The following is a 71,647-nucleotide window of genomic DNA, read 5'->3' on the forward strand; positions in this document are numbered from 1 at the left end:
AAACTATGGAGGGAGAGATAGACACCCGCAAAGCCACTTATGCAATACAAGTTGCATGTCAAGCGTGGAGCAAGTCTCATGAACGCGGTCATGTAAAGTTAGCCCGGGCCGCTTCATCCCACCATCCCGCAAGACGCAACGTACACATAACAAAAGGCAACAAAAGCAACACCGCCCACAAACTCATTGTGTTCTACTCGTGCAACAGATCTATGCATAGACACGGCTCTGATACCACTGATGGGTTCGATGCATGGAAAACAAAAAATTTCTATCGCAAAGATGAATAAATCCAAGATCCAATCTATGGAAAAGCCAAGATCTAATCTATGAAATTAGAGCAACGAGATAGATGAGAAACTAACCCTCGTAGATCCAAAGCCTTAACGAGATCAGATCTCGTGGTTGATGTAGACGATCTTTCCAAAGGTCGCAATCCGCAAAGACTTCCGTACTCGGTCACACGTACGGTGTCGATGACGTCCTTCCTCTCCCCGTTCCAGCGGGCAGCGGAGGTGGTAGATCCCCTCGGAATCCCAGCAGCACGACGGCGTGGTGGTGGTGGTGGAGGAGAAAATCCTGCAGGGCTTCGCCAAGCCTGCGCAGGAAGAAGGAGGGAGAGAGGGGCGGCTAGGGTTTTGGGGTACATGGCACCCCTGCCCCTCCCCTCTTTATATAGAGGAGGAAACTTGGAGGGGGAGGAATAGTAGCCGAATGAACAGTACACGCGTGAACAGTGCACGCGTGAACAGTACCACCCCCCAAGAAAAGCCCCCCCTTTGATCTTATCTCCTATTTTTAAGGGATTTGATCTTATCCCTTGGGGAGCAGCCGCATGGGCCTCTTTGGGCTGGGCGCCTGGCCTACATGGGCCAGCGCGTCACCACCTCAGTCCATGTGGACCCCTCTGAGATAAGTGGGCCCCACCAGGGGACCCCCGGAACCTTCTAGAACCTTCTCGGTACAATACCGAAAAAATCCCGAACTTTTCCGGAACCCTAAAAATAACTTCCCATATATGAATCTTATTCTCCGGACTATTCCGGACCTCCTCGTGATGTCTTGGATCCCATCCGAGACTCCGAACAACATTCGGTCTCCATCTCATATTCCATATCTACTATACAACATCGAACCTTAAGTGTGTCACCCTACGGTTCGTGAACTATGCAGACATGATCGAGACTCCTCTCCGATCAATAACCAATAGCGGGACCTGGAGATCCATAATGGCTCCCACATATTCAACGATAACTTAGTGATCGATTGAACCATTAACATACGATACCAATTCCCTTTGTCGCACGATACTTTACTTGTCCGAGGTTTGATCATCGGTATCTCCATACCTAGTTCAACCTCGTTACCGACAAGTACTCTTTACTCGTAGCGTGGTATGTCATCTCTTGTGACCGTGTCACATGCTTGCAAGCTAATTAGATGTCATTCCACCGAGAGGGCCCAGAGTATATCTATCCGTCATCGGGATGGACAAATCCCACTCTTGATCCATATGCCTCAACTCATACTTTCCGAATACTTAATCCCATCTTTATAACCACCCATTTACGCAGTGGCGTTTGATGTAATCAAAATACCCTTCCGGTGTAAGTGATTTACATGATCTCATGGTCGAAGGACTAGGTAACTATGTATCGAAAGCTTATAGTAAGATGAACTTAATGACTTGATCTTATGCTACGCTTATTTGGGTGTGTGTCCATTATATCATTCACCCAATGATATAACCTTGTTATTAACAACATCCAATGTTCATGATCACGAAACCATGATCATCTATTAATCAACAAGCTAGTTATACAAGAGGCTTACTAGGGACTCCTTGTTGTTTACATAACACACATGTATCAATGTTTCGGTTAATACAATTATAGCATGGAATGCAAACATTTATCATAAACACAAAGATATAATAATAACCACTTTATTATTGTCTCTTGGGCATATCTCCAACAAAAACATCGACAAGCTTAACGATGCGGTGACACCCATTGCCGAGAAAATGATTGAAGAGCTTCTAAGGGTGGATGCTGCTTTCTTCCAAGAATATCATTATGCGGATGCCCTGGATGCTCCGGCTGAGGGTGAAAGAGTCACCATAGATGATTTGCTATAGGTGTTCATCTTCTTTTTCTTCCATTGTGCTCGATTTGAGCCAGAGTATGGAGTTTGTATATTGCGAGTCATATGTACTATAAACATTATTGCGAGACTCCTGTATAGTCAGGGCAAGTTTATATGTATGTTGTTTTCTTCGAGCCCCCGAGTGTCGTCGTTAGCGTATCTATGTTGTATTAATCGCGAGGTTTTTAAATAATTTCGAGCTATATTTTGAGAGTCGAAGATATTTTCTGGATTCTTTGGGTACGAGCCCCCGAGTCTTGCGAGAAAAAATGTATGCCATCACTATTTTTTATTATATTGCAGCATCGCAAGCCCGCCTCATTAAAAACCTTCCAGCCCCACTCGGTGCCCTGAAAGGAAAAGAGTGCGTCTGAAAACTTGCGAGCTCTTCAGTACAATGTATGCTTACAGATTCGACTATATTGTTTTCTAAGCGTAGAACCGCCGAAGCTGCGCCACGTTCCACGGGTTTGGCTCGTCCTTCCCTGTTTTCTTGTCCTTTAATCTATATGCTCCTCCTGGAATTACTTCAGTGACGATATATGGCCCTATCCATGGAGACTCGAATTTTTCATGGCTATCTTGCGTGAGCCGAAGAACTAGGTCGCCAACTTGGAAGGATCTAGGTCGCAATCGTCGACTATGATAATTCTTCAGGTTCTGCTGGTACTTGGTTACTCTGGACAATACTTCATCCCTTGCTTCATCAAGTGCATCGACATCATCTTCCAGTGCCTTTCTCGAAGTTTCTTCGTCATATTCTGCGACTCTTGGAGAATTATGCTCTATCTCTATCGGAAGTACCACCTCAGCTCCATGGACCAAGAAGAACGGAGTTTCTTGGGTTGCTGTATTGGGTGTTGTTCGGATGCTCCATAACATGTGAGGTAACTCGTCAATCCAATTGTGCAACGCTTTTTCCAGTGGTGTTATCAGCCTCTTCTTGATGCCATTGCAGATGACACCGTTTTCTTTCTCGACTTGGCCATTAGTTTGCGGATGTGCCACCGATGCGAAATGTAGTTTGATGCCTACTTCTGCGCAATACTCCTTGAATTCTCGAGAGGTGAAGTTGATGCCATTGTCCGTAACTATGCTGTTAGGGACGCCAAACCGAAAAACTATCCCCTTCACGAAGTTCACAGCTGATGTTGCGTCTGCCGAAGTTAATGGCGCTGCCTCTATCCACTTGGTGAATTTGTCGACAGCTACGAGTAAATACACGTGTCCTCCTGGCCAGGACTTGTATAATTTTCCCACCATATCAAGCCCCCATTGCGCAAAAGGCCACGCCAATGGTATTGGCATCAGCTCTGCTGCCGGTGAATGAGGTTTTGCCACAAATCTCTGACATGCATTGCACGTGCGTACTATGTCTTTGGCATCTTCAACTGTTGTCAGCCAATAAAATCCTGCCCGAAAAGCTTTGGCTGCTATTGCTCGACTGCTTGCGTGGTGGCCGCATACTCCATCATGTATATCTTTTAATATAACTTGCCCTTCTTCGGGTGTGATGCACCGCTGCAGTACTCCTGAGATGCTCCTTTTGTACAATTCTCCCTTTACCACGGTGAACGTTTTAGATCGTCGAATAACTCGTCGTGCTTCTACCGGATCTTCGGGTATCTCTTTCCTTGTGATGTATGCCACGTAAACCTGCATCCATGGAAGTTGTATCATCATAACCTCTTCAGGTTCCTCTTCATCTTCCGATGCGCTTGTTTCTTGAGCTGCTGGAGCCCCCGAGCCTTTCTTGGCCTTTTCTTTTCTCTTCGGCTGCTTTGGTGCTTTTTTCGCCTTAGTTGATCTTTCACTTATCTCCTCCCAGAAAACGCCCGGTGGTATTGGTAAGCATTGCGAACCGATGTTTGCCAGAACGTCGGCTTCGTCATTGCTAAGTCTGCTGATGTGATTGACTTCGCAGCCATCAAAGAGTTTCTCGAGTTCATTGTACACCTCCTTGTATGCTATCATGCTATCGTTGACCGCGTCGCACTTGTTCATCACCTGTTGAGCCACCAATTGGGAATCGCCGAAGATGTTTAATCGAGTTGCGCCGCACGTCTTTGCCATCTTCATCCCGTGTATGAGGGCTTCGTATTCTGCCTCATTATTGGATGCGTTGGGAAACGTCATCCGCAGTATATATTTCATTTTGTCGCCTTGGGGTGAAACGAGTATCACGCCTGCTCCAGCTCCTTCCAATCTCTTGGACCCATCAAAGTTCATGTGCCAGACACTCGACAACTCTGGGGGTCCCGTGTTTTGTAGCTCCATCCACTCTGCGACGAAGTCTGGCAGAATCTGCGACTTTATTGCCTTTCTTTTTCATATGTGATGTCCCGAGGGGAAAGCTCGATTCCCCAAAGGGAGACACGTCCTGTGGCTTCTGGATTGTTTAGGATGTTTGAGAGAGGTGCCTCATTGACTACTATTATCGGGTGTGCCGAAAAATAGTGCCGTAACTTTCTTGCTGTTGTGAATACTCCATATGCGAGTTTCTGATAATGCGGGTAACGTTGCTTGGACGGTGATAGTACCTCGCTGATGAAGTATACTGGCCGCTGAACTCCATGAATCTTCCCTTCTTCTTCTCGTTCCACCACGAGAACTGTGCTGACCACCTGAGGTGTAGCCGCAATGTATAGCAGGAGTGGTTCTTTCTCCTTCGGAGCCACCAACACTGGTGGTGTCGAAATTGTGCGCTTCAGATGCTCGAAAGATTTGTCTGCTTCTTCGTTCCACTCGAATTTTTCTCCTTTCTTGATGAGCGCGTAAAAAGGCAGCGCTTTTTCTCCTAGCCTGGCGACAAACCTGCTCAGAGCTGTGACACGACCCGTCAGCTGCTGTATCTCCTTGAGCTTGGTTGGCTTCCTCATCATCACGATGGCCTGTATTTTCTCGGGATTTGCTTCAATTCCTCTGGCTGATACCAAGTACCCCAAGAGTTCTCCCGCAGGAACACCGAAGGAGCATTTCGTTGGGTTTAGCTTGAGGCGAAACTTGTCGAGGTTGTCGAAGGTTTCTCTAAGATCATCAATCAAAGATAATCCTTGCTTTGTTGTTATGACGACGTCGTCGATGTATACTTAAACGTTCTTGCCAATCTGTGTGGCGAGACACTTCTGCATCATCCTCTGATATGTAGCTCCCGCGTTTTTCAACCCGAAGGGCATTGTTCTGTAGCAAAACACGCCATAGGGGGTTATAAAAGCTGTTTTGACTTCATCTTCTTCTTTTAGGCGGATCTGATTGTAACCAGAATATGCGTCCAGGAAGGAAAGACGTTCGCATCCCGCTGTGGAGTCGATAATTTGATCGATCCTCGGGAGGGGAAAGTGATCCTTTGGACAATGTTTATTGAGACACGTGAAGTCGACGCACATGCGAAGGACATCAGTGTTTTTCTTCGGGACCAGAACTGGGTTAGCGACCCATGTGGCCTCTGTATGTAGCTACTTGATGAAATTTGCTTCTCGAAGTCGATTTATTTCTGATAGCATAGCTTTGCGGTTTGGCTCCGAAAAACGCCGCAAAGGTTGTCGGATTGGCCTAGCCCTTGGATCTAAATTAAGGGGGGTGCTCGGCAAGTTCCCTGGGTACTCCTGGCATATCAGCTGGACACCATGCGAAGATTTCCCAGCGCTCACGGAGGAACTCGATGAGCGCGCTTTCCTATGCGATATCCATGTTTGTCGCGATAGCTGTCGTCTTCTTAGGATCCGTCGGGTGAATCTGCACTTCCTTGGAGTTCTTTAGAGGTGTCGAAGGTTTGCTCCTTGAGTGGCCTTCCTCCATCGGGTAGCACGTCGTAGTCAGTAGTGAATCGAGAAGCTGCATACTCAGCCTGCATCCTGAAAGTTTCGGAAAGCTTATGAAAATCCTTGTCACATTTATCTGCTAGAGCAAAACTTCCCTTCACTGTGATTGGACCTTTGGGACCAGGAATCCTCCATAGCAAGTATGTGTAATGCGGTACAGCCATGAATCTGGCATACGCAGGTCGTCCCAATATAGCGTGATACTGTGATGGAAAATCGATAACCTCAAACTCCAACTTCTCCCTTCTGTAATTTTCTCGAGTTCCAAATTGCACGTCGAGGTTGATTTTTCCCAAAGGATAGTTCGGCTTTTCTGGTGTGATGCCATGAAAACGCGTATCTGTTGGAGTCAAATTTGCTAGGGAGATGTTCATCTTCCTCAAAGTGTCTGCGTATATGAGATTCAAGCTGCTCCCTCCATCTATGAATATACGCGAGACCTCGAATCCTGCGATCACTGCCGGTAAAATCATGGCTGCTTGTCCTGGTCGTGGTACTTGGGGTGGGTGATCCGCTTGAGTAAATCCTATGTCCTGCCCCGACCAATTAAGGTACTCGATGGTTGGTGGAGGCATCTTCTCTGCCATATATACCCTCCAAAATTTTCTATTGTTAATATTCTGGATTCTGAAATTATTCATAGGGCGGATCGTTTAGGCATATCTTTAGGACAATCTAAAGGGGAGGTCGTTAATTCTATTAAAGGAATTAAATTGTTAGAAGAGGAACGAATTTTAACGATTTTACAAAAGAATGTGGAGGACAATGTGAATAAGGAAGAAGGTCCCTCGACTCTTGTGATGTCTAAAGTATCTACTTTGTGTGAGGATTTGATTGAGGATGATGGCATCCCACTGGACTTAGACGATCATTTGGAACATCTAAAGCCGGTAGTCAAGGAAAAGAAAACTAGGACCAGGAAAATCTATGATACAAATAATATTTGCAAAAGTACTAGGAGAAGAATCAAAAAACAGTTTTCTTAGTGCAGAATCTAAAAGGAATAAATTGGAATCCTGGTGGTTTTGGTGATACTGTTAAGCATTTGTTTGTCAAAGAGGCAATTAGGGAGCATAAATTAGATTTCATAGCCTTGTTGGAGACTGGAAGATCTAATTTCTCTATTCCTTTTTTGAATCAACTTGCTGCGGGGTACAATTACTCTTGGTTTTGTTTACCACCTCATGGTAGATCTGGAGGTATTCTAGTGGGAATAAATTAAGATACGCTTGAGGTGTTAAAGGTCAGTACTGGAGATTTTTGTGTAAACCTTCATATTAAGTGCAAGAGAGATGGATTCGAATGGATTCTTGTGCCAGTCTATGGGGCTGCCCAAGACGCGCATAAAGCTGATTTTTTTGGCGGAATTAGTAAGAATTTGTGAGGCTGAAACATTACCTATGTTGGTAGGTGGTGATTTGAATATTATACGGAAGCGTGAAGAGAAAATTAATGATAACTTCAAGGCTCGTTGGCCTTTTGTCTTTAACGCAATTATTGAACATTTGAACTTGCGTGAAATTGCTCTCTCGGGGAGACAGTTTACATGGGCGAGTCATAGAGAGGAACCAACTTATGAGAAGCTAGATAGAGTTCTAGCTTCCATCTCTTGGGAACAAAAATTTCCCTTAGTCACTGTTCGTGCATTGACAAGGGCGGATTCCGATCATACACCAATTCTTATTGATTCAGGAGTGAAAGCTCATTTGGGTAGTAAGTCAAAATTTGCCTATGGGTTGCACTGGTTGCGACAAGAAGATTTTTTTGATATGATTGAGAAAGAATGGAATTCGGTTAGGGTGGGTTTGAATCCGATGGATGTTTGGTTGAATAAACTTAGGCATATAAGAAAATTTCTTAAAGGTTGGGCAAAAAACCAAAGTGGCAAGTATAAAAAGGAGAAAGAAAGACTACTTGGTATTATTGCGCATTTAGATGTCAAAGCTGAATCTAATTTTTTGACTCTGTCGCAAAGAGAAGCCTTAAAAACTACAACTGACAATCTAAATAACTTAAGAAGAGACGAGGAGTCTAAGTGGGCTCAAAGAGCGAAAGTTAAACATATTCAAGAATGGGGAAATAATATGAGATACTTCCATTTGATTGCAAATGGGAAGCATCGAAAAAATAAAATTTTCCAATTAGAGCAACAAGAAGGAACCATTGTGGGTGAGGATAATCTGAAGGTCTATATTACTGAATTTTATAAGAAATTATTTGTGGCACCGGCGCCAAATAATATTTCTTTTGTATAGGAGGAGGTACAGGACATTCCTCAGATTTCAGATGTCGAGAATGAGATTTTGACAGCTCCTTTTTCTGAGGAAGAGGTTTATGAGGCGATATCACAGATGGAATGTAATAAAGCTCCTGGGCCGGATGGTTTCCCGGCGGAGTTTTATCAAAAATTCTGGGTCGTAATAAAAGACGACTTGATGGCGCTTTTTCATCAGTTTAGTAAGGGGGGCTTGCCTCTTTATAAGTTGAATTTTGGCGTAATCACATTATTACCCAAGAAAGAGGATGCGGTTCAAATACAGCAATATAGACCAATTTGCCTACTTAATGTGTGTTTCAAAATATTTACTAAAGCAGGTATAAATCGCATAACGGGGATTGCCCCAAGAGTTATAAAACCAACACAATCCGCTTTTATGCCGGGGAGGAATATACTAGAAGGGGTGGTCATTCTTCAAGAAACCATTCATGAGTTAAATAGTAAGAAAATGGATGTGATTTTGTTTAAAATTGATTTTGAAAAGGCATACGACAAAGTGAAATGGCCATTTTTACAACAGACTTTGAGAATGAAGGGTTTTGCTTCCGAATGGTGTAGAATAGTTCAACAATTTGTTCAAGGAGGGAGTGTTGGAGTAAAGGTAAATGATGATATTGGTCATTATTTTCAGACAAAAAAAAGGTTTGAGGCAAGGAGACTCGTTGTCTCCAATACTTGTTAATATTGTAGTTGATATGCTAGCCATCATAATTGAACGAGCAAAAAATGATGGTCAAATTGGGGGGGCTTATTCCTCATCTTGTTGAGGGTGGCATCTCTATATTACAATATGCAGATGATACGATTCTTTTTTTGGAGCATGACATCTTAAAAGCTGTTAATATGAAATTAATTTTATGTCTGTTTGAAGAACTATCAGGCCTTAAAATTAACTTCCACAAAAGTGAGATTTTTTGTTTTGGAAAGGCAAAGGACGAGGTTGATCAGTACAAGCAGATTTTTGGATGCGATGCTGGTTCCTTACCCTTTAGGTACTTAGGTATTCATATCGATTACAGAAAACTCAGAAATTCTGATTGGTATTCAGTGGAGACCCGGTTTGAAAGCAAATTGGGATGCTGGAAAGGCAAATTACTATCCTATGGGGATAGACTTGTCCTTATCAATTCAGTTTTAACAAGCCTACTTATGTTTATGTTGTCCTTTCTAGAGATACCTATTGGGGTACGAAAAAGATTGGATTTCTATAGGTCTAGATTTTTTTGGCAGTCAGATGAAAATAAAAGAAAATATAGACTTACAAAATGGAATATTGTCTGCCAACCCAAAGATCAAGGGGGCTTAGGTATTAAGGTTCTCGAACTCAAAAATAGATGTTTATTGAGTAAGTGGCTTTATAAACTTCTTAATGAGGAAGGGGTGTGGGAAGAATTGCTACGTAACAAATACCTAAGACAAAAGACCTTATCTGACGTGAAAGCTAAGCCTACCGACTCTCCCTTTTAGAAGGGATTGATGGGGGTTAAGGATGATTTCCTTAGTAGAGGTTTTTTCAAAGTGGGTAATGGAACAACTACTCGTTTTTTGGAAGATACTTGGTTAGGAAAAATACCACTGGCCCAGCAATATCCATCGTTATATAATATTGTGCATCATAAGAATGTAACGGTACCTCATGTGTTAGCTCAAACACCTCTGAAATATTACTTTCAGACGGGTGTTAGCGGGAAACAAATGGACTTTGTGGTTACCGTTATGCCAAAAATTGATGATGGTTAATCTAAATGGAGAGAATGATAGATTTGTTTGGAGTTTGACATCCAATGGCTTGTTTACAGTGAAATCTATGTATGAAGATCTTATGAATGACCACACCCCTTTTTTGAGAAAATACTTATGAAAAGTTAAAGTTCCTCTTAAGATTAAAAAATTTATGTGGTTTCTGAGTAATAAGGTGTTGGTTACTAAAGATAATTTAGCTAAACGTCGGTGGAATTGGTGTACAAAATGTGTTTTTTGTGGAGAGCAGGAGACTATTGAACACCTCTTCATAACTTGCCCTTTAGCTAAACTACTTTGGCGCACGGTGAATTTCACATATGATCTTCCACCTCCAACCAATATTACGAATATGTTTGGTAATTGATTAAATGGAGTTGATAGACAATCTAAGGCTTTTATCCGTATTGGTGTTTCTGACTTATGTTGGTCTATATGGAGGGCGAGGAATGACATCATTTTTAACAAAAAACCATCTTTTCACTTTTTGCAGGTTATCCATATGGTGTCACATTGGGTTCAGCTGTGGGCTCTCCTGTCACCGGAAGGACAGCGGGATGCTATGGTTACTGGATGCACACGGCTCCAGATGGTCGCTCAGTATATCTTGTGCTAGGCTGGCTGGCGACACAATAGGCGGCTCCGCTAATGTGTAGTCAATTTTTGATTTGTTTCTTTCGCTCGTTGATTTTTGTATCAATTCTGGGCGATGCTTGAGATGTTTTAAAACTATGTACTCGTATATTCTTAATAAAAGGCCGTGTGCATCATCATGATGCAGAAGCCAGGATTTTATCCCCATTTCGAAAAAAACATGAGTGTCAACTATCAATCCACACTTACAAAACTTTAGCAGCAAAGGCGACAGAAGACGCACAAACGTATATATGTGGAAGCCACATTACGCTTCAATAGAAAGCATGCTTGCACTTGGAAGCATTTAGGTCCGCAAAGCTCTCGTATATTTAACAAACCACTCGCCGATCCGGCGCCATCTCACAAGAATGGCAGCAGCGAATCCGACACCGAAGCCGAGCCCGACGAAGAGAAACAAGACGACATCCACATGAGATGAATCATCCTCGTACCCTGGGCTTGGAGGAGCAGGAGAAACGCCACAGGGGTTGGACAATGGCGGTCCACATAGTCCCAAGTTCCCTCGGAATGAATTACTGTCAAATGTGAAGAACTGGCGTGATTGTGGTATCTTTCCCACCAACTGGTTCTCAGACAAGTTCAGGATGCTCAGAAAGGTGAGATCTGCAAGTTCGTGCGGAATATCCCCTGAGAGTTGGTTGCAAGAAAAGTCCAACGACTCCAGATCAGTCATGCCACCAAGCTGGGATGGAATTCTTCCTGTGAAGGCATTGTGCGATATGTTTAGTAGACGCAGTGAAACAAGCCGTCCAACTAACTCAGGAATGGTACCTTCCAATCTATTATTTGAGGTGTCAAGGGCTGTTAAGGTAGTCAATATCCTATCAAATGTCATGTAGGACCCCTTGTATGTGATCTCAGTAGAATCTTGGTAAAAGTCCGCCATACCTGATAAGTTTGTAGCACGGACAATATCTCCGCTACTATTGAACTTAGCCATCATTGATTTCAACTGTCCAAACCATTCTGAATTCAAATTGCCGGAGAAGTTGTTCAAGGCAAGATCAACAATTTGCAAGCTAGATTGGAAGGTACCAGCGAGTGTTTATGGATACTGGATGCACCCATCTCTCGCTCAGAATATCTTGTTCCAGGCTGATTGGTGTCACACTAGTCAACTACAGGATGCTTAGTTGGCCTAGTTTTTAAGAGTTGATGTTTCGCCGGTTGATTTTTGTTTCAACTATGAGTGGTCCGTGTTTCTTGTATTAAATATCACTATTGAATGTTCAAGTTATTAATAAAGGCCGTGTGCATCATCACGATGCAGAGGCTGGGGTTTATATCCCCTTTTCAAAAAAAAATCTATGGAACCATAGAATCGGTTGGATCTTAAGACAAGAACATACAGACTGGAAAGCTTCCCTAGCCAATATGGGAAAGTATCAACTATTAGATTGTTTCGAATGTCAAAAACCTCCAACTTATTGCAGTTAGAAAGTGCCCTTGGAAGCAGCCCCTCAATCTTATTGCCATGTAAATCAATTGTCTGGAAAGTACATTCACTTGAAATATTAGATGGCATGGTCCCTTCGAAGTGATTCTCTCTCAAATTTAATACGCTCCGTCGTGGATTTTCAATCAGACAGGAAGGAATCGGCCCGCTAAAGTTGTTATATGACAGATCAAGGACATTGAGCCTGGAAGCGCAAATTGTATTTGGTATATATCCATTTATACTATTGCTGGACATCCTGAGATAGTTGGTACGACTGAGATACAGAGTGAAGTTTGGAAGAACAGAAGAGAAATTATTGTGTGAAAAATCCAAATATTCTGCTGATAATTTTGGCATGGGAATCTGTCCCTGAAGACTATTGGAACTAAGATCAAGAACTTCCAAGGATCTACCGAAAGGAAGAACATATGGAGTAAGTTGCATACCGGTGAACATATTGTGTGAAAGATTTAACTGGAAGAGGCTATTGTTCCATCTCTCCCATATCAACTTCGGTATATCCCCAGTGATTCTATTGCAAGAAAGGTCCAAATAAGACATGCTGTCAAGATGTGTCAAAAAACTAGGAAATTTGGTTATATTGCAACATGCAAGACCCAAGGCTTCCAATCCAAACAGAGAGGTAGACAAAGAGTTAGTGCCTTCCTCTATCATAATAGACAACTTATTGTGTGAAAGATCCAAACCAGTGAGCTTTCTTAACCTCCCAAAGGATGAAAGATCCACCGAACCTACGAAGTTGTTCTGGTCGATTTCTAGACTTGTCAAACTTGCCAGCTGAAAGAACGACTTAGGAAACTATCCTGTCAATACATTACCGCTCAATACCACTTCAATCAAGCATGAAGACGCCGCATCAAACTCTTCTACAGGACCTGAAAGTTGATTTTGATCAAGTCTCAAGAAGCGTAGTGCTGGAAGAGCAAAAAAGGATGCTAGAATTTCCCCTGCACAAAGAATGAAAATATCATAAGGTGACTCTTCTCCTACTGCAATTGAAGTACAACATACCCAACATTGACATTGTTGAATATAAATACACTGCCTAGTCTCTTTCCATCAGTTCGAACTTTTTGTTCAATTGGCTAGTGCAGCAATCTTTTATGGTATCAGAGCCAAGAGGTCTCGAGTTCAAGATCCTGCTCACGCAGATTTAAAAATAAAAAAAAAGATTCTGCAACCCACACCGAACCCACGCTAAGGACTAAAATAGTCTAGACGTGAGGGGGAGTGTTGAATATAAATACACTGCCTAATCTCTTTCCATCAGTTTGAACTTTTAGTTCAATTGGCTAGTGCAGCAATCTTTCAGACATAAGAATTCTAGAACCCAATAATCTAAAATGACAAGCTCATCAGTCCTCTCATATCAATGGAATCTATGAGTTCAAACTAAAGTTAGTATGGCCGAGTCGTACCTTCATTATCAATCCACCCTATACAATGGTCAAGATGTAAGCTAGACACCCCACATGACATATTAAGTTAATTGTGAGGTACCCCCTCACCTGAGAGCAAAATATTGTGGGCCTTTTGGCTGACATGCTAGTGTTTTGAGGCTGTATGGGCCATTTTGTGTTTGTACGTGCCCACAGGAAAAATTAACACATTTCATATTCTCATCCCCATGTAAATATGTTTTCTTAACTACGAAAAAAAGGTTTGCCTTTAATATTAATGTAGAAAGAGCAAAACATGCAGGTGCCTGAAGCCAATGAAAACACCGGAAAAAAGGGGAAACCTAAGATACAATCTCCTCCACCAGCCGTGTACCATACCTTCCTTTCATCTAAATTTTTTTAGAAGACCAACAACGGCATGAAGTAAATGTTGTTGAAAATTCTTGCATTCTGGTAATTCTAGATTTCCCACGTGATTAGGGTAATCGTGGACCAGAGTCTCCTCCTAGGAGCACCACTTGAGTTTTCTATCACCCCCAGTACTGGAGCACCACGGGGCGCCCAGGCCAGGGCCCAAAGACATGGAGGGGGTTAGGGTAATAAATTAGACACTTCTAGAGTTGTAGCCAAATTTGAAGGGTGGGATTTGATAAGTTATGTCAACACTCAATCTAGCAAGAATTAACTTTTAAAAAACTTCTGTTTGGTCAAGTTTACTTTTCACCCATGATCTCTTCAGCACGTTTACTTTTTGTCCTAAAACTTCTATTTGTACCGAAATAAACCTTGAACTCTTGGAAGTTCATATCGCATCTAATCCGCGAAATAGTTTAGGTGGACAACAAGTGGCACAAAAATATTAGTATGTCAGACTGAACTGGAATTGAATCTAGACCGGCCATTCCAACCAATAAAAATCCCACCCCTCTAGTCGAAATCTCCATGCAAGAGCTTGCGCCATCCCACTCTGTTGCCGTCCAGCTAGTTCATCGCGCCGCCCTGCTCGTTTGCATCGACCCTCGAGCTCCTTTGTCCTGTTTGCCGCCCCGCTCGCCAATGCCCTACCTTGTTCGCATCTCCCCGCTCACTGGGGTGATGTCAAGCTCAGCGTCGTCATCATGCACTTCGGCGACACTCTACCATCATCATGCCTATTGGAGGAATCACGTGGTCGATTCATGCCGCCATGCTCCTTCGTGTGGAAAGCACTACTAGCCAATTACCTTCAAGGGGTAACACGGTGGGTTGGTGCTAAGAGCATCTCCAGCCGTCTCCCCGACGAGCCCCCCGGCACCCCTTTTTTTCATCCGGACGGCGTTATTCGGCCTAGCCGCGCCCCCGGTTCCTCGTTTTCCCCCCGGAATAGTCCCTTAATCCATCCGGAGAGCCCAGGCCATCCCCGGCCCCCCGGGGTGCGCTCGGGGAGTCTGGATGAAACAAAAACGCGTGAAACGTCGAGTGGGCCCGCGGTGTTGGTCGCAGAAGGGCTAGTTCCCTCCATTTTTTCGTTTTCCCTCCAAAATGCGCCGCATATCCCCATTTTCCCCGCCGAATTTCGGAAGAGCTTCCGCCATTTCCCACAGTTCTAGCTCCTCATCTTCCCTTCCACCACCATGCTGCCGAAGAAGATCGATGACGACGGCGCGCCGAAGAAGGCCAGGAAGCCGCGTGCGGCAAAAGAGAGGCCGCCGGGATGGACAAACGCACGGTGGGCGGCGACTAGGCCGAAACTCGCGGCAGGGCGGAGAGGGAAAAGAACCTCGTGGCGAAGAGGGCGAGGGCGGCGGCGGCGGACGAACAGGCGATGCAGATCTCCATGGACATATACATGGGCCAGCCGCGCGTCGGCATATTCCCCGGTCCATGGCCAATCCAAGGTACGATCGGCTCTCCTTCGACCTTCTCGCCGGCGTCACCGGGCATGTTCCACGACAACTACGTCGCCGGCGTATCGAGGTTTACACCGTCGCCGCCGGAGTACGATGGTGGCGACTACGATGGCATCTCGCCTGCCCTGCGCCAAGGGCCGCTCTCCTTCTCCAACCTCGGGATGCTGCCGCCGAACGATGGTGTGATGCACGAGATGATCACGGCGGGCTCCATGGCCGTCGAGTCGAGCCCGGGTTTCTTCACGCAAGAGGAGGTCAGAGCGACGGAAGCCGTCGCGTCGTGGGGTGCCGCCGACGATCCGAATGGGGAGTTTGGAGACGACACCCAAGACATCGACAACGAAGAAGAAGAACAGGCCGTCGGCGAGGAGGAGGATGCGCCTGATACTACGGCGGCTGGGAAAGGGAAGAAGAAAAGGAAGAAGAACTCGCCGCCGGCTGAGCCGCGTATCAAATGGACGGGCAAAGAATAGGAGTGCCTCGCCGAAGGTTGGAAGACCATCTCCATGAACGGCATTACCGACGCCAATCAAAACTATGAGACGTATTGGCAGCGGGTCAAGATGGCGTTCGACGAACGGAAGATCGTCGATCCTTACTTCAACAAGACGGTGATGGTGCGCGGCGACAAAGCCATGGGCACCCATTGGGGGATCATGCAGGCGGCGTGCAGCAAGTGGCACGGCATCCAGGAGGAGATCGAATCTCGCCCGAAGAGCGGCGCCGATTTCGAGCAAAAGGTGAGCTAGCTCACCTTGCCGTCCGTCGATCATGGATCGCCGAGGTTTAATCTTGTTTCGCTGGCCTGTCTTGCTGATGCGCCGTGCTTTTGACATGTACCGCGACGATACCGATGGCCAGACATTCAAGTACCTCAACGTCTTCGCCCGTATCGAGAATTGCGAGAAGTGAACGGACGTACGCTGGAACCTAGGCAAGAACAAGAACGCGCAGTACAACCCTGACGCTCCAGCCCCTGCGCGTCTGAGGGCCGCCCAGAGCTCGGCCAGAGCGGCAGCAGGGACGGAGCCAGGAATATTTGTACCGTACATGGCCGAATAAAGTAGTAGTAATTATCATGGGCTTAGGTGATTAGCAGCTGGGATTGGCCGATTGGGCCCCTGGGGCTGCTTGCTTTACGTGCTTTACACGGTGATGATAGGGGGGCGAACGTAGCAGTTTTAGCTGAAAATTAGCTCTAATCGCTGATCGTTACAGGGATAAGCGGATCGTTAGGGGGGTCTAGCCCCCCCCCCCCCCCCCCCGGTCCCCCCTTCTCTCCATCCCTGAAGGCGGGACATCCTGCTGAAAGGTTGCATGCACTGGTAGAAAAATGCCCTTTAGTCGCGGTTCGCAACTGCCATTAGTCGCGGTTGCGCAACCGCGACTAAATAAGCGCGACTAAAGCCCCCCCCCCCTTTAGTCGCGGTTGCTTACGAACCGCGACTAAAGGCCCGTCCACGTGGGCGCCAGGCGTCCGTCGGGGCGGAGGACCTTTAGTCGCGGTTCGCCTGGCCAACCGCGACTAAAGACCTCCGCGGGTTAATTTTTTTTAATCTATTTGGTTTTCTAATTATTTTTCACTCCTTTTTTTTTCTTTTTTTTTTCCACAATTTCTAGTATTTCAGTTATTGGCCAAGTTTAGTCACTAACTACACTTAATCTCTAGTCAAATTCCTTACCTGTGGTCAAACTTCCCGCTCAGTCACCCATCCTCCCACTACTCCAGCACTAGCACGCTTAACTTCCAAGTTCCTTTCCCATCCTCCTTCCAAGTGCTTCGCGCGCATGTTGTTGATACTAGTATCATATCAATCCTATTAACATGTTGGGTCGTTGTCACACTTCTTTATTGTTTGAATTTCAAATAATTATTTTAATAAACAAAAGTAATGATGTAATAATAATCTTGAATAAATAAATAAATATTAACTTTTTAAATTTATATTATAATTAATTTTTTAATTTTATAATTTTTTAAATATTTTTTTTTGCCAAACCTAAAACCTGAAAATTTGAAAATCTAAAAATTGGCTAACTTTATGGTTAAGTAATAGTAATCTTTATGCAAGATGCAATTATTAATTTAAAATTTAAAAAAAATATAAAATACTGAATTTCTGGCAAAAACTAAAATCTTCCAGCTTTCATATTTTCATTTGGAATTTTGAGAATCTAAAAATTGGCTAACCGGGTAAACCCCGGTGAATTCGGATGCAACAGGGTCCCAGGATTTTTTTGATATATTATACGTTTTTTTCCGACGTCGTATGCAAAAGTTATTGCGGTTTTACCATTTTTTAAACTTTTTTTGCAAAAAAAGTGAAAATTCGAATTTCTTAATTTCTCCGAATAGTAGGTTGCATAACATACAACAATCTGAAAACAAATTTTTTTTTGAATTTTCTATCATTTTCTTTTGTATTTTACAAACCAAAAAAAGGCGATCCACGGGGGGGTGCAGGTGCGTGGGAGTAAAAACTCGGAAAAACCTTTAGTCCCGGTTGGGGACACCACCCGCGACTAAAGGGGTACCCTTTAGTCGCGGTTGGCCTGGCCAACCGCGACTAAAGGCCTTCGGCCAGGCCTGAGGACCTTTAGTCGCGGTTGGCCTGGCCAACCGCGACTAAAGCCCCTTCCGTCCGCCAGCTATCGGCCGAGCCCGCTGGGCCCAGACCTTCGGTCGCGGGTCGCCTCCCGAACCGCGACTAAAGACCCCTTTAGTCGCGGTTCGAATATTTCCGCGACTAAAGAGGGCGTCTGGAAGCCTCTTTTTCTACTAGTGATGTGTCCTTCGACAAGTGCTGGGTTGACGCGAGGGCGCACGCCGCCGGGAGGGACGACAAGTACGACGTGCGGTGGAAGGAGATGCTCGCCAACCAGGACGTCCGGATCGCCTTGCTGAAGGCAACCTCCGCGGCGAAGAAGAGGAACACCGACCAGGCGTTCCTGGCAGGCGGCAACGACAACAAGATGGACGAGGAGACGAGGGCTTGGTACGACGCCCATCGCCAAGACATTCTCCGGCCTCCGTCGACTGCTTCGCCCTCCTCTTCGACGTCCACTCCCGCTGTTGCGACACCTGCGACCAACGACGCATCGCCGCCCGATTCCACGCCAGACAAGGCCCTGGAAGGGACCGCCGATGTTCCTGTTATCGTCTAGTTTCTGTTTCGATCGCCGGAATGTGGCTGATCCGATCACCGAACTTTTGGGCGATTCTTTTGTGTAGCGGGAAGACGATTTTTTGAAACTATCCCCGCTGATGGGCGAATGCCGGGGTGCGACTGGAGAAACGTTGCCACCCACGCCCTTTTTTCATCCAATTCGATGTTTGTTAAGTCCGGATTTCGGGCTGGGGGCCTCAAACGGCTGGAGATGCTCTAAGGGTACAGGAACGACATAGTGATAAGCAAAGGGGGGCAGACAGTGAGGTGCTGTTTGGCTTGGTGGACGACACAGCGTAGCAGAGCTATGGCAGGTTGGGGAACGGCTGCTAGAGCATGGTGTTCAGCATGGTGAGAGAGAGAGAAGAACTTGACTGGGTCAGGGCTCAGTTATTTTCCTCATGTTTTGGAACTGGGAGGGTGACTAGGTGAGTCACGGTTTGGTTAGGAGAAGTGGTATGCTTTGTCCATGTCAACGCATTTCTCGGGTCAGGTGGGATGTTAACGTTTTCAAGAGTTCAGGGTTTTGGTTTGGACTAGCAAAAAAAAAGGATGAAAAGTAAACTTCCACAAGAGTTCAGAGACGTTGGACTTTCTTGGGTGGGATAGAACAAGTTATTAATTCAACACTCAATCCAGCTAGCATTATTAAAAACATAACAGAAACAAAAGGAAAGAAGCAGCTTCTCTAAAAATTAAACTAAACACGGTTATGCATAGACTATACAATATCGAATCTAAATAGCCAAACAGGTTAAAAGAAAGCTACATAAATTCATTTAATATTGCAAAATAAAACAATTCATACTCAACTTGTTCCAAATAAAAATAATTACAGCACAACATATAACCTAAGCATCAATCAAAAAAGGATCTCATTGAATGCTTTAGTTGGCCCTGTCAAACTTAAATCCCATGAACATTAGAACTTCTAGACGTACTAGCTAGGTTAGCATTATCATGACCCAATAAATGCATGTTAACTAATTCTATCCTAGCAACCCTAGTACTTGATGATATTGGTAACATAATTTGGTCGCAGAAGCAAAATTATAGCTAAATAAAAAATATATTTCAGGGAGAAATGGTAAATGGTCGTTTGGAAATTGTAGAACATGTGTTTATTAGCAAACTATTTGAATCCTAGATTCTTTTTTGTAGTTATCCTCTATTTGAGGGATTAGAATTACAAGTATCGAGAATAACAGATTTCGTTTAGCCGTTCATCTTGTACATTTTTTTAATTACTTGGTAGCTTCTGAAAAAATATTACCATAGTGCTGACTTGGGATTTGATCTATAATCTTACCACTTAGAAATGTATTTGTAATTTGTAATTGAACCAGTCGAGTCAAATTGGCAATTGAACTTGGTATCCTCCCAGAAATGCTCCAGTCTTCAATAGTTAGCCGTGTCAGTGCCTTGAGTTGCCCAGTTGCCAAAGGTATTGGCCCAGAAAACTGACTATACGAAATAACCATGCTTTTCAAATTAGTGAGGTTACCAATTGTAGATGGTATTTCCCCAGATCTCCAACCTTCTCAAGTTTATGAGATAACCAACTGCAGATGGCATTGTCCCGCAAGCCTCACAATTCTCCATATACAAGCTTCTTAAATTTGTGAGGTTGCCTATTGAGGATGTAAGTGAACCATGTAATTTGCAGCCAAACATACCAGATATTTCCAAGCTTTGCAAGTTAATGAGATTGCCAATTTCATACAGTATGGGCCTAGGGAGGTTGCAATCAAAAATCTTCAAGTTTCTTAAGGCCTTCAGGTTACCAATGGAAGAAGACATTGTCCAAGAGAAGTTGCACCCATAGAGTTCCAAGCTCATTAAGTTCCCGAGGTCTCCAATCCATGATAAAATTGATCCCAAATATTTTTGTGAGTCCATCCAAGTGATTTTCAACTGGCATAAAGACCCAAGTACACCGACTGAAGAGAGAAAATCCTTCGATATAAATTTTCCATCAAGAGTTAACTCCCTCAATTGTTTGAAATTGGTATAAGAACTTGGTTTATAATAGGAAAAGTTGGTCCCATCTAGCCTCAAAGTATCTAGAGAATTTGAATGGGAAAAGTTTGGCAAATGCCCTGAGAGATTCGGGTTTGAGGACAAATCGAGGACCCTTAGATGTTTGAGCTGAAAAAATCTCTGAGGGAACCACCCCTGAAGTTCCATATCTGAAAGTTGAAGCACACTTAAATTGAGAAAATCCGCAAAGAACTCTGGAACTGGACCAGGAAAGTAATTGGATCCAAGGTCGATAGCAACGAGAGAACGGAGGCTTGCGAGTGAATGATGAATAGGACCATTCAGCCCACATCTTCTCAAGCTAAGGACCTGAAGATGAGGAACAGATTTTGCAAAAGCTTTGCCCCAATCTTCACCGCTGCTAGACATTATCTGCAATCCGTCTAGGTAGAGCTCTCTTAGATTGCTGAGATTAGCTACTAGTGATTCAAAATTTGGTTCCTGCAGATAGTTAAAACTGCCATCTACAGTGGTAAAATCACCGTCACCGAAAATTGCATGACTTGAAAGATCCAGGGAGACAAGGTTAACGAGTTTGCTGATGCCAATAGGTATCTGGCCAACCAAATACGAATTCGAGAGGTTGAGGTGGGTTAGATAAGTGAGGCTCTCGAAATTCTGATTCCCACAGATGTTGCAGCTGTAATCCCCTAAATAGTTCATGCTAAGGTCGAGACGTTGAAGGGATTTGAGGCTAAAAAGTGCAGGGTCCAAGCCATGACGACTGTACAGGCCATACCCATTGAGATCGAGTTCAGTGACAAAACCAGACGAAGCATCGCAGCGAACGCCCTCCCAGAGATAGCAATCGGTGCCATTTTGCCATGACGGAAGGAGAGTGGCCGTAGTTGCTGCATACAAGAAGGACTGCTTCAGTTGGAGAAGCGCTGCAGCCTGGTCAGGATGGCACCATGGTGTGAGGTTACGATCACCGTGAGTGCTGGAGGTAGCTAGCGTGGGGAGTTGTACAAGAAAGAGCAATAGCGCACAACGAATGAAAGCCATTAGTCTAACACAGTTCTGAACCTGCAACCTGTGATCAGGCATCGAGTGAATAGCATAAAACCACCACATTGGTGGCCAAATTTACGAAAAACCACCACTTTACGATTGCGGGACATAAAACCACCACATTTCAGTTGGTTTTTTGCCAAACACGCAAATGACGAATTTGCAGCGAATTGACACGGAATCTGACAAGCTGACCCCACCCACTATGCTGACGTGTCCAATCCTGGACGGAAGAAGAAAACGGCCGTTAACGGCCGGTCGGTCGTGGGCCCCTCCACGCGCCCAGATAGGATTAGGGTTCGGACGGTTCGGACGCTGAGTCACTCATTCCTCCTCTCTGTCCTTCGTACACGGACCCAACGATGGCGGCGTTCACTGCTGACTCGGAGGATGGTGGCGGCGCCGGCGGCGCAGCCGCAGGCGGCGAAGGCGGCGGTGGCGGCGCAGGCGCAGGCGGCTGTGGCATCGCACGCGAGGACGCGGCGGGTGGCGAGTCTGCGGACGGGAGGATTAGGATCTCCACCGCGGCGGCGGTGGCGCAGCCGTCGCCGGAGCAGAGAGCAGCCACCGCTTTTGCGAGAGCCGTGGTCGCTTCACCCTGCAAGACCAGCCACCGGTGGGCGTCAAGTTTCGGCGGCAGCGTCGAGTAAGCTCACTCCTCTCTCCCCCTCCCCTGTCTTGTGCTGTAGAGTACTGTGTGCTATAGATGATTTGCAGTAGGCATGGTAGGCGTCGAGTAAGCTCAGTTCTCTTCTCTGTGTTGATAATGTGAACAATTATTTGAAGTTTGGATGATGATATCTGGGAGATTGGATTTCATTTAAGTGGTGAAGATAATTTGGAGAGGACTATTAGCAGATCAGACATCACTGTATTGAATTTGCTAGCTCTGGTAGAACAACGTGGCTATGGCATCAGAGACTACATGTACTATGTTAAAAAAGAGGCAAAGGGAAGGAAGGAATGGAGGTAGTTGATAGCATGGCAAAGGTAGATAAAATGCTAGAGCTTTATGACAGTGAAAAGGTATTCAATCTAACAGTGCTGAAGCACAAAGCAGAATGGCCAATTGGTTTGAACAGAGAAGATGTTGAAGCTACAGATTTAGTTGATGTACCTGTTGTGCTGTCAGATAACAAGTCAGGGGTCAATTTCATGGCAGATGAAGTGGAGGAGGTGTATCCAGTGGCAATTGACTACAGTGATGTTCTGTACATTGGCACACAACAGAGCAGCACCATGAATAAAGGAAAGACAAAAGAGGTTGCTGAATCAGATGAAGATGAAGACTTGGAAGATGGATATGACAGTGATAAGGAGGTAAATGATAATGAGGTTGGTGAAAATGAGGGTGAGTACATGTACTATGATGGTGAGTACAGACCTGAACTAGCAGCAGCTGAGAGGGAGGCAGCTATTGAAGTTGAATTGGAGCTAATGAGGGAGCACAGGAAGAAGAGGCATGCAACACAGAATGCAGAGAATGAAGAAATAATGGAGAAGCTGCAAAAAATGATAGAACAGAAGGCTGACCCATTTCTTCATTTTGAATGTGACACTGATGTTGAAGAGATGTTTGAACCCGAGGAAGATTCAGAGGTTGAGGAAATTACAGAGAAAATCATGCCACTGAAGAACAAGGCAGCAAAGTGTGCTCCTACTAGTAGCTCACATCATGAGGTTGTTAAATTTGAAGAAGGCAATTATTTCATGCCTACATCTGATGAAGATAGTAGCCCTGATGAGCTTGCAGACAGTGATGATGATGGGTTTGTGTCAAAATTTGTACCTGCCAATGGAAGGAAGAGGAGGCTGAAGAAAATGAAGAAAAGAGTTTGGTATGATGAGACCAGGGCAAACCCACATGAACAGATAGCTATGAAGCTTTGTTTCACTGATGTATACCAGGAGGGCTCTAGGGACATACCACATAGCTCAGCTTAGGAACTTTGAGTACTGGAGGAATGACAGTGATAGAATCATAGTTCTTTGTCCTAGAGCAGATAAGGGTTGTCCCTTCTACATCAGTGCCTCAAAGATTGCACATGAGAAGACTTTTTGCATAAGGAAAATTCTAGGGGTTCACACTTGTATTGCCTCTGGACAACACACAAAGGTTAGTATTGATTGGCTTGCCAAACAGTCTGAGCAGGCTGTTAGAATTGATCCAAACACTACTGTTGACACACTCATTGACAATGCAAAGCAGAAGTGGGGTGTACCAGTCTCCAAGAGCAAAGCTTACAGAGCAAGGAAGAAGGCATTTGCTGTTGTTATGGGTGACCAGAAGGCACAATACACAAGGTTGAGGGACTATCTTCAGGCTGTCATTGACACTAATCCTAGCAGCAGGTGTATTGTGACAACAAAGCATTTAGTTGAGCATCCTAGTACAAACCCAAGGTTTCATGGGTTATTTTACTGTCTGAATGCATCAAAAGAAGGCTTTCTTAATGGCTGCAGGCCCTTCATAGGTAAATATTCTTGTAAATACATTACTTTTTTTCTAGCACAATCTTATTCTTTGTTAGCTTACCCACACAATGACACACGGGTAGATGGATGCTTCATTAAATTCAGCACTGGCCAACAAATACTTGCTGCAACAAGTAGAGATGGGAACAATAACATTTTCCCTATTGCATTTGGTGTGGTGGACAAGGAAGACACTGCCAGTTGGTTATGGTTTCTGACTCAGCTTAGGTATTGTATTGGGGAGTCTGGAAAATTTGGAATGTACACAATTATTTCTGATAGGCAAAAGGTCAGTGCAGTAACATAGAATTTGTCTACTACAGTTCTCTTTGCTTTAAAAGGAAACAAACAGTAACATTTGTTTTGTTCATGTTTGCAGGGACTTCTCAAAGCTGTATCACAAGTTTTTCCACATTCTCCTCATAGGTTCTGTCAGAGGCATATTTATGCCAACTTCCAATCTGCTGGATTCAGAGGGCCAGAGCTGAAGAAGCAGCTAGTTATTCTTACACAAAACCAGAATTTGACAGAGCAATGGATGCTATGAAGGCAGATTCTGAGGAGGCTTATAATTGGCTGATGCAGATTCTTGTAGAGACATGGGCTAGGCATGCTTTTAATACAAACTGCAAAACAGATCTTGTTGTGAACAATATCTCAGAAGTGTTCAACAAAATGATCATGGATGTCAGGAACAAGCCTATCAGAACAATGCTAGAAGGCCTAATGAATAAAGTCATGGTAAAGAATAGTGGGACAAGAGAGAAGACAGAGAGAACCAGATGGGAGATCACTCCACACTATACTGAGAAATTGGAAGAAGCAAAGAGGTGGTCAAGGGAATGCACTGCAAAGAATTGTGATGTTGACCTGTGGCAAGTTAGCAACAGCAAAAGAAATTGTGCAGTCAACCTAAAGAACCACACTTGCACCTGTAGGAAATGGGATATTACTGGAGTACCTTGCAGTCATGCTGTTGCTGCAATTATGAAAGTGAGACAGCATCCAGAGGACTATGTACATGAGTTCTTCAAGAAGCCACTGTACAAAGAAGCCTACAAACATGTTGTGTACCCTGTGCCTGGTCCAGATGATTGGAAAAAGATAGACACTGATGACATAGAGCCACCTGTTTTCAGAGAGAAGCCGGGAAGGAAAAAAGTTAAAAGAAGAAAGGGACAATTTGAAGTTCCAGCACCAAGAGACACTTCTAGGATGGCCAGTATTACTTGCAGCAACTGCAAGGTTGTTGGCCATAGGTACACTAGTTGCTAGGCACCTCTGAAGCCACAGCTGCAAGTTAGGAAGAATAACCACAAGGTAAACAATTTGTATGTTTAAGCCATGTACACTACTTGCTTTTCAACAATATTCACTTTATTTGCATGCTTATATAGTACAAGGCACAGTGATGATGGCAACACTTCAGCATCTGCAAGCACAGCGGCAGCTCCTCCACCAGCACCAGCACCTCCAGGAGCAAGAGCAGCTCCAGCAGCTCCAAGAGCAAGAGCAGCACCAGCACCTCCAAGAGCAAGAGCAGCACCAGAAGCTCCAACAGCAAGAGCAGCACCAGCAGCTCCAAGAGCTTCAGCACCTGCAAGAGCACCAGCTGCAAGATTCTCTGCCCCAAGAACAAGCACTACTTATGCTCCTGATGCCCCAAGGAGGGTTAGTGGAAGGGAGAGACTTCTGACAGGTAGGATGAAGGGGTATCTCAATGCTGGAAAGTTTACATATCGCCAGGATCCACCTGCCCCTGCTCCTGATGCATAATCTGATGAATTTGGCATGTTTAAGCATGTTTAAGACTATGTTGTCAGTGCATTGGTCCAAACTATGTTGTCATTTTGTTGCACCTGAAATTTGAGACTATGCTGTACTGTATGGGTGAAACTCTATATGTGTGCACCTGTTAAGACTATGTTCTAAAATGATGTTTGAGACTATGTTCTAAGATGATGTTTGAGACTATGATGTAAGGTGAAGTTTCAGACTATGTTGGTAGTTGCTGTTTCAAAATGTTGCAATTGATGATCTTAAGATTAAGTTTGAGACTATGTTAGTAGTTGTTGTTTCGAAATGTTCCAACTGATGCTCTTAAAATGGTGTACATGTTGTAGATGAGCAAATTGGTGTACATGTTGTAGATGACCAAAATGGTCGACACCCCTCGGAAAACCCTCGAGGCTTTTAAAAACCCAAAGAGGCTCTCGATGATCTAAAATGGTCGACACCTCTCGGAAAACCATCAAGGCTTTTAAATAACCATAGAGGCTCTCGATGATCTAAAATGGTCGATACCCCTCGGAAAACCCTCGAGGCTTTTAAAAAACCAAAGAGGCTCTCGATGATCTAAAATGGTCGACACCTCTCGGAAAACCCTCGAGGCTTTTAAATAACCATAGAGGCTCTCGATGATCTAAAATGGTCGATACCCCTCGGAAAACCCTCGAGGCTTTTAAATAACCATAGACGCTCTCGATGACCTAAAATGGTCGATACCCCTCGGAAAACCCTCGAGGCTTTTAAATAACCATAGACGCTCTCGATGACCTAAAATGGTCGATACCCCTCGGAAAACCCTCGAGGCTTCAAAATAACCATAGACGCTCTCGGTGACCTAAAATGGTCGATACCCCTCGGAAAACCCTCAAGGCTTTTAAATAACCATAGACGCTCTCGATGACCTAAAATGGTCGATACCCCTCGGAAAACCCTCGAGGCTTTTAAAAAACCAAAGAGGCTCTCGATGACCTAAAATGGTCGACACCTCTCGGAAAACCCTCGAGGCTTCTTAAAACATCATACATCATCTAGATGAGCTAAAATAGTCGATACCCCTCGGAAAACCCTCGAGGCTTCTTAAAACATCATACATGATCTACATGAGCTAAACTAGTCGATACCCCTCGGAAAACCATCGAGGCTTCTTAAAACCACATACATGATCTATATGAGCTAAAATAGTCGATACCCCTCGGAAAACCCTCGATGCTTCTTAAAACATCATAGATGACCTAAAATTTACAGTAATCACACTTTTGAACAACACACAGTTCAACAAGAACACAGAGTTCAAAAACAACACAAGATTCAACATAACAATAGGGGTACATAGAGTTCAATGGAACAACACTAACTGTTCATAATAGAGGTACATAGAGTTCAATGCTACAGCACTAAGAGTTCATAGGGCTACAAATTACCAGTACACAAATACTTATGGGTAGACAGTACTACATCACTGTCACATCTTACTGCTCACATATCTGCTTGATCTTGACCAACTTGTCATTCCTAGCACTGCTCAACTTAAACAGATCAAATAGCTGATACTCTAGCTTCTTCTTCTCATCCTTGAGCAACAAAGTTTCTTCCTCCATCAGCTTCATCTTTCTGTCATCAGCAATCTTGCCCTCCTTCAGCATAGCCACTTCATCATTGGCTTTCATCAGCTCATTTTCAAGTTTAGTCTTTATCTCCCTCAACTTTTCCTCCTCACTGCATTTCATTATCTTGTCATAGTTTGCCTGCATAACCTGCCTCTCAGTATCATTCATAAACTTGGAAACATCAGCCATCAGGCTGGAATACTTCTTCTCCACCTTTATCCTCTCTTCATTCAAATATTTCACAAGCTTGCCATTCTCAATCTTCTCATCCAGAAGTGCATTATGCATGTCATGGTACATTCCCCACAGCTTCAGCAATGTGTTCTTCATTGGCTGTGGCCACTCATCATCAAGCCAAGAGTGGAAGCCACAATTCTCAATGTACTGCATCTTAAAATTATTTATTTCATTAGTACTACATAGCAAACATGGAATTATTCACACAAATGGACTTATTCAGAGGTACTACTTGTTATTTCAATTATTCAGAGGCACTGCATTTATTAACACAAATGCAACTATTTATTTCTTTAGTACTACATAGCATACATGCAATTATTCACACAAATGGACAATTTGTACTACATAGCTACATCTAATTAACATGGACTTGTTGAGGTACTTGTTCTGTCCATTGCAATTCTTGAAAGATACAACAAATTACAAACAGAGCTATTTCTACAGAGTTGGAACTGTAAGCAACATACCCCTTGCACAGAACACATGTAGAAGCGACGGCCGGTGTTCGTTCCTTCAAAAGCGACACGCTTCACCGGCTCCTTCTGGTGGAGGCGGCACACCTCCGGGCAACCTGCCGCCAACCCCGTGAATGTTGGTTCATCCCAGCTGTCTGGGCAGTAGTCCATAGGTGAGAAGTCCTAATTACAAACAAAACCTTCTCAATTCCACCAAATCGACCAGAAAAGGAGAGGAAATCGAGTAGAAATCAAAATTCCCAAATCTGCCAAAGCCCTAACCCTAGATGTAGCGGTTGAATCAACCTACTTACCCCTGGCCAGGAAAGAGCCGTGCTCGACGACTCGCCGTCGTTCCAACTGGGCATTAACGGCCGGCGGCGGGCAGAATAGCGGCAGCGGCGGGGGGGGGGGGGGGGGGGGGCAGAGCGAGAGAGTGACGGGAGAGGAGAGACTAAGCGGGAGGACTCGAACAGAGGGGAAAACGTCTCTTTGGAGACGTCCACGCACTGGTGGGCCCTAAACCAACCGGCCGTTAACGGCCATCACCACGTCAGCATAGTAGGTGGGGTCAGCTTGTCAGATTCCGTGTCAATTCGCTTGAAATTCGTCATTTGCGTATTTGGCAAAAAACCAACTGAAATGTGGTGGTTTTATGTCCCGCAATCGTAAAGTGGTGGTTTTTCGTAAATTTGGCCACCAATGTGGTGGTTTTATGCTATTCACTTTCAGGCATCCAAACAGTTCAGAAATATATATATAATACGGTACAGTGGTACGCTACTACTACAGTACGCCAATAACCCGTCTGAAGGTAGTGTGGTGACATATGAGGTTAGAATAAATATTCACTCAGATTTATGTGTGGCTATCCTTTTCCCCGAGGTCATTCGCTCCAATGAAGCAATGCTTGGACTGTACGTGCGAGACCAGGATATAATCTCCGATCCTTACAACCCTGACCCTCCCCCGACCTAACCCTCCCCCGGGTGGCGGCGCCGCGCCACTCCGGGGAGTCCCTCCCTCCTCACCGGCCTCCGGCCCCCTCCAGCCCCTCCCTCCCCTCGTCGCCGCCGCTGGAGGTGTCGCCGTGACATGGCGGCGGCGGGGCTTTCTGATGGTCGCGATCATGGGGGGTGCGGGCGGCGATCCTGATCCTTCTTGTGGTGGTGGTGGTGCGCGGCGTCAGCGGCCGGATGGCGAGGCGGCGGCGGTGCTGGAGTGGCCGGATCTTGGCCCTTGGGCCTGGAGGCGGCCGGCTGCTGCGCCTTCTCCTCCGCGCGACGGGATGCTCCATCCGCATCATTTGGGAGCCGGGCGGCGGCCCCGGGCCTGGCGGCGACCTTCTCCCCGGAGGTGGACGGCCTCGTTGGGATCTGGGGTGGGGGATCTTGGGATCCCACACAGATCTCCGGCGGTGAAGATCCAGTCGACGACGAGTTTCGGGTGACGGGGCAGTCGGTGAAAACCGTGCTTCGCTCTTGGGCTTGGCGGACGATGGCGGCGTCGCTTGGCGTCGTTACCTTGTCGAAGGCATCGTCTTTGCTTGTCTCGTCACTCCACTCGGCGAGTTGGAGATGTGCGGTTGCCGGTGAAAATCGTGCTCCGACCCTGGTCATGGCGGGCGATGGCGACGTTACGCGTCGTTACCTTCTTGAAGGCATCGCCGTCGCAACCTGCATCTACCCACTCGTGCTGTTCCGGGGGAAACCCTAGATCTGGGTCTCCGGATCGGACGATGGCGGCGCTACCTGCGTCGTTCTACCTCTTGGAGCATCGTTTTTAGAGCACCTGCTGGATGTTGGCGGATGTTGGTGGAGTGGTGTTCATCTACCACATTGTTGGCGATGTGTCTCGGTGGCATGGTGCTGCAGGGTATCGACGACGGATGCGGGATGATGTATGCGTGCAGGATGGTGGAGCCGCCTGGCGTCATGGGGGCATCGACGGCAGGTCTTGCAAGGTTAATGCGATGATCTCTCTTGAAGATGGAGTCGAGGAAGACAGCGGTAACAACTTCTGTGGCATGTGCGTTGGCGTGCGCTGAGAGTCTGCTTGACTGGATGTGCTTCTCATCTGCTATTGGGCGGTTTGGGAAGTCATTTGGTTTTTGGATGATGTGAGTTGGTGTATTGTCATCACCTTCATCCCACTGTAGGTTTAGTGAGGTGGCTTCGAGTTTGATCTTTTATATTGTTCTTGTAAGGTTTTGTGAATAATCTAATAAAAAAAGCGTGTGCATCCTTTGGATGCAGTAGCTGGGGTGATATTTCCCCATTAAAAAAAAAAGTGCGAGACCAGTTGCGTGCGATTGTGACCCTTGTAGAATTTTCCCATTGGGCATTGATCATATGTGCCATCAGAATTCAGACAGCCATATCAGCTAATTTTCGTTGGAGCTACTAGTCAATGCTAATTTATTGTAGTAAAATTGTGCGAAGGAGGATAGGATTCGGTTCACTGTCCTAATGGCGATAGATTGTGATCTGTGAGTAGCGACCAGTCAAGCAGCAGCTAGTATTACAGGTTAATTGCAGCACTAGCACAATTTGAAAAGAAAAAAAAATGCAGAAACAGCACCTAAGAGCATCCCAGCCGTTCGACCCCCGGGCGTAAATCCGGATTTAACAAACGCCGGATTGGATGTAAAAAGGGCGTGGGGGGCAACATTTTCCCAGTCGCACCCTCGGCTTTCGCCCATTAGCGGCGATAGATTCAAAATATTGTCTTCCCGCTACACAAAAGAATCGGCAATGTCCGGCGATCGGATCAGCCACATTCCGGCGATCGAAACTAGACGACTATAGGCTCATCGGCGGTCCCGTCCTGAGCAACGGCGTCTGGCGCGGCGTCGGGCGTCGCATCGGCGACTGGCGTGGCATCGTCAGGCGAAGCATCGGCGTCTGCAGTTGTCGAAGCGGCGGGAGTAGACGTCGATGATGAGGACGAAGGAGCCGACGGTGGCCGGAGGATGTCTTGGCGATGGGCGTCGTACCAAGCCCTCGTCTCCTCGTCCATGTTGGCGTCGTTGCCGCCGATCAGGAACGCCAGGTCGGTGTTCCTCTTCTTCGCCGCGGCTGTTTCCTTGAGCAAGGCAATCCGGACGCCCTGGTTGGCGAGCATCGCCTTCCACCGCACGGCGTGCTGTTCGTCTCTCCCGGCGGCGTGCGCCCTGGCGTCGGCCCAGCACTTGTCGAAGGACGCCTGCAACCTGTCGGCTGGATGGCCGGCCTTCTTCTGCTCTTTGAGCTTCTTCTGGCCGAGCTGCCCGCCCGCCGACGCGGCAGGGGCTGGATCGTCGGGGTTGTACTGCTCGCCCTTGTTGTTGGCGAGATTCTTGCGCACCGCCTTCCACTTGTCGCACTCCGAGATGCGGGCGAACACGTTGAGGTACTTGAACATCTGGCCGCCGTTGTCTGCCGCGTACAAGTCGAGCGCCCGCCACATCTGCAAAAACAGGCCGGCGATTAGGCGATGTAGGGTCGACGGAGGAGCCACGGCGAGTGAGTATACCTTTGCTTCAAAGTCCTCGCCGCTCACAACATGTTTGTCGATCTCCTCCTGTACGCCGTGCCACTTGCTGCACGCCGCCTGGACGATCCCCCAATGGGTGCCCATTGCCTTGTCGCCGCGATCCATCACCGTCGTGTTGAAGTACGGGTCGACGAGTTTGCGCTCGTCGAACGCCACCTTGACCCGCTGCCAGTACGTGTCGTAGTTCTGATTGGCGCCGGTGATGCCGTTCATAGACACCGTCTTCCAAACTTCGGCGAGGCACTCCTTTTCTTTGCCCGTCCATTTGATCCGAGGCTCGGCTGGCGGCGAGTTCGTCTTCCTTCTCTTCTTCTTCCCCTTGGACGGCGCCTCCGGGGCTTCGGGCGCTTCCTCTTCGTCGACGTCCTGATCGACGTACGTCTGCTCATCTTCTTCGTCGACGGATTGAGTACCGCCGTTCTCATCACCGTGGTGATCGTCCTGGTCGAGGTTGGAGTTGAAGCCGCCCCGCGACGCGACGACTTCCGTCGCCCTTGCCTCCTCTTGTGTGAAGCTCGGGCTCGACGCGGCCGCCATGGAGCCCGACGTGATCATCTCGTGCATCACAGGCTCATTTGGTGGCGGCATCCCGGGGTTGGAGAAGGGGAGCGGCCCACGTCTCAGGGCAGGCGAGACGCCCTCGTACATCGCACCGTCGTACGCCGGCGGTGACGGCGTAAACCCGGCGGCGGCATAGGTGTCATGGAACATGGCCGTGGCCGGCGACGCCGGTGAGAAGGAAGGAGATCCGACCATACCTTGGGTAGGCCATGGCCCGGGGAATTGGGCGATGCGCGGGCGGCCGAAGTTGATGGAGATCAGCCTCGCCTGTTCCTCCGCCGCCGCCGCCGCCACCCTCTTCGCGTTGCACTTCTTCTCCCTCTCCGCCCTGCCGCGAGTTTCGTTCCGCCGCCGCTCCTGGTCCGCCGCCCACTCCGCGTTTGACATGCCCGGCGGCCTCTGTTTTGGCGCCCGCGGCTTCCTCGCCTTTGGCGCGCCATCGGCGGGGAGCTTCTTCGGCGGCATGGGGGGGAGAATGGCGGTAGCTCCGAATTTCAGCGGGGAAAATGGTTCTATGCGTCGCAATTTGGAGGGAAAACGAAATTAATGGAGGGAACTACCAGTTGTGTCGCCGACAACGCGGCCCCGCTCGACGTTTCGCGCGTTTTTGTTTCGTCCGGAGTCCCCGGCCGGGCCTCGGGAACCCGGGGATGGCCTGGGCTCTCCGGACGGATGAAAGGCCTAATCCGGACGAAAACGAGGAGCCGGGGGCGCGGCTGGGCCGTTTTCGTCCATCCGGATGAAAAAATGCGTCCTGGGGGCCTCGTCGGGGAGACGGCTGGAGATGCTCTCAGCTGCAAGTAAAAATATCGTTGACTAACGCTGTACGCAGCAAGCAGGGAAAGAATTTCAGATAGCTATCATCAAGTTGGTGAAATTTTATGAAAATTGGGTTCCTGCAGAGTGTTGACACTGTATATTCCAGTGGTAATATCATCACCAGGGGAAACTGAACGACTTGAAAGATCCAAAGAGACAAGATTTATGAGTCTGCTGATGCCTATAGGTATCTGGCCACTCAAGCATGAATTGGAGAGGTTGAGGTGGGTTAGCAAGGCGAGCCTGTCAAACTCTCCAGCAGTAGTGTTGTAGCTATAACCCCGTAAACAGTTCATGCTTAGATCAAGTCGCTGAAGAGATTCGAGGCTGAAGAGCGCAGGATCGAAACCATAACTGTGTTGGCCATAACCATTGAGGTCAAGTACAGTGACAAGACCAGAAGAAGCGTCGCAGCTAACACCCTCCCAGAAACAGCAATCAGTGCCAATTTGCCAAGAAGGAAGGATAGTAGCGGTGAAATGTGCATACAAGGACTGCTTCAGTTGGAGGAGCGCGGCAACCTGGTCTGGATGGCACCACAGTGTGAGGTTACCATCACTGTGAGCGCTGGAGGTGGCTAGTAAGGGGAGTTGTGCAAGAAAGAGTAACAGCGCCCAACGAATGGAAGCCATTAGTCTAATAAGTGTTATTTTTTTTTCGAGTGTGTCTAACAAGTGTTCTGAACCTGCAACATGTCCTCGGACAGCCAAACGAAGAAAAATATACATACCGGCACAGTGGTACGCTGGTACTAATAACCCATCCGACGGTAGTGCAGTGATGTATCCGTGAGAATAAATATTAACTCAGGTTTACGTGTGGTTATCCTTTCCCCCAAGGTCGGTCAGTCCAATCATGCCTGGTAGACCAGTTGCGTGCGTTGCGACCCTTGTTGATAATTCTTCCGTCGGACAGACACCGCCATCAGACAGTGATATCAGATAAAATCTAGTTTTTCCTTGGAGCTACTAGTCAATGTTAATTTATTGCAGTGAAACTGTGCGAAGGAGGATGGCACTCGGTTTACTGTCCCAATGGCGATAGATTATGACCTACGAGAAGCGGCAAGTCAAGCACCAAGCGCCATCTAGTGTTGCGGGTTAATTGCAGCACTAGCACCAGTTGAAAAGGAAAAAAAAATGCAGAAACAACACCTAGCACCATTTGAAAAGGAGAAAAATTGCACAAACAGCACCTAGGTGCAAGTAAAAAATATCGTTGACTGACGCTGCATGCAGCAAACCAGGACAGCTCTGGCAAGCAAGGTTTTTGTCATTACTAGCACAAGTGCCCGTACCTTGCTACGGATTTCGAACCCGACCATCGCTTCCACCTACGACGTTGACTATTTGTCCTCCATCTTCCACAGGCGGACAGCTCTGCCACTAGTAGAAAAAGAGGCTTCCGTCCACCCTCATTAGTCCCCAAAATATTCGAACCGCGACTAAAGGGGTCTTTAGTCGCGGTTCGGGAGGCGACCCGCGACCAAAGGTCTGGGCCCAGCGGGCTCGGTCGACAGCTGGGGGACGGGAGGGGCTTTAGTCGCGGTTGGCCTGGCCAACGGCGACTAAAGGTCCTCAGGCCTGGCCCGAAGGTCTTTAGTCGCGGTTGGCCAGGCCAACCGGGACTAAAGGCCCATCCCTATAAATGCAGCTCAGCACACTTTCACTTAGCCATTTGGTGCCACTTCTCTTCACAATCTTCACAAGGGGGTGGTGGGTTTGCTTTAGGTTCCTCTTATGCACACAAGGTGTTCGATGAAATGCCCGAGAGCATGAAACAAACATGATATGAAGTGTCCGAGCCACACTTGAGTTTTCTCATTTATTTTTTCCTCCTCGATCGCGGTTAGCAACTTGAACCTTTCATGTGTCATTGATAAAATATGCATGTGTGTAGTTCATTATTTAATTTCTATTATTTGTAGCTAGTTAGTTTAACAAATGCATGATGGTTAATTATATACTTTATATAATAATAATGCAGATGAATCGGCAATGGATGTACGGTAACCGACTCTCCGGCGAGTTCATTACGGGTTTGAAAGATTTCCTCGTAGTGGCTAATGCGAACAAGCAGGGGGGTTTTGTTATCTGTCCATGTGCTGCCTGTAAGAATCAGAAGGGTTACTCTTCCTCAAGAGACGTTCACCTGCACCTGCTTCGGCAGGGTTTCATGCCAAGCTATAATTGTTGGACCAAGCATGGAGAAAGAGGGGTTAGAATGGAAGAAGATGAAGAAGGGGATGATATCATCGATGACAACTATCCTGATCATTTCGGTGATACTTTCATGGAGGATGCTGAAGGTGGGGAAGGTGAAGGGGAAGGTGAAGGGGAAGGTGAAGAAGAGGCACGTGATGAGCCTGCTGATGATCTTGGTCAGACCATTGCTGATGCACGGAGAGGCTGCGAAACTAAAAAGGAGAGGAAGAATTTGGATCGCATGTTAGAGGATCACAAAAAGTCGCTGTACCCAGGATGCGATAATGGTCTGAAAAAGCTGGGCTGCACACTGGATTTGCTGAAATGGAAGGCACATGAAGGTCTATCTGACTCGGGATTTGAAAATTTGCTGAAAATGATGAAGAATATGTTTTCAAAGAATAACGAGTTGCCCGCCAGTACGTACGAAGCAAAGAAGGTTGTCTGCCCTCTAGGTTTAGAGGTTCTGAAGATACATGCATGCATTAACGACTGCATCCTCTACCGCGGTGAATACGAGAATTTGAATGAATGCCCGGTATGCACTGCATTGCGTTATAAGATCAGAGGCGATGACCCTGGTGACGATGTTGAGGGCGAGAAACCCAGGAAGAGGGTTCCCGCCAAGGTGATGTGGTATGCTCCTATAATACCACGGTTGAAACGTCTGTTCAGGAACAAAGAGCGTGCCAAGTTGTTGCGATGGCACAAAGAGGACCGTAAGTCGGGCGGGGAGTTGAGACACCCCGCTGATGGAACGCAATGGAGAAAGATCGACAGAGAGTTCAAAGATTTTGCAGCTGACGCAAGGAACATAAGATTTGGTCTAAGTACAGATGGCATGAATCCTTTTGGCGAGCAGAGCTCCAGCCATAGCACCTGGCCCGTGACTCTATGCATCTACAACCTTCCTCCTTGGTTGTGCATGAAGCGGAAATTCATTATGATGCCAGTGCTCATCCAAGGTCCGAAGCAACCCGGCAACGACATCGATGTGTACCTAAGGCCATTAGTTGATGAACTTTTACAGTTGTGGGGCAGACCTGGTGTACGTGTGTGGGATGAGCACAAAGAAGAGGAATTTGACCTACGAGCGTTGCTTTTCGTAACCATCAACGATTGGCCTGCTCTTAGTAACCTTTCGGGACAGACAAATAAGGGATACAATGCATGCATGCACTGCTTACATGAGACTGAAAGTGTATATCTGGGTAATTGTAAGAAGAACGTGTACCTGGGGCATCGTCGATTTCTTCACCGACATCATAACGTAAGAAAGAAAGGCAAGCATTTCAACTGCAAGACAGATCACCGGCCGAAGCCTGCGGAACGTACTGGTGCGGAGGTATTTGATATGGTCAAGGATTTGAAAGTCATCTTTGGAAAGGGTCCTGGCGGACAATCAGTTCCGCAGGGAGTTGACGGGCACGCACCCATGTGGAAGAAGAAATCTATATTTTGGGAGCTAGAATATTGGAAAGTCCTAGATGTCCGCTCTGCAATCGACGTGATGCATGTTACGAAGAATATTTGCGTGAACCTGCTAAGCTCCTTGGGCGTGTATGGGAAGACAAATGATACAAAGGAAGCACGGCAGGACCAGCAACGTTTGAAAGACCAAGATGGTCGGCATCCGGAATGGTTTCAAGGTCGTGCCAGCTACGCTCTTACCAAAGAAGAAAAGGTCATCTTTTTTGAATGCCTGAGCAGTATGAAGGTCCCGTCTGGCTTCTCGTCGAATATAAAGGGAATAATAAACATGGCGGACAAAAAGTTCCAAAACCTGAAGTCTCACGACTGCCACGTAATTATGACGCAATTGCTTCCGATTGCTTTGAGGGGGCTCCTACCGGAAAATGTTCGAGTAGCCATTGTGAAGCTATGTGCATTCCTCAATGCAATCTCTCAGAAGGTAATCAATCCAGAAGATCTACCACGGTTATAGAACGATGTGGTCCAATGTCTTGTCAGTTTCGAGTTGGTGTTCCCACCAGCCTTCTTCAATATTATGACGCACCTCCTGGTTCACCTAGTCGAAGAGATTTTCCATTCTCGGTCCTGTATTTCTACACAATATGTTCCCCTTTGAGAGGTTCATGGGAGTATTAAAGAAATATGTTCGTAACCGTGCTAGGCCAGAAGGAAGCATCGCCAAGGGCTATGGAAATGAGGAGGTAATTGAGTTTTGTGTTGACTATGTTCCTGACCTTAAGCCGATTGGTCTTCCTCAATCGCGGCACGAGGGGAGACTAAGTGGAAAAGGCACGATCGGAAGGAAATCAACGATATGTATGGACGGCCATTCTATGACTGAAGCACACCACACAGTTCTGACCAATTCCAGCTGGGTGGCTCCGTACTTCGAGGAACACAAGAATATTTTACGCTCGGACAACCCGGGGAAGCCTGAATCCTGGATTAGAAAGGCCCACATAGAGACTTTCGGCAGTTGGTTGCGAAAACATTTAATGAATGACAATGATGTTGGAGATCAGCTGTACATGTTGGCCAAGACACCATCTTCGACTATAACGACTTTCCAAGGGTACGAGATAAATGGGAATACATTTTACACGATCGCCCAAGATAAAAAGAGCACCAACCAAAACAGTGGTGTCCGCTTTGATGCAGCAACCGAGACTGGGCAAAAGGTCACATATTATGGTTACATAGAGGAGATATGGGAACTTGACTATGGACCCTCCTTTAAGGTCCCTTTGTTCCGGTGCAAATGGTTCAAGCTAACATGAGGTGGGGTAAAGGTGGACGAGCAATACGGAATGACAATGGTGGATTTCAACAATCTTGGTTACCTTGACGAACCATTCGTCCTAGCCAAAGATGTCGCTCAGGTTTTCTATGTGAAGGACATGAGTAGCAAACCGAGGAAACGGAAAGATAAGAAAACGATCAGTACATCATGCGATGATCCAAAGCGCCACATTGTTCTTTCAGGGAAAAGAAACATCGTGAGAGTGGAGGACAAGACAGACATGTCAGAAGATTATAATATGTTTGGTGAAATTCCGCCCTTCAAAGTGAACACTGACCCAAGCATTAAGTTAAATGATGAGGATGCTCCATGGATACGGCACAATCGTAAGCAAGCAGGGACACAAGGGAAGAAATGATGTGTAATAATTTATTGTACCAAACTTTGTTGAATGGATCATGTGAATTATATTATCTGTGATGTGTTTGGTGTCCATTTTCGAATGATTCGATTGATTCGAGATACCACTGATGATACATGAAATTTGAACTACAACCAATGATGTGAAGGACATGCCTAGGCCTAGGAGTACATCTTGGAATGTTGGAGTGATTTAGTCATACTCCTGCCTAGGCGTATAATATGCATACTCGTAGTCTTCATAGTCGCCGCCGTTGTACTGGTAGTCGTCGCCTTCTAAGTTGCCGCCGTCGTCGTCGCTGCCGTCGTCGCTGTCATCGGGCGGCGCTCGTGGCTCGAACTGAGGGTAGCGCAGGCGGGGGATATCGCCGGCCGTGATGTAGTCCATGACGCTCTGTAGAGTCCGGCCGTACCACCATAGCCGACGGCCGGCCTCGTGGAAGTTCCTGTGAGAGGCAGCACCGTCCTCCTCATACCTGGCGAGCGCCCTCTCACGCCGATTGATGAAGAAGGCGTCCCAAGTATGCTGGTTATCGGGATGCCAGCGGGGATTCATCCGCTGCTCCGGCGTGAGGTCGAGGTAGTAGTGGTTCGTGATGGCCGCCCGGCGCGCAAGACTCGAGGGACGGGAGGGACCGGCACGCCTCCGGCGCTTAGGCTCCAGCCGGCGGGGACGCGGTAGCCCGGTGGGCAAGGGTAGTTCGAGGCGCAAAGCTCCTCCACCTGCTGGTAGGTTAGAGTGGGTATGGTGGAAGCCATGAGAGAGTGATGAGAGATTGTAGAGATGTGATAATGCTGGCCAAGCCGGGCTACATATATGTAGTGGGAAATGGCGGGAAAAATGGGAGCGGGAAGACAGGAGGCGGGAAGAAAGTGGCGGGAAAAAAGAGGCAGGAAGAAAGAGGCGGGAAGCGGGAGGCGGGAAGACAGGGAAGAAATGGCGGGAATCCAGAGCTGGTCATCTAACCTTTAATCCCGGCTGGTGGGTGCAACCGAGATTGTAGAGATGTGATAATGCTGGCCAAGCCTCGGATATTTTTTACTGCAAGCCCGTGAAAGACAGAGGCAGAGAAGAAATGGCGGGAAGAGGGGGGCAGGAAGACAGGAGGCGGGAAGAAATGGTTTCCATTTTGAAATGAATTAGTTTCATTTTTATGAATTTTTTGATATATTATTTCCATTTTTTAGATTTTGAAATGAATTAGTTTTAATTTTCTGAATTTTTTGATATATTATTTGTATTTTTCTGATTTTGAAATGAATTAGTTTCATTTTTATGAATTTTTTGATATATTATTTCCATTTTTAGATTTTGAAATGAATTAGTTTTAATTTTCTGAATTTTTTGATATATTATTTGTATTTTTCTGATTTTGAAATGAATTAGTTTCATTTTTATGAATTTTTTGATATATTATTTCCATTTTTAAGATTTTGAAATGAATTAGTTTTAATTTTCTGAATTTTTTGATATATTATTTGTATTTTTCTGATTTTGAAATGAATTAGTTTCACTTTTATTTTTCTGAAGTTTTTTAAAAACAGAAAAAACACCTTTAGTCGCGGTTGGTCTGGCCAACCGCGACTAAAGGTCTTTCCGCGGGAACCTCCAGAATTCAGGCGAAAAACCTTTAGTCGCGGTTGGTGACACCAACCGCGATTAAAGGTACTTTAGTCGCGGTTGGTGTCACCAACCGCGACTAAAGGGTCGCCGCTATAAATTGCTGGCGGCGTGCCCGGCGGTTCACTTCTTCTTCTCCGCCGATCTTCGCAGCCCGCGCGCCACTCCGTCGTCGTCGCCGCCGCGCTTTCCTCGTCGTCGCCGCGCTCGCTGTCGCCGCCCTCTCGTCGCGCCGCCCGAGTACGCGCCGCCTCGAGTACTTCTCCCGCGCGCCGTACGTACGTCGTCCCGTCGCCCCGTCGTCGCCTGTCGCCTGCTGCCGCCGGGCGCCGCTGTCGCGCCGAGAGAGAGAGAGGAGAGGGAGAGAGCGCGCTCGCCGCCGCGCGCCGCTGCTCGCCTACGCCACGTATCGCCACGCGCCGCGCCAGGCCGGCCGCCGGCCAAGATGAGGGCGGCGGGCCGGATCACATGTGAGAGAGAGAGGGGAAGGAGAGAGGCGCCGGCCGTTTTTTTTTATTTTTTTTGTGTATTTTTTGTTCTTGTTAATTTTAACTACTTAACCAAAAAATAACTTAATTAACAACAAAAATTAACTTAATTAACTTAATTAACAACAAAAATTAACCTAAAAAATTTTGACTTAAAAAATTTAACTTAACAAAATTTTAACTTAAATTTTTTGACTTAACCACCGCGCGTATACGGAGGGGGGCGGCGAGGGGGCGGCGCACAACTTTGTGCGCCGCGCCCCCTCGTCGCCCCCTCCGTATACGCGCGGTGTTTTTTTTGGGATCGAGAGGGGGCCGGCGGCGAGGGAAGCCCCTATGTGTGTTATCCTCGGCACCGCCACCGCCCTTTCGCCACCGCCCCCCTTTCGCCACCGCCCTTTCGCCACCGCCACCGCCACCGCCCTTTCACCACCGCCACCGCCCCCCTTTCGCCACCGCCACCGCCCCCTTCTTTACTTACTTAATTAGTTTTTACTACATGTTTTCAGGACTGACATATGGCGGACGATAGAGCTGACCCGATTATGAAACACTATGATCCGGATGCTGAAGAACATATAATGGGCATCATAAATGGCGATGTTCCTTATGTGCCGGCCGAAGAAGATGAAGAAGAGGATGTCTCTTCTTATCTGAACCTTGACGGTGAAGATGAAGGTCGTCAACGAGGTGATGACGAAGGAACGGACATTGTCGATGGAGGTCAACCGTCGACAAACGACGATCTCGAATTGCAAGTAGCAACCACCTCCGGCGAGGTATATAGATACATTGAGCCTCTGGTGATACAAACTTACTGATTTGAATAAATATGTATTAACGCGCGCGACTCTCTTTCTTTTTTTAGCCCTCGGCCGGATCGTCGAAAAAATCGAGTACGACAAAGCGTGGCAAAACCAAGACGATGAAACAAGGAGAAACATATACCATCGATGTTGTCAGTGCAACCGGCAGGCCGCTGGAGCCCCAAAAGCACTACACAAAGTTTATCAACCAATGCGGAGTCGTTGTTAGAGACAACGTCCCGATCACCGTCCAGGAATGGAATGAGCCAAAGAAGGCACGTCTTGGTTTCAGTTTTGTCGACAAGAGAACGAAAAAGGATTGCTGGAGAAAGCTTATGGAACATTTCATTCTACCTCCGGAATTCAACAAACGCGATGAATTCGGTAACGAGATTCCGGGTGGACGTGAGAGGAGGAGGCTAGTCAAAGAGTTCGCTCTTCAGAAGATGGCCGAAGCATTCCGGAACTACAAGAAAAATTTAGCCCGTGACTATGTCAACCAGAACAAGACTCCGGATTTCAATGGACAATATGAGAAACTGAAAGATGATTGGCCAGAATTTGTGTTGCAAAAGAAATCGGAGCATTTCAAGGCCATATCGAAAAAAAATAAGGAAAATGCGGCTAAGAAAGAGTACAATCATATTATGGGGCCACGAGGATACCGCCTTTCGGAGCCTAAGTGGGAGAAGATGGAGAACGACCTGAGGGGGCGAGGAATCCCTCTAGGTACAGAGGGATGGGACCCAAGGGCCAAAAGCTGGTGGTACGGGCATGGGGGATCGCTAGACCCGGAGACAGGGATGTGTGTTCACCGGAAGAAAGCGTTTAAACCCACCCAAGCCCTTATTGACGCAATGGCCCAAGCTCAAGAGGGGAAGATGAAGTTCAACAGAGAGAACGACGCGCTGACACTTGCCCTCGGGAATCCTGAACACCCAGGACGTGTACGAGGCAAAGGCCCCATTCCGTGGAAAGTAGGGTTTTCCCAGGACAATGACTCGTACTGTTACAGAAGCCGTAAGAGAAAGACGGATCAGAATGCAGATCTTGTGGGGCACTTGGCATCGGAACTCCATGATGTGAAGCAGATGGTGTATCAACTAGTAAAAGAAAGATCGGCTGCAGGGCTGCATGAAGATCTCGGAAGCCAGCAGCGGAGAAGCAGCATTGCTTCCACGGAAGCCCCGCCTGATGCTAATGCACCCTTGCTGGCCCCGGCTGGTGCTAATGCACCCTTCACCTCGGCTGGTGGTAATGCACCGACGATCGAGATTCGTGCACCGGAGCCTCACTACCCCGTGGATGATGTAAAGGAGATGAAAGAATGTGATCTGCATTATCCAGTGGGGAACATTTCCACGAAGGTAGCTACCGGCAGTGCTTTACCCTGTACACCTGGAGCACTCCACCACAACAACCCCATTGAAGATGGCTATGCTCGTGTCACGGTGGAAGACATAGTCCAAGGGTTTGAGGACCTGGAGATTGACTATGCTACACCCGAAGGGGAGAGAAGACTTGGAGATGTCAAGCGCCAGTTCATTCTATGGAAAAAGAAGTACATAGTGTTTCCAGGCGAGGCGCCAAGGCTAACAAGTCCACCCCCCCTCCGGTGGTGGTGGTGGTGGCGGTGGTGGTGGTGGTTCACCTACACCTCCTTCACGTCAGCCGACGCCGCCCCCAAATCCACAACCTCCGGTGGGTAAGTAGCCGCCGCCCCCCAGTCCTCCTCCGGCGGGTACGCCGCCCCCCAATCCACCTCCGGCGAAGAAGCAGAAGCAGGCGGACAGCAAGGCAACCCCCTCCTGGACTATTAACCCGGACCCTTATGTACCTAAGACCACAAAGGTACCGGAGCCATCACTGAAGCCTCTCATCCCGAGACCTTGGGAACGTAGTGTCGAGGAAACCAACGCGGCTGCGGCTGCTCACCATGAGAAATGGAAGGCGGATATGAAGGCGAAAAGAGAGCCTGAGCCCAAGCCAGTATTTACTGAGAAGGAAAAGAAGTGGGCTAAGTCATTTTTGACGACACCGTCCCAAGCCGAGAAGAATATGCCTGACGACTATGGACGTGAACTTCGTAGGCAAGCAGAAATATTGGCGGAGAAGAAAGCCTTAGCGGAGAAGGAGAAGAAAGCCTTGGAGGAGAAGAAAGAAGAAAGTAAAAAAAGCTGGAAACAAGTTACCCAGCTCGGGGAACAAAATAAACAATCGATCCCCCCGCTCATAGTGAAAGCCGCCGGTCCGGATGCTATGACATTGTCCTTCAGAGCCGATATGGATAATGACTTTGAACTAATGGACCCCGGTATCAAGGAAGCTGCGGAAGAACAGGGAATGACTGTAGCGGGTGCCAAAGAAAAAGCGGCCGAGTTCGGTATGACTCTTCGTGCAGTGTTAGGCCTTGAGGATGCGCCAATGAGTGAGGTAGCAATTACATATGTGCCGAATGGGCCTCTCATCGAGCCTGCGCAGGAAGAGAGTCTACCAGCACAAATGCGAAATCTGCTACGTTGGTACAAGGGTTTCATAAAAAATAAGGCCGGCAAAGAATATATTTTTGCGGAAGTTAGACATGAGCATCACTTCAAACATTAATATGTATAAGTTCATATGAGTGAATTGTTCCAGCTGTTCAATCTGCGCGAGCTCGACAAATCTATCCTGAGTTGCTACGTTCTGTAAGTGATTTATTTCTACCTCATCTCATTCATTGCCTGCACTATATATATTGTCCTAACTATGTTGTTCTGTACGCTATTATGCAGAATGAAGATTAGGGAATGCCAAAAAAGGAACATCCATGATGTTGGGTTCATTGACCCACATATCGTTAATGGATATGTGTTAGAAAGACATCCCCGAGACGTGGAGCAAGACCTGTGGGATTTTCTTACAAAGCAGCAACTCAAAAGTCAAATTCTATTTCCTTACCATTTTGGGTGAGTGTTTCTGTCTTGAGCACATTCTCTTTTGTTTACTCCATGCATGGTATGTCTAATCGATGAGTTATGCATGACTGTGCATGTATCGTGTCCGCAGGTTCCACTGGATTCTGCTAATAATTGAATTTCACACCTCCAGAGTTCTCATCATGGACTCTCTCAATATGGATTCAAAGCTTTGGGTCAACATGAGAAATATGCTGCAAAAGTAATTATTTTCAATCATTTGCGCTCTATATCGATCGGCCTCTTTCGTTCATTTCCTAATATCAGGTAACTAATAACTCCCTTGTTCATTTAATTTTCTTTCCCCTGTAGGGTTTGGAGACGGTTCTCAGATGAAACGGTCGGTGAATTCAAAAAAGAGCTAGATTTTAGAAGGTTACTTAATGTGGATATTCAGCCACCGGGGACCAATCTATGTGGATACTATGTTTGTGAGTTCATCCGGAGACACACCTCTGAGTGGAAGCCGTCGGATAGCAACGTGTTGAGGAATAACTTGCGGAAGACGCTTAGTCCAGAAGCTCGCTTCCGACCAATTCAAGAGGAACTAGCAGGATTTTTGATGAGGGAAGTCCTCCATCCTAAAGGAGAACACTATTACGAGGACGAAGAACTTCTGATGACGTAAATTGTGTATGGAAACTTGTTCGAAGTTGTATATGGTCATCCGAGATTGAATATATATATATTGTATATTCCTCTTGAATTTTTCTTGGTTCTAATTTCAAACTTGTTTGAAATTGTACATTCATATGCATGTATATAGTAGCGTAGAATATGTGTACTGAAACTTCTTCAAAATTAAAATAAAACACAAAATAAAATATAAAAGAAATAAAACAATACAAATTAAAAAGAAACCAGATTTAGGGGGGGGGGGCTAAAACCCTAAACCTGCGGAGGCCTTTAGTCGCGGTTGGCCAGGCGAACCGCGACTAAAGGTCATCCGCCCCGACGGACGGCTGGCGCCCACGTGGACGGGCCTTTAGTCGCGGTTCGTAAGCAACCGCGACTAAAGGGGGGGGGGGGCCTTTAGTCGCGCATAATTGGTCCCGGTTGCGCAACCGGGATTAATGGCTGTTGCGAACCGGGATTAAAGCCCCTTTTTCTACCAGTGTGCCCATGTATATATTCGCCAGCCTCCGGCTTCCCCTCTTTTACTTGCTCAACGATGCTGCCCTCCCTCCCTCATCATTCTACATATTGTGTTGCCCTTCCTTTCCATTCATCGACGTGCTTCCCTAGATCGGGCCCGACGTCCTTGACCTCGTGTCATCTAGCTTGGGGGGCTACTGGCCTTCTCCTTGTGCCGCCCAGCTTGGGGACCCAGTGGCCTTCACCCCGATGCCAAATTTATAACTCGGTGAAGCACTTTTCCGTATTGTATGTGGCATTGAAAAAGAAAATACAGTGTATTTCCATGACTATACTCGTTAGCATCATAAATCGGGGGAAGAAAAAGAGTAGTGGGAAGGGAGGAAGAAGAGCGTCGCCCTGTCGTGCAATGCCCACAACATCATCCCTCTAAACTCCGGCGCCACCACTTTAGTTTTCGGCACCGATGACCCGTACCCCCACTAACCCTAAGTTTCCACGGCGTCATCCGCGATATCACCGACTCTGACTTTGTTTGAGAAGACGGCCAGTTTCAGGTCATCCAGTAATTGCTAATTTGCTTCCTTGCTTCCTCTTAATTGTTCAGCAGCGCTCGTCACAAGGGCTGTGCTCTCTATTACGCGTTTTTAGCCTACCTGAACCTGTGGCTTTGCTTCTCTTAGTTGTTCCGATGTGCTCGTCACATGGGGGCTTTGCTTCCTCTCCATTGTCCTCCTCCACACGGACTTCTTTTAATTATATATATGCACCATGCACCATGCAGGTGGCAGCTTGCCCACAATGCATCATTTTGCTGCTCCTTGTTGATTTCTGAGTCACCTTGTATCCAAGGAACTCACGGATGTATATAAACCAAGGAAAAAAATAACGCGCTATAACAAAATAGTGTCAGCCAAAAATTACGCTATAGCGCCGAAACGATGTAGCGTGAGCTGCCTAGAAACGCCTAAGATTGCTATTAGCACCAAAATAGCGCGCTATTTTTTCCATGATATAAACCGGTCGAATTGAGTGTAAGGAAGCAATGTGGGACTAAAACATAAGTATAATATGTTCGAATAGTAGCTCAGTTTCTCCAATACATCAATCGCCATACATTGCACAAGAGGTGGAAAGTTCTGGACCGGTGTATGTGAGCTGGGTTGGGCCTTGTACTTGAACACGGTCGGATCCGACTTTTTTGGGGGAACGTGCTGACACCAGCGATCGGAAACTAAACGATTTTCATGATCAGGCATCAGATGGACAGATTGGTTTTGAGGGGTGCTCCTATTCCTTCTATTCGGCACTCAACGCACGTGTTACGGCACCAACGTTTTAAAGAACTGCCATATGGGCCGGCCCAACAGATTTCCTTCGCTGCCGCTGCTGCTCGCCCCTGCAGCCGCCGCCTGCTCTCACCTCCCGCGGCTGGCGGCGCTCCTGCGCCACTCCCCTACTCGAGCCACGACCACCTCCGGTCCATCGCCGCCCCGACCTTCCCTCTAAATTCCCCCATTTTCTCCAGCTCCGGCGAGGTTTCCGCACTACAACAAGAACCCTAACTTGCCAGCCACCGCACCCCCACCCTAAACTAAGGTTTTCTTCCTCACCTCCATCGGCAACGCCGCGGCCAGCTGCGTCGTCCCCGTATCCGGTGAGGTCTATTCCTCGCAACAAATGGAAAACTCATGCTCTCACCTCGCGCGGAGCTCTTGCGCCGCCCCTGCTCAATCCACGACCACCACCAGTCCATCGTCGCCCCGACCTTCCCTCTAAATCCCCAAATTTTCTGCAGCTCCGACAAGGTTTCCGCAACACCATCCGAACCCTAACTCGCCGGCCATCGCACCCCCACCCTAAACCCTAAGGTTTTCTTCCTCACCCCCGCCCGCAACGCCGCAGCCAGCCGCGCCGCCCTGTCTCCGGTGAGGTCTATTCCTCGCCTAGCCGGCGATGCCGCGGCCAGTCGCGTTGTTCCCGTCAGCGGCAAGGTTCTTCGGCTGTTGTTGCACATCATCTTCTTCCTCTCAAGCCGGGGCGACACGAGAATGGTGGGCTGGCCCGTTGAGTCGGACGGGGTACGCGTCGACCCGCTAAGCGACGCAACGGGCGTCAAATAGGAATTGCCGGTTTTGACTACCACCATTATTCACGTAACCGGTGTCAGTGGCTGTAATTTCTTTCTAAAAATAGAGAGTAAATCTTATTTTCTTTATTAATAGGTAAAAATAAAAATAAAAATTAGAAAATTTGCCCATGGAAAGAATAACAAATTAAATTAATCGTGGCCTTATTCTTCCATTCTACATTCACTTCTTGAGCGTAGCACGATTGCACGAACGGGGCCAACAATAATATACGTTCACGAAAACGAACAACCCACAAATTTTAGCAAGGAGCATGACACTAAGATTCAGCGAGCAATCAATCAATAGTACAATTCAGCAATCAGTAGTAAATCTCAGAAAGCAAGAGATAGTAAATTTGAGCGAGTAGTAGTAAACTAAACTTCAGTAAGAAGCCTCACATGTACGTAAAATTCAGCAATATACTAATTCGACCTCAAATTAACCTTCCTCTCTCACTCTCCATGGGAATGACCGAGACACTAAAGCTTCTGGCAGCAAGCACCGTCTTGAACACCAAGGCTGCATCCAGCTGACGGGACGCTAGAGGAGTTCCCCAAATCAAATCGATCGGCGGTCGCCCCTCCCGTCTTCATGCAACACCACCTAGCTGACTCTCCCCTTCCTTTCTGTCGGAAGGAGCGCAACAGCAAAATGGGGGCGTTCCTACACCTCTCCAGCGTCCGCCCCTTTCCTTTTCTTCTCTCTGGTAGGTAGCATCAGTGCGGTGAGGTGGCCAGGAGCTGCGCCGGCATCCTCACCATGAAGATCTGAGCCGAACCGGGAGGCCGAGCTTTCCCAGATCGGGCGTGACGCGGTTCACGCCTCCCCTGACGAAGGGATCAGCTCTCCCCTGGCGACGGGACATGCTCGCGGGCTCGTGGAGACGCGCCTTCCCAAGCAAGACGATATTCGGCTCGCGGGGCCTTGCGTTTTCCTTCCGAATCGACCGTGAAGGCTCCCACGGCGGATGGCATGTCACCGATGAACAGTAAATTTTATTATTATATAGGAATTTGCCCGTGCGTTGCTACGGCGCAGGATAAAATCAGATAGTTCTAAACAACAGAATCAAATTGATGCAAACGCACCAACTAACAAATAATAGGCCATGACTTAGATATGTCCAAACTGCATGTAGAAAAATATAAGGACTACATCATTCTTCTCATAGTACACACAAATATTTGGTTTTCATCATTTTTTTCAATTAACCACTTGTTGAATTATTATTTTCATTCTTTTCAAATATTAAGAAAAATTAAATATTATATTGTGTATGTCGTACGATACGGGAGCCAAAATAGTTAAATTATAGATCCGTTAATAAATATGAATAATGAAATAAAATTACCTAGTTAACCAAGCAGCTTAACTGTGTGCCCGGGAATGAAGATGCGTTTGTTAAAACAATCGTGTGCTACCTTTGGTCTGTATTTCTTTACGTGCTCTAGCTTGCTCTATATTCAGAGCAAGGCAGGTCTGATTTCTTTTCCTAAGCTCGTCCCTGCTATTGCTGCGTTGCCGCTCGCTCTGCTCATTAGATAGAGAGCTCCTGCATGCATGCCGCTGTTGATCCTTAGTCGATTCCCAAATCCATTAGTCCTGCAGCTTAGCACTTATCGCCACGTCGATGACCATCCAAAATCAGATCAGTAAAAAAGTAACTGAACAAGCAAATCGGCGCCTCGATGGGCATCACCGCCCAGCTAAGCGCCACCTCTTGTCTTGCAAGTTGCAACACCGCCGGGGGAACCCCCAACGCGAAAAACTCGCCCCTCATCAACCTCTCTGTCGATCCCTATCCTTCTCCCTCCAGACGGAGTGCCGGGAATAAGACGAGCAGAGCCGACTGATCTGATAGTGACGATGTTTAGGATTATCCCGAGGGCTGCACGGATCAAGCTCGTTCGTTTCTTTCCTTCACTAGTAGAAAAAAGGCCTTCCATCCCAACCCATTAGTCCCCAAATACTTTGACCCGAGACTAATGGGGTCTTTAGTCCCGGTTCTACTTTTCAGGTTTTTTACTCATTTTTTGCTTTGTAAAATATAAAAGAAAATGATAGAAATTTCAAAAAATAAAATCTATTAAGATTCCTCTATGTTACGGAATCTACTATTAGGGAAAATTAACAAATTTGAATTTTGACTTTTTTTGCAAAAAAAGTTTAGGAAAAGGTAAAATGGCATTAACTTTTGCATACGACGTCGTAAAAAGGCGTATAATATATCAAAATGATCGTGGGAAAAAGTTACATCCAAATTCAACAGGGTTTACCAGGTTAGCCAATTTTTAGATTCTTAAAATTCCAAATGAAAATACGAAAGCAGGAAGATTTTAGTTTTTGCTATAAATTACGGATTTTTTTTTTATTTTTCAAAAAATTAAAATTAATAATTGCATCCTGCATAAAGATTACTATTACTTTTACCCAATTTTTAGATTTTCAAATTTTTAGGTTTTAGGTTTGGCAAAAAAATAAATATTTAAAAAATTAAAAAATTAAAAAATAATACAAATTAAAAAGTTAATGTTTATTTATTTATTCAAGATTATTATTACATCATTACTTTTGTTTATTAAAAGAATTATTTAAAATTCAAATAATAAAGAAATGTGGCATCGACCAACATGTTAATAGGATTGATATGATACTAGTATCACATACGTGCGCGGAAAGCACTTGGATGCAGGACGGGATGGAACTCGAAAGTTAAGCGTGCTAGTGCTAGAGTAGTGGGAGGATGGGTGACCGAGCGGGAAGTTTAACCACGAGCAAGTAATTTGACTAGAGATAAGTGTAGTTAGAGAGTAAACTATGCAAATAACTGAAATAATAGAAATTCTGAAAAAAATATAAAAAAAAGGAGTAGAGTAGAAAAAAATTAGAAAAAATAAAATAAAAAAATTTGAAGCAGGGTGGCATTTTTGCCCCGACACACACAGCCCACGTGGATGGAGGGGTGGGGCTTTAGTCTCGGGTATTTAATCCCGGTTGCACAGCCCCTTTTTCTACTAGTGCTTCTCAATCGTGGAGACAAAACACTGGTTTGTTGTCCTCCTCCACTTTTCAGGCACTTCAATGCCGGCGAGCTCAAGCCAGACGCTGTTTCGGCTGCAGCCAGCAGGAGGCATCTATGATCCATCGTCGAACTCTCGGCCATGTCGTCGCGCTCTTGTTGTCCTCCGCCACTTGGATGCCGGCGAGCTCAAGCTAGACGACGTAGCGGGTGCAGCCGGCAGTAGGAATCCATGATCCATCGTCGAACTCTCCGTCGTGCCGTCGCGGCCTTGTCCTCCGCCACTTGAATGCCGACGAGCTTAAGGCAGACGTCGTATCGTGGGCAGTCGTGAGGAGGCATCCATGATCGTCCAACTCTCCGCGGCTGCCTGCTTCTCGGCGGTGACCTAATTAATTGATCTTAGATGCGATAGGACGAGCTGATCACGGAGAGCCGAACGGGGCACATATATATAGCGAGATAGGTTGTTTTGTTCGTATCGAACTCTGCTCGTGATACGCCACCGTGTGCGGCCTGGACTATGTTTTGGCGATTGCTGATTGGGCCAAGCCCATGTTTAGCGACGGACGAAGCCAATGGCCCAGGGCAAGCGAGCCATCCAACGAAGCGACGTGCGCTCGGTTCCTAGACGGAAAATAAGGGTGTGTTTGGTAGCCTGTGCCACCTCAGAATAACTATCTCCCCTCATACATGGTGACCTCATACATGCCCAACTGAGATTTGTTGCTTGTTTGGTAGCCTGTATCAGTTGAGAGATGGCGAGTTGAGATGTTGTTTGGCAAAGGTTGTATAGGTTGAGACGTGCTGGGTGAAAAAAAATTACACAGAGGTCCTTAAGAAGAAAATCAAAAAGCAATCGGGTCCTTTCTTCTTGAAGACCACCGTACTGGGCGTACTGGCGGCGGCGTCCTGGCCGATGCGGGCCGACCTGGCGGCGCGACCTGGCGGAGTACTGGCGGCGCGTCGAAGAAGCTTCCCGGCGGCGCGTCTTGACCGGTGCGGCGCGTTCTGGTGGCGTCCTAGCGGCGCGTCCTGGAGGAAGCTTCCTGGCGGCGCGTCCTGGCTGGTGCGGCGCATCGTCGAGGCGGCTTCCTGGCAGTACGACGGCCAGCGGGAGAGCAGGAGGGTCGGAGGAGGGCCGGCATGGGAGGAGGGGCGACCTGGGAGCTTCTCAGGGGAGGAGGAGGAGGGTTGGAGGAGGGCCGGGAGAGGAGACGCAGAGAGAGAAGACATGAGAGGAGGAGGAGGACGGGGGAAATGAGGCTTCGGGTGGGGGTCTTGGGGTCTCGCGGGACCAGCCGAACAGTGTTTTGCAGGATGTGCTCGTCCCGGATGAGTAGCGAAGCTCGATTTGAGCTTCGCTCTCGGGCAGGGCTCTCGCCCATTTTTCGTATGAGCTGGGCAGTGGGGAGTTGGCCCGAGCCGACCTAACAAACAACTTCTCTTAACAAAAGGTGGGTTGGGGAGGGAAAATCTGAGCTCCCCCGGTCTACCAAACACGCCCTAAGACGAGCCGGTAGGAAGCACGCGGGACTTTTTGCAGAAACCTTAGCTCCTTTATTATTAGATATAGATTAGGTATACGTGTTTTGTGGCCTATGGATTATGCCGAGTCGCCTTTGTTGGATTACGCAAAATTGGTGCTGTAATTTTAACTGAGCTATTCAGGCCAGTCGCACTGTTATAGTATCGCATTCAGAATTTCCGATAGCATCAAATTGGTGAGATTTCAAGTTTAAAAAAAATGGTGAAATTTCGATTTGTCCTCGTCTAATCCAACCATTCAAAGGGGAGACAAGCGCAGATGGAATTGATCGATTAACAACATTTCGTCGGACACTTTGGGACTGAAAAAAGCTACTAGAACGGAGGAGCACGGGTCGAACGATACCTGCGGCGAAGCAGCACAAGGACGCCGCGACCTGCCTGGTTCGGCGAATAGATCATGGAGCTCGGCTTCCTCCTCGTAACACCAGTCAGGCATCGCGGAAGCAGCGGCGGCGATGGTGGCAAGGAAGTGCGGTGAGCTGGCCTGGGACGGCGGACCGCTCGGGAGAAGGGGACCCGGACACTGTTTGATGGGCTTCGAGTTGGCACCAGATCGAGCAGGCCGAGAGGAGAATAGGCCTCCTCTGGGCTTTCAGTTTCCACACGTAGCGCCCACGTAACCTACCGTTCTAGAGAGAAGAAAACTCGCCGCTCGCTGGCGCCGTTCTGCTGCCGCCAATTCGATTCGCCACGGCTGCTTCCCCTTCAACCCGGCACCAAGCTGAGCGCCTCCAGCCTTGGGTTTCTCCGGTCCGCCCACCGCCCCTTCGCCGCCATGGCGGTGGAGGCGCAGCAGCCGGGCATCGTGCTCACAGACCTTGAGCAGCGGATCTTCGACCGCCTTCTCGGCGCCGTCGACCGCTACTGCCCCGGCACCCAGCTCCGCGTCGCAGGCGGATGGGTCAGAGACAAGGTGATCGCCTTTTCTTTCTCTTTTCTTAGGTGGTTTCGTGACTTTCCTTTGGCATGTTCTCGGCAGCTATTGGGGGAAGCCTCTGACGACATCGACATCGCGCTTGATAACAACATGACGGGCCAAGATTTCTGCCGCCAAGTCAACAAGTACCTGGAGTGGATAGGCGAGGAGCAGAAAACAGTTTGTGTTAGCCAACGGTATGCGATCTGTATTGCGCTGATAACTCTGACAAGTAATCGTACTGCTGCCATGGCTAATGCCATTTTTTTTTTTTGCTTCTATGGTCAAAGTTAACAGCAATGGTTGGCAACCCTTTATATCCATAAACTTTACACCTTCATACAGTACATTCAAATTTTGTTTAATTGATTTTGAACTGAGGCATGAAAGGCCGGTATCTGATCCAACCAGAGCAGTATCCATATGCTCCTAAGTGTACCATACCAATTTGTCGCATTAACATGTGCATTAAAATTCCTTTTATCGTGAATTTGTGACATATTATAGTTTCTTGCAGCAATCCTGACAAATCTAAGCACTTGGAGACCGCGAAGATGAAAATCTGTGAAGTCTCGATTGATTTTGTCAACTTGCAGTCTGAAACATATGCTGAAAACAGTCGTATTCCCATGCTGGCCGGTATGAGCACCTCTTTGCATACCCATTTTGTTGCCCTTGTTGTTTATGTCTTTCTTAAAGACTCTTCTTGCAATGTTAAATGGGCATTTTGTAGGGTTCAATATGTGCAAACTTATTTTTTTGCGCGCTTCAGATTTCCACCCCCCCTTCCCTTTCATTGCTTTCTAAGGTAGTTACGACCAGTTTACCGCCATGCTTTTTTCGATGAGCAGGAGAATTGTGAAGCCAAAGTAGATGCACTCCGCAGGGACCTGACAATCAATAGGTAATATCAGCTGCCATTTTCAAATGAGATTGTTTTTTATTTAGAGTTATGCTTTCATTGCTACATGGTATCCTATGATGTATTCTCTGAAATTCGAATTGCTACAGCTTATTCTATAATATCACAACTAAATCACTGGAAGATTTAACTGAAAGAGGTGAGTTTAGTCGTTATTACGGGTTTATAAATTCATGTGACCAGTTTGTAAGTTCAGGCTTCAACATAATCATAATTGATCCTATACTCTATGAAGGTCATCAAGATCTGAAAAATGGCCTCATCGCTACCCCTTCACCTGCGAAAGCTACATTCCTGGATGATCCCCTCCGGGTTCTTCGAGCGATCCGATTTGGTATATTCAAACATCATGTGATTTTCTATTGCGATATTTATTTGCTTTTTTATGATATTATTATCTAAAAATATTAAGATTATGGAGGAGTATAACTTGACTTTCTATCCTTTGATAAGATATGACATGTAAAGTATGCTACTGGGGTAATCTATGCTTAATAAAACTAATAAAAACTTTCTTTTTCTATCAATGCATTGAAACGCAAGGCTTTTTCGTTTTCACGAAAAAAATAAAACTAATAAAAATGTTTCACTAGTTTGTAAGTCAAAAATCTTTTCAGTGTATTCATCATAAGTAGTCAATTCATAGTTCATTACTTGTGAGCCTGTGCATATGCATCATCTAGTCATCAATTAAATAGTGGAGCAGTGACTTCGAACATTTATTTTTCATTGGATGCACTAATATTTATCTCTCATAGCTGCTAGATTCAACTTTACATTAGCTGAAGATTTGAAAAAAGCCGCTTCTGATGAAGAGGTGAAATCGGGTCTTCGTAGCAAGATTAGCAGAGAACGTATTGGTCATGAGGTTTTATTTCTACACTTCTTATTGCTAATCTATGTTTCCTTAGGTCCCAATTTTATACAAGTGTAAAATGTCCAGGTTGACCGTATGATGTTAGGCAAAGATCCGGTTAATGCAATGTGCTATATCCGTGATTTGGGATTATTTTATGTAGTTTTTGAATTTCCTGAGAAACTGGATCCTCCAATTCTTGACAAGCATGATTGGTATGTACTTGCTCTGATATGTATTTATTCTATGTTTTGAGTATATGCAACTATGTCTCATACATTTAAACTTCAGACTTCTTTGCTTGTACAGTTTTACAATGAAACAATTTGCACTGGTCTGTTTATTTTCATTGTCATATTTAGTTCAATTCCATCACGTCTCGTATCTTCTGTTATGCAGGCTATGTGTTTCACATATTGAAGCGGCATGGAAGCTTGCACAGTTGATTGGCTGCTCTGTGTTCAGAGGTGGTTCTGATTCCACGTCGCAGGTCTGATTTTTAAGAATAGCATGAAATTCCTTAATCTGACACATAGTATTGTTACTCCGGAGATATGCAATACTAAGATTCTCACTACAGTTTCCTCCTACTGTTAGAAAAAGAATGATGCTTTATGCTATGGCTTACAAGAAACAAGATTTACTTACAATCAATTTCCTCTTGTTTTCCACTTTTAGGATGAACAGAGAAGGCTTTGCCTGTATAGTGCACTATTTTATCCAGTTCGAAATACGGTGTACATGGTAAAAAAATCAAAAAAGGTAACATCTAACTCATGCAATCTCCAAACTTATTTTGATGCAAATATTAAATATTTAAGGAGGTGAGCTCAAACTTGAGAGAGCAGCCTTGGTGCATCCAGGCCATGGTTTTTTCTTTGTATAAATACAACTCCATCCGTTCGGAATAAGTGTCAAAGAGTTGTCTAGATTGGCATGTACACACTAAAACACGTCTACATACATGGGAGTGTAACAAATCTGCGACACATATTTCCAAACAGAGGGAACATATACTACTAGTAAATCATCTTTAACCTTTTCTAATTCAGAAACCTTATTTGCTTAAGCAGGAAGAAAATTTTACTATCATGAAATTAGATTATGTTGAATTGTTCTCTAGAGAATATTTGGTGTGCCGTGGCCATGGTTATTCAGTAGTAAGATGAAGCTGGAAATTAGTTGCTTTAGTTAAGCGAATTTGGTGGGTTCTTCTTTATGATGCGGAAATTACGATGAGAGATTACATTGTCAATAATTTTAGGTACATGTGTGATCATAATTTTTATTCTACTTCTTAAGGAGGGGAAAAGGGCATCTTCGGTCATCTGATGTTTGCATTCTTAGATATCTAGATTCATTCAAGTATGATCTCCACTGCACCTCGTAGAGCATTACAACTCACCAACTTACATTGTCCAGTAAAATGTTTGCTGATTGTTACTCAATGCAGTCACATACTCACATATGGTTACTACCTAGCATAAGATCCATCACACTGTTAAGCTTGATCACATAGCTGGACTCTTGTCGGAAACCTTTTGTGGCAGTTAGTTTGTGGCCATCCAAAATCAGACCAGATTTGAATATTCATTTGTTAATTTTGTGTACATGTACGGATGTACCCCATTCCTGAAGTTCGAGAAATTGTATTTAGCATGCTTCAAATATTTAGGATCTGGTTAGTTACGAAGCCTGTTGTTTGCCCATGAAATTGTTCTTTCTTCTTTCGACTTCCTATAATTATGGTTGAGGCTTCTAGGCTCTAGCAGACCACTCTTGGATGTGGGCAAGTTTATTAGTAGTAAACTAGAAAGCTTCTTAATCGGCACTTTCCGATTCCTCTGTTGTTTATCAACAACTAATCTATCAAGGTTGATGCAGGTTTCTATTGTTAGCTATATTATTGGGAATTCTCTAAAGTTTGAAGCTGATGCCAAGACGGTACAGTTTCTGAGCAGGCCCCAGCAGCATTTGGTTCTGCATATTCTACGTCTTGGGTTTCTAATTTCTCATGATTTTTCTGTCATCATAAGATTCTTAACATGCATACTGCAAGTGAAAAGTTTGCGGAGTTAATTCTTGTCCTCGGGTCAAACGGAAATGTGGAAACTTTCAGAGAGAAGCTGAGTGATGAATATCTTGAGATACCAACAGACATGGTAAATCGTGTTTTGGCAGGTTGGCGCTTAACATGCTTATTCTAAAATTTTAACATTCTTAATATTGAAGGGTTCTCTATAATCCCATTTTTATGATGCCGAATTCTTCATTTGATTTTTTTGCCATATGGATTTAACTTATTAGAATATATCAGTTGGTAGTTTCATTCATGGCATTCTACGATGCCAAAATTTTGTGACGGTGTAAGCATTTCAGGACTTGTATTATATGAAATAAAGGAGCTTTGGCGTGTGTCACTGTTGATATCCACTCTGTCGTATCCACAAGTTGGTTCCTTCAGCCAGGCTGAGCTACATAAAAGTAAAGAGAAATATGTGAGAGTTGAGCGCTTGATAACTGACCTTGGTAAAGAACTTAACTGATGGTTGCAGAGTTATTTCCAGTTTCTTATGTAGATAGTTAACGTGATTGTGAGATTGCCTCATAACCACCAGTCTAAAATCCATGTATGTGGTCTGCTGTCCTGGTTTTTACCTTTTTATTCGGTTGTTCAGGTCTTGAAGGTGTATGGAACAAGTTGAAAAAACCGCTGCTAGATGGAGATGACATTCAGAGGGTTTTGCAGATTCCAGAAGGTCGCTTGGTTGGAAATTGGGTACACGCTGCTGCTTCCCTTCCCTTTGTAAGCGATCAATCACGTTGTTCTATTCCTTGACGTCATTAATGCAGGATTTATTTTTTCTCCCAGATACACAGGGAACTGAAGTGGCAGCTCGCGCATCCCCAGGGCACCAAGGAGGAGTGTGAGCAGTGGATGAAGCAGTATCTGCTTCCCAAACGCCAGAAAGTAAAAAAGTAGAACAGGCGAGAATTGTTAGCAATTTTGGAGCGTAGATACTTTGAGGATTTAGAGTAGGTCGGAAAGTTGCACTCGACTGTGTGTATAGTTTATCCTGGTGCTTGATGGACCTTAATCTTGACTGGTTTTTCACCAAGTCTGTAATTTATTTGTTGAGTAAATTTTGCTAAACCTGTGTTTGGGGCAGGATGCCGCAACCACATTCACCGGCCACTGATTCATTAGTCGAGCAGAAATGACATTGTGCATTTCCAGTCCACCCCCTTTTCGGCAGATTATCCTTGGTAAGAATGTTGTTTTTAATGATGAGCCACAGGAAAATTTTCACTTTCAGTACAATTTTCGTTTTCCACATGAATTTATATTAAAAATCCCCCTCTGATCTCAGCTGAAGGTAAAGGCTTTTGACAGAGAACTTTCCAGCAGCACCAATTTTCCACATGATTCTATCAGGAAGATCATTAAAATGCACCTCGTCCACCAAACTTCTCAACTCCTCCCATTGCCTCAGAGTATCACCATACAACGTTCTTCTGAATCAAATCAAACCCCAACCTTCTTCTTTAACTTGTGAAGCAGTCACTGTTTTACTAAAGGTGAGATTGAACAGTCTAGGAAACTGGGACTTTAGGGGAATATTATTCACCCATGGGTCATCCCAGAACAGAGTTTTCTCACCATTGTTGGTCACTTTGTTAGCAAAACGCTGGAAGATACGGTTAACTCCCAACAGACTCTGCCAGAAGTGAGAACAGCCTCGCAAGAGAGAGAACTTGACCATTCAGGTATTTTCTCGAAATGAGCTGCTGCCAGGTTCCTTCAGAAATTTCCAACTTCCAAAGCCATTTACAAAGCAGACTGATATTCATTGTAGATAAATCCAGCACACCAATACCACCACAGTCCTTAGGCAGACAAACTGTGTGCCAGTTGACTAGATGATATTTCTTTTTATTATCCAGTTCATGCCAGACCATCCTTTTCCTGTGAATGTCAACTTTTGAGATGAATTTCTTGGGCGCTTCCAGGAAAGACAACATATACAGAGCAATGCTGCTCAGGCAAGCGTTAACCAAGATGACATGATCACCAATAGAAAGCAAATTCCCTTTCCAGCCTGCCAGCTTCTTAACAAACTTCTCTTCTACTGGGCTCCATTGAGAAGCAGCTAGCCTTTTTTCGTCCACAGGCATCCCCAAGTACTTCATAGGAAGGGAGGCAGTTGGACAAGTGAAGATTCACTGTACTGTGCCGCATGATCCTTAGACGCCCCAAGACAGTAAACCTCACTTTTGTGAAAGTTTATCTTAAGGCCAAAGACTTGTTCAAAGATTCACAAGATGAACTTTAAGTTCCTCGCATTCTCAAGCTTGTCTTCCATCAGCAGAATTGTATCGTCTGCATATTGAAGGATCGAGATTCGACCATCAACAAGATGTGGAACAAGTCCAGAAATAGTCCCTCGTATGCAGCTTTCTTAACCAACATAGCCAGGCCATCTCCCACTATGTCAAAGAGAAGGGGAACAAGGGGATCTCCTTGCATGACTCCTGCATAAGTGGGAAAATAAGGCCCAACTTGATCGTTAACTTTAGTAGCAACTCTCCCACCTCTCACAGTTTTCATGATCCAGTTGCAAAGCAGATCTCCAAAACCTTTTGCTTGCATCATCTGGTATAGAGAGGCCCAGTTAACTTTGTCGTATGGCTTTTCAAAATCAATTTTGAAAAGGACATCAGCCATTTTTTTATGGTGAATCTCGTGAATTGTCTCGTGAAGAAGAACAGTTCCTTCCATGATGAACCTGTCTTTGATGAATGCGGTCTGAGTGTCAGAAATCACTTTGTGAATGATTAATCCAAGCCTAATTGCCAGCAGCTTCGTTAGTATTTTATAAGTGACGTTAAGCAGGCAAATAGGTATGAATTTTTGGATAATGTCAGCATCTGGGACTTTTGGAATCAGGGAAATTACCCCATGATTCAGCCTTTCAATGTCCATGTCCCCTCTGTGAAATGCATCAAGCATCTCCTTCAAGTCATGTTTGATGACATCCCAGAATTTCTGAAAGAACTCAGGAGGGAGGCCATCCGGACCGGCCGCCTTCTCTGATTTCATCCCGATCAAACGGCCTTGTTGGTAATGTTTGTCTTTGCCCAGTTCCGAACGGAAAGGCATTCGGCAAGAAGCAAAACACTGGGTAAAGATGACTTTTTCGGTAGTGCATGCATCAGACTGTACGTAGCCCATAATCATATAGTAGAGCCGTTCTATCATACAAAGCACAGGCGGACCTTCATGGAGACCAAACCGGGCCATGGCCCCCCCGAGCAAAATTACAATTTTACTAGTACCCCTACTACTCCAGCCCATCAGCCCATGTACGAGCGACAGAACAAGCACTTCTCAGCCCGTTGACCGACAGATTCTTCTCGAGCAGTTTCTCGTCTCATCTCCTCCCTCGTTCCTAGACTGAGCAGCGAGGTCGAAATCAAGGGTCGAGGCGGGAGCTTGTCACGGTCAGGCATCGGGAGCCATGGCTCGTGCGCGAGAAGAGGGGAAGAAGAGGAGCGACTCGGGCTCCAGGAAGATAGCTGCTTGCAAGGGAAGGAAAGATACAGAGAAATAAAATATTTTGATATGGCTTGATCCTCCTGACCACCCCAGCTGTCCCTTATAACATGAGACATGCTCAAGCCTAATTGTTCATTACAGCACTAATAGTTCATCAATTAACTAATAAAGATAATTAAGTTAAGGCATCGCTAGTACAACTTCATTTAGACAGTAGGGTCAGGTGTGATCCTGACAGAGCCCCCCTCGCAAGGCAAGACTTCAAGGCTTGAACTTCGGAAATGTGTCTTGTACCTAAGAAGCGTCCTCCCAGGTTTGATTCCCAATGTATGAGCCACTGCGGAATTGGGATATCATAATCCTCAGCTGTGCGAGGCACGAGTCGACGTTGGAGCACTGCGACTGGAAATTGTTTCACTTTGCCATCATCAGTAATAGCTGGTAGTGTTGAGTTAGGAACATCATGAAGACCGAGATGCTTTTTTAGTTGGTTGACATGGAAAACATCATGTAACTTGGCCTTCTCTGGTAACTGGAGTTGATATGATAATGTGCCCACTTTTTTAAGAACTCTGAATGGCCCATACCATTTGGAGGACAATTTAGGAGGATTCTGTCTGCCCAGGGATGTCTCCCTGTAAGGTTGCATCTTGAGGTAAACAAAATCTCCCACCGTGCGGCGAGCATTAGCATATTTCTTCATTCTCGCCTGAGCTTTAGTCAGATTCCTGTGCAGAAGAGTGATCATGTGTTCCTTTTCCATGCTGTTGCTCACACTGTCATCAGTTGGAGCATAAGGAGTTGGTATGTTCTGTAGCAGTGGTGGAGGATACTCATAGAGGGCCTGGAAGGGAGTCATTTGGATACCAGAGTGATAAGAACGGTTATACCACCATTCTGCCGCCGGCAACCAATCGAGCCATTTCTTTGGTTTTTGGAAAACCATGCATTTGAGATACTATTCTAAGCACTGATTGACACGCTCCGTTTGGCCATTTGTCTCAGGATGGTGAGTGCTGTAGTTCAGCTTGATGTTGAAACTAGAGAATATGTCTTTCCATAGTTTGCTAGTGAAAATGGTGTCCCTATCACTCACTATGCTTGCAGGTGGTCCATGCAATTTGATGATGCTTGACATAAACACATCTTCTATAGTTTGTACTGTATAGGGGTGAGATAGAGGTATGAAATGAGCATACTTGGTGAGTCTGTCTACGACTACTAATATGACATCCTTGCCTCTGGACTTGGGCAACCCTTCTACAAAATCGAGGCTGATGTCAGTCCATTTTTTGCATAGGGATTGGTAAGGGTTGCAATAATCCAGGGTAAGGGAGTTTCTCTCCTTTTGAAATTTGACATACTTGGTATGTGGCAACCTTTACTGCTATGAATTGCTTGAGTTTGGGCCAAAAAAAGACTTGCTGGATTTTATGCAAGGTAACCTTGATGCTAGAGTGGCCACCAAACGGAGAGGAGTGAAAGGTTTGGAATACCTTTTCCTTGAGGTTTGTGGACTTGCCAATGCATATTCTCCCTTTATGCCTTAGAATTCCTGCCTGCAGAGTATAATTGTTGTGACTTGAGGGATTGACTGTAAGTTCCTGTATTACGAGGAAGTGTTCATCTTGTGCATAGGTATCCTGTACTTCATTCAGCCAGGTGGGTACTGTAGACTTGTAGAGGATATTGGCAAGCAGTCCATGGTTGACAGAATCTGACTGGTGTTATCTTCTTTGTCTTCTGTTTGAAACTGGCGTGATAAGGCATCTGCCACAGTGTTTTCTTTTCCCTTTTTATACTCTATGGAATAGTTGAATTCCAGTAGTTTCAGCATTAACTTGTGCTGAATTCCTTCCAATAGTCATTGACTACCCAGATATTTCAAAGCTTGTTGATCAGTTTTTATAGTCACTTTGTTGCCTAAGAAGTAGTGACGCCATTTCTTCAAAGCGTGCAAGATTGCCAGTGCTTCTTTCTCATAAATGGATTGAGCACTGGCCTTATGACCCAAGCATTGACTGAAAAATGCAATTGGTCTCCCTTCCTGCATCAGGACTGCCCCCAATCCGGTGTTGCATGCACCAGTTTTCAACACAAATGGAATTGTGAAGTCAGGTAGACGAAGCAGTGGTGGTTGAGACATGATTTTTTTGAGCTTGACAAAAGCTTCATGTTGAGGAGAGCCCCATTGAAATTTATCCTTCTTCAAGGCTTGGTAGAGAGGTTGACAGATAGTTGCATATCTCTGAATGAATCGCGATAATAGCCAGTCAATCCCAGGAATCCCCGCAGTTGCTTTAGTGAGGTTGGTGTTTTCCATTCCACAATGTCCTTTATTTTAGATGGATCCATGGCCACCCCTTGCCTAGAGATAATGTGCCCGAGGTATTCAACGGTTGGCTGGCCAAAGGTGCATTTCTGTAATTTTGCCTTGAGTTTGTGTTCTCTGAGGATTTGCAGGATGACTATGAGGTGTTTTTTGTGCTCATCCTTGTCACTGTTGTAGACTGATATGTCATCGAAGAATACTAATACAAATTGGCGTAGATGTTTGGAGAAAATTGAGTTCATCAACTGTTGGAAGGTAGCTTGGGAATTACTGAGTCCGAAAGGTATTACTTTGTATTCATAGTGGCCCAGGTGGGTGTAAAAAGCTATTTTGGGGATGTCTTCGTCTCTCATTCTGATTTGATGGTACCCAGAGCGCAAATCCAACTTGGAGAATATATTTGCGCCATGTAACTCATCTAACAGATCCTCAATAACTGGTATTGGAAATTTGTTTTTCACTGTTAGGTCATTCAAACCTCTGTAATCCACACAAAGGCGCCAACTCTTGTCCTTTTTCCTAACCAAGATGACAGGAGAAGAGAAAGGGTTGTTGCTAGGTTGTATTTCATTACTGCCTAGAATTTGCTTGATGATCAGTTTAATGGTGTTCTTTTAGTTGTGCGACATGTGATAGGGTCTAATGTTTGGTGGTTTAGAACCTAGCAACAGAGGGATGGTGTGGTCAGCAGCTCGGTGAGGTGGTAACCCTTCTGGTTCTGCGAACACGTCAGCAAATGCTTGCAAGATGTCTTGGAATTCTGCTGGTGTGGTTTTCTGCTCGATCTCTGTTAGCTTGGCTTGAACTTCTTCCACATTATGGAGTATGTACCCAGTTTCTTCCTCTTCAAGTAACTTGGAACACTCTAGAGCAGAAATTATTAGGTTGTCTCTGGGGACAGTGTGATCTGTGAAGGTGAGCATTTTCCCTTCGTGCCCTATTGTCGGGGATTGCCCAATGAAATCGAATGTGACTGGGTTGTGGAATTTAAACCAGTTCACTCCCAGAATAGCGTCAGATCCATTGAGTTCCAAGATATGAAAGTCAGTGAAGAACGCTTGACCTTGAATGATGAATTTGTGGTTGTAAGAAATTTCCTCTGAAACCAATTCTCCACCTCCGGCCACTCTGACTCACCTTGCTGGTGCCAGTGTCATGAGGATGTTATGATCCATTGCAAACTGTTTATCTAGGAACGTATTGGTACTTCCCGTATCTGCCAAAGCAACAGCTGGAACCCCGGATAAGGTGATAATGAGTGATATCGTTGATGCACTGGTATGACCTGTATAAGCTGCCTCTGATATATATGCATAAATTCGTCCACTTGTTCTGGTGCTGCTGCAGCTGGTGCAACTTCTAGAATTGCTGGGGCCTCTTCAATTAACAGCTGATGCACTTCTTCTTCTTCATCCTCAGAATAGCCTTGCATCATTAATGCATTCAAGGTTCACTAGTAGGAAAGTAGCTATATGTGGGATGCTATTCTGTGGCGCACCAGTTCTACGTGCGCCACAAAAACTATTTCTGTGGCGCATGATACGTCTCAAACATATCTATAATTTTTGATGCTCCATGCTTGTTTTACATCAATTCCTATATGTTTCGCTCATACTTCGTTGCACTTTTATACATTTTCCGGCACTAACCTATTAACAAGATGCCACAGTGCCAGTTCCCAGTTTTTTGCTGTTTTGTATTTCAGAAAAGTTGTACAGGAAATATTCTCGGAATTGGACGAAACAAAAGCCGAAGTCAATATTTTACCGTAACGAAGACAGAGTCCGGAGGGGAGACGAAGAAAGGCCACAGGGTGGCCAGACCAATCCTAGGCGCGGCCTGGGTGTGGCCCGCGCCTAGGGGTGGCATGGGCCCCCTGGCCTACACCGACCTCGCCCTTCCGCCTATTTATCCACGATCTCGGAAAAACCCTGAACACCCAAGCCTCCATCCACGAAAAGTTCTGTTGTGGCCGCCATCGCAGACCCTAGCTCGGGAGGGTTCTGAAGCTCTTCCCGGCACCCTGCCGGAGGGGGAAATCATCGCCGGAGGCATCTACATCGCCATGCCCGCCTCTGAAGTGATGCGTGAGTGGTTCATCCCTGGACTATGGGTCCATAGAAGTAGCTAGATGGTTGTCTTCTCCAATTTGTGCCTCATGTTTAGATCTTGTGAGCTGCCCTACATGATCAAGATCATCTTTATGTAATGCTACATGTTGTGTTTGCTGGGATCCGATGAATATTGAGTACTATGTTGAGATCGATTATATATTCTTGTCATATGTTATTTGTGATCTTGCATGCTCTCCGTTGCTAGTAGATACTCTGGCCAAGTAGATGCTTGTGACTCCAAGAGGGGGTATTTATGCTCGATAGTAGGTTCATGCCTCTAGTTTTCTGGAAGAGTGACAATAACTTCTAAGATTGTAGATGTGTTGTTGCTACTAGGGAGAAAACAACAATGTTTTATCCAAGGATAATTCTATTGTTTACTTTACACACATTGCTTAATGCGATAATCTGTTGCTTGCAACTTAATACTGGAAGGGGTTCGGACGATAACCAGAAGGTGGATTATTAGTCATAGACGCAGTTGGATTACGGTCTATGTATTATGTTGTAATGCCCAAACGAATCTCATAGTAATCATCTTGTCATGTATGGTCAGTCTTCTATTAATTGCCCAGCTGTAATTTGTTCACCTAGCATGTTATTTATCTTTATGGAGAGACACCTCTAGTGAACCGTGGACCCCGATCCTTTCCTTTACACTGATAAATTCATCAACTGCAATCCTGTTCTGTTTACTTTCCGCAAGCACTGTTCTCTTTAATTACTGCAAACATCTCCTTCCACTCGATACATTTAATCCTTTGTGTTCAGCAAAACCGGTGAGATTGACAACCTCACTGTAAGTTGGAGCAAAGTATTTTGGTTGTGTTGTGTGCAGGTTCCACGTTGTTGCTGACGCCGGTAGTGCGCCCTGCCACTAGTCAGCTAGCAACACCTTCAGACGTCACGCCTTTCTCCTACTGGTCGATTAAACCACCGTTTCTTACTGAGGGAAAACTTGATGTTGTGCTCATCATACATTTTTCTTGGGGTTCCCCAACGGTTTGCAATCTGCACTCATCAGCGCACCAGACATGGTGCGCCACTGAAATAGCGCATTTTTGTGGCGCACCTGACGCGCATGCGCCACAGAAATAAGGTGGGCCCCACACCCGGCCAGCCCCAATCATTGGTTTCACTATTTCTGTGGCGCACAGGACCACGTGCGCCACAGAATTAAGACTTTCTGTGGCGCACCTTGCTCGGTGCGCCACAGAAATAATACCCAATTATTGCTTGGTGGCCCGTACGTCCGTATATCTGTCCCACCCCGTGCCCTTCCCCCTGCCCCCTCCACGCCTCCGCCTCCTTCCCCCTGCCCCCTCCGCCTCCTCGCCGCCGCCGGGATGCTCTCCGTCCCGGTCGACCCTCACCGCCTCGTCATCGACCCTCCACGCCGGCGCCGGGAACCACGCAGCCGCTTCACTTCTCCCAGGTAAAGGTAAACCCCTCCCATGCACCGCCGCCGCTACTCCTCCGTTCCTCGCCCATGGCGCCATCGCTAACGTGGGTTGATGTTGCTTGTCTGAGCAGGAAAGGTTCGCCCATGGCGCCGACGCAGCGGAAGTCCGGCCTCTTCGTGGGCATCAACAAGGGGCACATACGTCGTCACCAAGCGCGAGTTGCCGCCGCGTCCATCCGACCGCATGGGGGTAACGATCTTCTGCCCCCATCACCTCAGATATCTTGATGTCTTGTTCTTTTCTGTGGATTTGTTGTGGTAGGCTCGGTCCCTTGTTGGTAGACTATGCGCCGGTCACTTTCCTTCCATAATTAGCTGTCTATGTGGAGCGGCAACGGTTCTTAGTTAGATCATGTCTTGTTGAAAGTACTGGTGGATCTGACAACATGGCAACATAGTAATTCAGCAAAGCTACTTGACTAGTTCGGTTCCAATATGTTTACAAGTGGCAGCGCAGTAAAAATTTGTCAATGACATTTGAAATGAGTCTGTTTAAAATGAGGCTGTTTATTACTATAGTAGCTTTCCAATATACGAAAAATATAGTAGCTGTGGTGGGGTGAGTGAACCTGGTGTGATGGCACAAATATCAATCTCTTGTGCATCCTACTTGGTTTCACTCACCCCGGCTCTAAATGTTAATATTTGTTTCGACCAACAATGTATGAGGCATTCCATTTAGTTGATACTACTTGGTTCGTATTTGAGTTGGCACTTCTTAATTGCATTGGCCTATGATTAGAATGTTTGGTCACCCGTACACTCTGGGGTGGGGCCAATGAACCTGGTGTGATGGCACAAATATTAATCTCTTGTGCATCCTACTTGGCTTCGCTGACCCCATCCCTGAATGTTAATATTTGTTTCGACCAACAAAGTATGAGGCATGCTATTTAGTTGATACTACTTGGCTCGTATTTGAGTTGGCATTCTTCGATTATTTTGGTCTTTCTTCCATTTTAGTGCCGATGATTAGAATGTTTGGTCACCTGTACACTCGGGGGTGGTGCAAGCGAGCCTGGTGTGATGACACAAATATCAATCTCTTGTGCATCCTACCCGGCCTCGCTTACACCATCCCTGAATGTTAACATCTGTTTAGGCCAACAAAGTATGAGGCATATGCTATCTAGTTGATACTACTTGGCTCGTATTTGAGTTGGCATTCTTCATTAACTTTGATCTTTCTTCCATTTGAGTGCCGATGATTAAAATGTTTGGTCACTCGTACACTCTAGGGTGGAGCCAGTGAGCCTGGTGTGATGGCACATATATCAATCTCTTGTGCATCCTACCTGGCCTCACTGACTCGAATGTTAATATTTGTTTCGACCAACAATGTATGAGGCATTTATTTATTCGATCCTAGTTGGCTCTTATTTGTGTTGGCCTTCTTTGTTTATTTTGATCTTTCTTCGAGATAGTGTCGATGATTAGAATGTTTGGTCACCGTACACTCTGGGGTGGCGTAAGTGAGCCTGGTAAGATGGCACAAATATCAAACTCTTGTGCATCGGACTTGGCCTCACTTACGCCATCCCTGAATGTTAATATTTGTTTTGACCAACAATGTATGAGGCATTTATTTATTCGATCCTAGTTGGCTCTTATTTGTGTTGGCCTTCTTCGTTTATTTTGGTCTTTCTTCCATTTTAGTCACTACACACTCGGGGGCGGTGCAAGCGAGCCTGTCGGGAGAGAGAGGAGGGAGCAGAGGAGGAACCAGATGAAGACCACTTTCATCGCGATGATGCTCGTATTGACTCTCATCTATTTGTATCTCGAGATGATGAACTTTGTATGAATTAATACTTGTATGTAAAAATTTGTATGAATCGAGACGGTATGCGTATCTCGATCGGGCTCTAAGTAATGTGATGATGATGTTTATATTATATCTGTGCAATGTACATGCTATTTATATTATATCTATATACAGCTGTATATAATCTGTGTATATTGATGTATATAACATGTATGTTTATAGCAAGCAATACAAAATCATGTATACAGGTAACTAATTCTGTGGCGCACCTAAAACTAATTCTGTGGCGTACCTATTTCTGTGGCGCACCAAGGCAACAGTGCGCCACAGAAAGACGATATTCTGTGGCGCATGGGCTGGTGAGCCACAGAAATCCAATTTTGATGGCGAGGATTCTGCGCGCACCACCCGTGCGCCACAGAATAGGCATTTAGGTGCGCCACAGATGACCATTTTCCTACTAGTGGTTCTCTGCATATTGGGGCAACGATGCCCAGGTACCCAATTGTCCGGACAATACCAACATTTGCGTGGTGCTCTTGGTCTTGCATTGTTGTTTCTATTCTGGTTGTCACGAGGTTGGGCATTTCTAGCTTGTTGTGCAGGGACCATAGGGGGTGCTCGTCTGACCGCCAAGGCATTGGAATTTTGAGATTTTTCATACTGACGAGCATACCAGTAAGCCGAGAGCAGTGTCTCTGGTTTCTGACAGGCAACCATATGCTTGATGTTCTCTTGCAACCCACTCAAGAATCTATCAATGAAAAAGTCTTGAGGCAGATAGGATCTTCCTCGCTTCATGACTTGCATCCAGGACTCATAAGCATTAATGTAGCTATCAACTTTTGTGACCTGTTTCAATTGCTGTAATTGCTCCATAGGATCGATTGTCACGTTGTCCGGGAATCTTTCAATCAGAATTTGGCATAATTCTGCCCAAGAGATTTGCTGCAAGTCCACTCTGGCACTACTCAGCCATGTTTTAGCCTGTCCTCGAATGTGAGCTAATCCCCAGCGTACACGTTGTTCTCCCACTATCCTGACAAGCTTGAAAATATCTTCTGATTCTAAAATCCAAGCTCTCGGGTTATCACCACTGAATACAGGCAGCTCGACGTGAGGCGTGCGTAATTGTGGCTCATGGTAGGTTGTGGCTTGGGATGAGAATGTGTTTTGTTGTGGAGGATCACCACTCGGTGGTCATTGAGGCGGTGGGTCATGATTGGTAGTATTGACTGAGGAAGAGTGCGGGTGGCGTGGATGCTGGATGGGATTGGCAGTAAGAGCGTAGGATGAGTTGTGGTGTTGTGGCTGGTAGGAGTATTAGTATTGTTGTTCTTGGTACGGTTGGCTGTAGGATGGCTCGTATTGGTGCTGGTGATGGCGTGGTGTCGATTGGTTGCTGATAATATTGTGGGTGTGTGGAGGGGGTGGTGTACTGGGTAATTCGATTTTGTGACACAGAAGCAGCTGACGTTGTAATGATCGGTTTTGTGTAGACATGCGCCAACTGTCGAACACCTTGGGTGCGGGGGGGAAGTGGAAGTTGCTGATGACCCACAAGTATAGGGGATCGCAACAGTCTTCGAGGGAAGTAAAACCCAAATTTATTGATTCGACACAAGGGGAGCCAAAGAATATTTATAAGCTTTAACAGATGAGTTGTCAATTCACCTGCACCTGAAAATAGACTTGCTCGCAACAGTTTATCAGTAGTAACAGTTTTATAGCAGTGGCAGTAGTGCAGTAACAACAGTAATGAAATGAAAACAGCAGTAGCGATGATTGCAGTAGACAGCAGGATCAAAATACTGTAGGCACAGGGATGGATGAACGGGCGCTGCATGAATAAGAGAGTCCATATAATAGCAAGACATAGGCATTGCAAGTAATAATGATATAAGCATCCTAGTATAAGATAACCATATGCGTGTGTTCCTATTTAGTCGTGCGTGCTCGCAATGAGAAACTTGCACAACATCTTTTGTCCTACCAGCCCGTTGCAGCGGGGCCTAAAGGGAAACTACTGGTAATTAAGGTACTCCTTTTAATAGAGTACCGGAGCAAAGCATTAACACTCCGTGAACACACGTGATCCACACATCATAGCCATCCCCTCCGGTTATCCCTATTATTGTCACTTTGGGGCCTCAGGTTCCGGACAACGATATGTGTATACAACTTGCAGATATGATCAAAAACAATAATTATCATCATGATTCAATAACATGTTCAGATCTAAGATCATGGCACTCGGACCCAAAGTGACAAGCATTAAGCATAGCAAGTTGCAACAATGTCAAAAATACTAACAACGGATACTAGGCACTATGCCCATTACAATCTTATAGCTATTACATGACCAATCTCATCCAATCCCTACCATCCCCTACAGCCTACAGCGGGGAATTACTCACACATGGATGGGAGAATCATGGATGGTTGATGGAGAGGCGTCGGTGATGGCGATGGCGATGATCTCCTCCAAATCCCCGTCTCGGCAGGGTGCCAGAACGGAGTTTCTAGTCCCCGGATTGGGGTTTCTGGTGGCGGCGGAGCATCGGAACTCTTTCTGGAAAAACGTCGAACCCCCCTCGGTTTTCAGGTCAGGGGCTTCTTATAGTGCGAAGGAGAGGTCGAGGGGGTGGCCGAGGTGGCCAGACCACCCTTAGGCGCGGCCAAGGCCTGGCCCGCGCCTAGGGTAGGTGTGGGCCCCTCGTGGCCCCCCTCCGTCTCGTCTTCTGGCTCCGTGAGTCTTCAGGTGAAATATGAGTTTTTCTATATTTTCCGGGAATTTTCATGAGAGTTGAATTTCTGCACAAAAACGAGACACCAGAGCAATTCTGCTGAAAACAGCGTTAGTCCGCGTTAGTTGTATTCAAAACACACAAGATAGAGGGCAAACAACAACAAAAGTGTTCGGGAAAGTAGATACGTTTTGGACGTATCAACTCCCCCCAAGCTTAGCTTATTGCTTGTCCTCAAGCAATTCAGTGACAACTGAGTGCGATAAAAGAAACTTTCACGAACCTATTTTCTTCATATGATGTATATATTCTCACTACATGATCAAATGCTCAGGCAATTCATAATAAGAAGCATCCAACTAAGGATACTCAATAGTTATGCAAGCTATGAAAAGATACAAACACAATAATAAGCAACATGAAACATAAGTACATGTAGGATTAGCAATGTTCATAATATGATATGATAAAGTGGTATCTCGCTTGCCCTATTTGTGGAGCAAAACATAAATGTCGGGGCACCTCTGAAGTTCAAGAGAAAACATAAAGATTCAAGCATCACAGTTATACCACAATTAATCTTATTCCGGGACAAGCATATTAAACTACGAATGACAGCTATGCTTTCAAGAAGGTGCTCGAAGAATGGATGGTAACTCAACATAAAAGTAAGAGATTGGCCCTACGCAGAGGGAAGTAAGATTTCTCATGTGTTAGAGATTTTCATTTTGAATGCAATAGGAGTGTTGAAAATATATTTTGAGAAGTGCAACTCATGTCAACAGTAGTGATAAATAGTATGGCTCATGCATAACACTTCCTATAAGTTGCTCGCCTCATGCATAATATACTAATAGTGCTCACACCTTGTCCTAATTAGCTTG

General features: G+C 45.9%; 4 protein-coding genes across 4 annotated transcripts; 1 reads left to right on the forward strand and 3 right to left on the reverse strand.

Annotated features, from left to right (window-relative positions):
• Positions 1–10,903: 10,903 nt before the first annotated feature.
• LOC127339150 (receptor-like protein 9DC3) lies at positions 10,904–12,166 on the reverse strand. Its single transcript, XM_071827101.1, has 2 exons — positions 11,991–12,166; positions 10,904–11,660 (listed from the first exon to the last, which is right to left on the reverse strand). The coding sequence occupies exons 1-2, from the start codon at positions 12,164–12,166 to the stop codon at positions 10,925–10,927; spliced, it is 912 nt and encodes a 303-aa protein (XP_071683202.1). The 3' UTR covers positions 10,904–10,924.
• A 7,890-nt stretch (positions 12,167–20,056) lies between these two features.
• Positions 20,057–21,601, reverse strand: LOC139829906 (receptor-like protein 6). Its single transcript, XM_071827102.1, has one exon. It carries the CDS (start codon positions 21,599–21,601, stop codon positions 20,057–20,059), a length of 1,545 nt encoding a protein of 514 aa, XP_071683203.1.
• Positions 21,602–33,130: 11,529 nt separating this feature from the next.
• Positions 33,131–33,728, reverse strand: LOC139837815 (receptor-like protein 6). The gene has a single exon (XM_071827103.1). It carries the CDS (start codon positions 33,716–33,718, stop codon positions 33,131–33,133), a length of 588 nt encoding a protein of 195 aa, XP_071683204.1. The 5' UTR covers positions 33,719–33,728.
• Positions 33,729–52,393: 18,665 nt separating this feature from the next.
• LOC127339152 (tRNA nucleotidyltransferase cca2) lies at positions 52,394–57,769 on the forward strand. Its single transcript, XM_051365032.2, has 15 exons — positions 52,394–53,005; positions 53,072–53,205; positions 53,526–53,643; positions 53,860–53,912; positions 54,020–54,069; positions 54,166–54,264; positions 54,689–54,798; positions 54,874–55,001; positions 55,186–55,276; positions 55,465–55,548; positions 56,671–56,730; positions 56,823–56,967; positions 57,166–57,315; positions 57,465–57,565; positions 57,659–57,769. Exons 1-15 carry the CDS (start codon positions 52,868–52,870, stop codon positions 57,767–57,769), a joined length of 1,572 nt encoding a protein of 523 aa, XP_051220992.1. The 5' UTR covers positions 52,394–52,867.
• The last annotated feature ends 13,878 nt before the right edge of the window (positions 57,770–71,647 follow it).

The sequence above is a fragment of the Lolium perenne genome, chromosome 3 (genome assembly GCF_019359855.2).
Source record: "Lolium perenne isolate Kyuss_39 chromosome 3, Kyuss_2.0, whole genome shotgun sequence".
NCBI classification, from domain to species: domain Eukaryota; kingdom Viridiplantae; phylum Streptophyta; class Magnoliopsida; order Poales; family Poaceae; genus Lolium; species Lolium perenne.

Bases quoted from the DNA above. Each gene is read 5' to 3' on its own strand.
- LOC127339150 (XM_071827101.1), bottom strand. From the start codon at position 12,166: ATGCCATCTAATATTTCAAGTGAATGTACTTTCCAGACAATTGATTTA. The intron at 11,661-11,990 runs GTATGTTCTTGT...CTTCCAATCTAG, and splicing joins CTAGGGAAGCTTTCCAGTCT to CTTGCAAATTGTTGATCTTG.
- LOC139829906 (XM_071827102.1), bottom strand. From the start codon at position 21,601: ATGGCTTTCATTCGTTGTGCGCTATTGCTCTTTCTTGTACAACTCCCC.
- LOC139837815 (XM_071827103.1), bottom strand. From the start codon at position 33,718: ATGGCTTCCATTCGTTGGGCGCTGTTACTCTTTCTTGCACAACTCCCC.
- LOC127339152 (XM_051365032.2), top strand. From the start codon at position 52,868: ATGGCGGTGGAGGCGCAGCAGCCGGGCATCGTGCTCACAGACCTTGAG. The intron at 53,644-53,859 runs GCCGGTATGAGC...TTCGATGAGCAG, and splicing joins ACAGTCGTATTCCCATGCTG to GAGAATTGTGAAGCCAAAGT. The intron at 57,566-57,658 runs GTACACGCTGCT...TTTTTCTCCCAG, and splicing joins GTCGCTTGGTTGGAAATTGG to ATACACAGGGAACTGAAGTG.